Here is a 71,565-nt window from a genome sequence, read left to right on the forward strand (position 1 = left end):
GATGAAGTCTCGCACTGTTTTATTATTACTTTTTCTTCATAATGTTCACATCACTAATCCTCAGTTTATATATACTGTATTAGAAAGGTAATACACGATATTTGTTCTTTCTCTTAGCACTGAAACAATGCTAACAAACTCTCTTAACTAACAAACAATACTAATAGCATTGTAACAATATCAATATCTAATCTTCTGACACTTGGTAGATGTAGAGCCATTGATATCTTTACATGCCCCCTCAATCGCAGGCTTGGAGGAGCCAAGCATGAGATTGGAACAATGATGTTGAAACAAAGAAATGGAAAGACCTTTGGTGAGGATATCAACAAACTGATTAGTAGAGGAGACATGTTGGACCAGTAAATCACCCTTGATAACCCGTTCCCTAACAAAGTGATAATTGATTTGGAGATGTTTCATCCTGAAATGGAACACTAGATTGAAAGCAAGAGAGATAGAAGAGATATTTTGAAAAGCTAGCAAGAATCGTCACAAAAATGAACAGAGAAGTGAATAGAATTAGAGGGAAATACTGCAATAGAGATGAAGAAAAGCATAGAATAGAGATGAAGAGAAGAAAAGCAGAGAATAGAGATGAAGAGAAGCAGAGAGAAATTTTGCAGTGCAGAGGAAGAAGAAAACATTTATGTGTATATTCTCTTATTAGAGTTGAACAATCTGAAGTTGAGAAGTAGTCGTCATTTTTAGAGTGCAAGAGATAGAAAAGAAGAGAATCAAAGATTGAGAAGGAAAAATCTTGCAGAAAGCTGAAGATTTGAAGAAGAATTTTTCAGTTTGACAATATATCAAACAAATAATAGACATATCGATTATTATGAAAGAAATGTGTAGATAAGGAGATAATAATGCCAGAAACAGAGATTAGCAAGATATTATAACCATTTCATATGCACGTTTTGCTTCTGCAGCAACTTCATCAAGAGAAAGGCCAACAGCAGCTGCAGCTCCAGCAACCTTATGAACAAGAATAGTCCCCGTCAATCCTCTTCGTCCACCTATGCCTCGAGGTGGAGGTAAAGCACAGTCATCTCCAACAATTACAGTCTCTACTTTATAACCTTCAGATTTTGCTTGCTCAGCAGCCAAACCAAAATTTAGACAATCACTAGTATAATTCTTGACAATCAGAAGACATCCCATCGGAACAGTTACAGCTCTGATACCATGTTAGACAGTGGAATTTATACAGAAAAATGAGCAGAAATGAAGAAAGTGCAGAGCATAGAAAGGAAGAAGAATAGAGAATAATTCTGTTACAGAGAAGCAGAAGATGAAGTCTCGCACTGTTTTATTATTACTTTTTCTTCATAATGTTCACATCACTAATCCTCAGTTTATATATGTTGTATTAGAAAGGTAATACACGATATTTGTTCTTTCTCTTAGCACTGAAACAATGCTAACAAACTCTCTTAACTAACAAACAATACTAACAGCATTGTAACAATATCAATCTCTAATCTTCTGACACTTGGTAGATGTAGAGCCATTGATATCTTTACAGCTTGGTTGTCGGATTGTTTGTATACAAATAACCATTAAATATGTTTACTTTGTTGTAGGAACAGAAAGAAAACAAACAGGATTTCATCCAAACAAAAAAGAGAAGAAAACAAACAGGATTGTTTGTATACAAATTATTATTTTTACACGCGGTTGTGGTAGCTTTTTAATTTTTGCATGTTTAATTATAAAAAAACAGATTTTACTGTTTATGGACCTTACCTTTTATTGTGTTCCAAACAGGCCTCATAAAATAGCTTCTTGTTGCTTTTGTTTCATCAGTAAACAATGGCGCACCTAGAAACACTATTCTTGCGCACTATTCATGCTAATTAATTAGCATGAACAGTGTAGCCAGCTACACTATTCCGGCTAGACTGGTTCCAATTCAAAGCTCAAAATGCATTGAACCAGGTTTGACCCAACAAAATAAAAAATAAAAATTATTTTTAAATTTTTAATTATATTTTATTCAAAAAACTAGTGTTTAACATTATTCAATTACACAACATAAATTAGATAGAGATCGCTTGATGACGTAGCATTTGCAGAATTTGATCGCAATCCCAATTTTATTCCTGATTATATTTTACTTGATGTTATTGCGCGCTTAAAAAACCAAAAAAATTATAGTCCTTATCGGATGTATTTCATACGTGATGGAATTGTAGATAGTTTAATAGAACAATAAAAATATTTTATATAAAGTATTATTTATTTCATGATATAATAACAATAGTTAAATCTATAATATTTAAATTAAAAACCATCAATATTAATATATATTTTTAAAAATTATTTTATAACCTCAATTTTAAAAGCATTATTAATCAAATATTTTAAACTACTTTTTGTTCAACCTCAATTTCAACCACAGTTTTAACCAAAAATATATAAATACCGAATCAACCTCAATCAAAAATACTTTTTATAAAATAATTTTTTTCAAACCACAATTATAACAGCTACCACAACATTAAACACACTCTCATCTAGGATTGGTATTTCTGCCAGAAAAGAGAGTCTTACAACTACATCATCTAGGATTAGAAAGAACAGATGCTGGAGGTGCTGAAGAAATATGGTTGTTACCAGCTGGAGAAGATACCATTGCATGCGAAAACCGATAATTGATGTTTGAATCTACCTCCATAACACCTTCCAGCACTTTTAAAACTGTTGACATGAGAGGTCTTCTTTCTGGGTCATCTTGCAAACACCAAGCAGCAACCTTTATCATCCTCGTTATTTCCTCTCTATCACTCCGCGTGTATTCATCCAAATTTCCCACAATGTCTATTACTCTATCTTGATCACCTTTCTTCTGCAACATTGTAAGCAAATGAAAGGCAGATTCTGGTTGTGATTGGTCTGCATTTCTGCGTGCACAAACTATTTCAAGGAGGACGATTCCGAAGCTATATATGTCAACTTTTACCGTAATATGACCTAATGGTTGACGCCATTCTGGAGCAAGATATCCCGGTGTTCCTCTCATTGAGATTTGAACCTGGCTCATATCTCTATTGATTAGCTTGGATAACCCAAAATCAGCGATTTTGGCGTGGAAACTTGAATCCAAAAGAATGTTCTGTGGTTTTACATCAAGATGTATTATGGTATGTCGACAGTCTTCATGAAGATAAGCCAGGCCTTTTGCTATGTCGAGTATAATCTTCTTCCTGGTCTGCCAATCAAGGAAAGATCCTTGTAAATTCATAAAAATCCAATTATCCAACGATCCATTGCTCAAATACTCAAAAACCAAAAGCCTGGAGGATTTCTCTGCGCAAAATCCAATCAACCTCACCAAGTTAAAATGGTGCAGACTTCCAATTGCCTCGGCTTCTGCTAAAAAAGCACTTATTCCTTGGCCTCGTTTCTCCAACCTCTTCACAGCAATTTGTGTTCCATCTCCCAATTTTCCTTTGAATACAGACCCGAAGCCTCCTCTTCCGAGTCTCTCGTTGAAATTATCAGTTGCAACGTACAGTTCTTGGTATGAGAACCTGACAGGCATTCCTGGAACATGCTTTATATGATGATCTTCCACATCCTGCAGATCTTGTTCAGACTTCCCACAGCATCTTGCCCTCAAAATAAAAATCACTACAAAAGAAATGATAAGAAGAACACTACCTATAACTCCTGCTATAATTGGTACCAAACTTCTTGGAGTTGTAGGCCTTATTTCTGGAGAAGGCCTTGGTGTTATCTCTTGTGGCGAAGGTCTTGGTGGTTTTTTAATTTGCGGGTAAAGGCTTGGTGCTATTATCACAGTTGGTGATGGCGGCGGTTCGGCAGGGCCTGAATATACAGTTGTGTTTCCTGTGATGGACATGTAAGCATGTCAAAGAACAGATGTATGAATTGTGTAAGCTATAATTTCTTTCCATGCACGTGCAATACAATATATATAGAATGTGTCTTTGTGGTAAACTAACTTCTATTTGTGCAGGCTTTCTTAACTTCTCATCAAACAAATTACACCACTCCTAAATGTTAAAATGATTAAGAACAAAATATCAAACTCAAAAAACTACAAGTTTGAAAAATGGTAAATTTACCTGCACAGAAGACAATTTGGTAATCGGATGATGCACAACTGAAGGTACCAGTCTCATCGTCAAGAGGATAGGTGTAAGTGCTTGGACACTTCTTCTTAAAATTCTGAGAATAAGAAGTAGGCTTGCAAGTCGAAGTTGTTTCATAGACACCAGGACAACAATATTGCTGTGAACCAAAGGCCTCACACGCGCTGCGGCACCCCGCAATCTTCCCATCGGAACTATTAACCGTAAGTTCTGAAGGACAAACGCCGTTCAAATCCACCACACATCCTGCATTTTTGCAGTTCTTATTAGAAGGCAGAACAAGCAAAGGCAGGTTGTAGCCATCAAGAAGACTAACATTAAAAAAATATCGTCCATCTTTGTTAATGTTGAACTCTGCCATTGTCGCAGGACTCGAGCCAGGTGGTACTGTTGCACATTCTATTTTGCCAGAGCCGCAGTCGCCTGTGATGCAGGAGAATCTTCCTGTATCATCTTCAGTGCAATGTGTGCGTCCCCATAAACGACCAGCCCAATCATCCCAGGTTTTTATGTCCTTCCAGTCATTCTCTCCAAGGGAAAAACCAGTTGGGATCGTTGAGGTGACATAGAAGAGAGGTCTTGGATCATATGTTGAGTTTATTATTACTGGCCATATAGTGTAGTCACAATTGTTTAATATTCTTAAAGTTGCTGAAACAACACCTGCGAGCAATGACATAAGATAACAGCTTAATTAATTGTGTTCAAGAATTAGAGATGGGAACAGAAAAATTGTGATAGATTTTTGTACCATACCTGATACGAATAAATGAGCAACCAAGAAAGGAGATAAATGCATAAGCAACTTCAGTAGTGACATTGAAGCAGAATTAGTTTAAGAAAAATGTAAAGTTTGGATTCCAATTAACAGGGTTTCTTTTTCTTTCTTTTTTTCATTGGGCTAAGCTTTACTTGAAGGTTCCATGAAGAACAGGATGTCTATTACGCGTAGGGGACTTGACATTGTGCATAGAAAAGTTTGTGTTGAAAGTTCTTCCAAAGTCATCCAACCACTTTCTTGAAAATAAGGCTAAAGAGACCCCACATTTTTAACTGGATACCCTGAAATAATGAAAATAATTTTGAAATTTTTAGTTTTTTCAAAGGATATTTTAGAAATAAAAAATAATAAATATTGCCCATAATTTTTTTTTTTACCTTCAAAATTATCTTGATAATAAATATATTTTTATTTTTATTGTCTTTATCTTTAGTATATTGGGATTACAACCATGTAGTTAGAGGCAAGAGAAAGCCATAAAAAAATAATAATAGAAAAGGATTGGTTGACAACATTTTAGCCATGAAAAGGATTAATATTAATATTATCAAGAGGCTACTTTGAACCGTGGAGTTTCATGAAGATGATTTGAAATTTTTATTTTTTTAAAAAAATATAAATCAAAACTTGACAAGGTTCTTTGATTCGATTTTTTTTTTAATCTAATTTGTTTGTGTTTTGGGATTAGAAATGGATATATATATATTGTGAATTTTTATGTATATATTTTTAGGAGAAAACAATTTTAAAAAATTAGGTTTTTTTATTCAAAAGAACCCAAAAACTGACCTAAATCTCTCTGGTAAATTGAGGTGGCTGGGAAGTAGAACTATGCATCAAAGATATTTACCAAATTCTAGCTTATCTTTCTGGAGTCCATGCCAATCTCTCGCCCTTAATCATTTGCGAAACTTTTGGCTTTTGCAGGAATTTCTTGACTCATAAATCAGCCTTGAACACGTCTTCCACCAATCATTCATGAGATTATTATTATTATTATAGTAATTAAATCCATAGTTTTGAAACCCGATCCGGTCATCAACCCGGTCCAGTGATCGGGTCACAGGTCAGATGGGTTGACCCGGGTCAACCCAAAAAAATATATTTTCAATTCATTCTTATATAATTATAATATTTTTATAATTATATATATGGTAAAATTATATATATAATATGTATATGGTGGTTTGACCTGTTCAATCCTTGATGTTAACTCATTTATGAACATTGTTGCCGTCAACTTATCTGTCCAATGACATTCTAAATTTGAGAGTTTCAAAGAATTTTATTTTCCATTTAAATTAATGTTCAATTCTCATGCTAATGGTATATTTATGCCTCATTTAATATTAATTTTTTTATTATAAAAAATAATAAGTAACTTTTTACCGCAAATATTTAAGGAGATGCAAAATTAAATGAAAGAGTGTGTTAGGTAGTAATTATTATTTTTTAAAATATTTGTTTTTAAAATATATTAAAATATTATTTTTATATTTTTTAAAAATTTATTTTTGATCCTAATATATCAAAATAATTTAAAAAATAAAATAAAAATTTAATTTTATCAAAAACACCTTTTCTCCTTAAAAAAAAAACAGTCTTTGAATTATTAAACTTCGCAAAAGATAAAAAAGCAAAAGAAATATCAGTAAAACGTATCCCATAGCGAATGGACTCTTCTCTACTGTCACCACTCACAAGAAGGGAAAAAGAGAGAGTCAAAAGACTATTCTCAAGTAAAGAAGAGTTGGATCTGGTGAGTGAATTATCGGTCGCTTCCACCGTCTTTCCCCTCCTTTACCTTCAAATAGAAGAGAAAAACATCACCCTATTTTCTCTTCTTCAACATAGAGAGAAGAGAAAGAAAATCCCTTTACCATCTCTTTCAATCAGTAGATTCCCTCTCTTTCAACTTGAAAGCACAATTCACTCAACAGACCAAGTGCACTTCTTCTTCGGGTAATGTATCATTTCTCTTGCTTCTTTAAATGATTTTGGGGTTGTTGAGAAAATGGTGGGAGATGAAGGGAGTTTTGAATCTTGATGATTGAATCAAGAACTGCCATTCCTCTGCAATTCGGGATTGAAATTGTTTTTCTTTATTAGGTTTTCTCTGTTTGTAATTGCAGGCTTGCATCTTCAGTGCATTGTTCATCCTCGTCCGACGTCGTTTAACCTCTATACATATATAAAAAAAATAGGCCGGGTCTCAGCCGGGTTTACCTGGGTCGGCTGGGTCCCGGGTCGACCCGCCGGGTCGACCGGGTTTCGCCGGGCCAACTCCCAGGCGGGTTTTTGCTTAGACCTGGACCGGTCCCATGCCCGGGTCGGCCGGGTCCCAGGTCGACCCGCCGGGCCGGTCCGAGTTTCAAAACTATGATTAAATCAACTTCATTTCAAAGTAACAATTAAATTATTTAAAGGGTTTTTTTTATAAATAAAAAATGTCAGAATATTTCTTGGTTGAACCTCTTACAGAGATTTCATGTAAGCTTTATACTCTGGAACCTGTCCTTTCATGTTTCCCTTTTGTCTTGCAATAATATGAAAACGATAATTCTTGGAGGCCAATTCCAAAGACTATCTACCCAATATTTAAATGTTTTTTTTCTTAACCTCTACTTTAAATTGCTTTTTTATTTCAACTATTTACTGGTTTTCAACACTAAACTTGTGTTATTAAATCTCACCCAACCCAGCATTCAACCTAATAATTTACTGGTTTTTTTTAATTTTTTTACTTTCAGCTTTCAATATTTATTTTACTGTAATTTTTTTTTTTTCGATATGAATTTCATGATTTTATCACGATTTCATATCTTAAATTATAAATGTCATAGGTTAATCATTATTAACCCGGGTCGATTCAATACGTAACCTTTTTAATATTAAAAAAATATATATCATTTAATATATCACCGTTTAAATATTTTAAAAGAGTTTTGATAATTATCCATGAAAGTTTTTATTTTTTAATGTCTTAAAAATAAATAGGTTGAAAAATAGGACAAGAAAAAAGCTAGTTCAACCTAAATAAAGTCGGAAAGAAACTTTTACTCTTATTCTTTTTATTAATCTTTTTCTCTCCGTTACCAAACATCATTTTGAATGTCTTAATTAAGTTTACTAGAAAAAATTTAATAACACTAAAATAATAGTTTTCTTAGCTCAATTAAGATGAATTTTATAATGGACAAGTAGTAGAAATTATGAAACAAGCTTGATGAATTTTCTTTAAGACCAAAAAGAGATTTACAATGCCATTATCTGGGGTTAGAAAGAACAGATGCTGGCAGCTTTGCCGAAGAAATGTGGTGATTAGCAATGGGAGAAGCTATTAGTGAATGTGAAAACTCAAACACCAAGTTTGTATCTACCTCCATTACACCATCCAGTATCTTCACAATCGTTGATATGAGAGGCCTTCTTTCTGGATCATCCTGCAACCACCGAGCACCAATCTCTATCATTCTAAGCATTTCCTCCTTATCACTCTGCATGCATTCATCTACATTTTCCACAATGTCTACTAGTCTATCTTCTTCAGCTTTATTCTGCAGCATTCTAACTAAATGGAAGTCAGATTCTGGCAGCGAGTGATCTACGTTTTTTCGTGCACAAACTATTTCCAGGAGAACAATTCCAAAGCTGTATATGTCAATTTTTTCCGTGATACGTCCTGGTGGTAGCTTACACAAATTCTGGAGCAATATATCCAGGGGTTCCTCTCATTGAAACTTGTACTTGTCCCGTTCCTTCATCGATGACCTTAGATAACCCAAAATCAGAGATTTTGGCATTGAAATTTGGACCCAACAGAATGTTCTGCGGCTTTATATCGAAATGAATTATGGTCTATCTGTTAAATAATATTTATCTAGTCTTATTTATTAAAGGTAGAATAATTCTAGCCTTCTTTGTATTTAGGTTAACTTAAACACTCATAATAAACAGATTATTGAGAATTCTAGCATCCTTTTATGTTTGATCTGAATTACTTTAACATGGTATCAGAACCTAGTTGGTCGAACCCTTGTCTTGCTAATTCTATGGAACTCACTGCCCCTGTAAAAATCATGTTCACTAATGTCAGAGCCACTGCTGGTATCAAAATCGTTATCATCATCCATTTCATTTCTTGTAGGATGTTCCAACACACTCAATGCATTCATTTGAAGCTTAACTTCAGATCCATTTTTCAAAACATCAGACATGGGTTATTTGACCTATTAAAAGATGGAGGATGAAGATCAAGTTCTGTGCTGGTTGAAGAATTAATATCTGAACCTTTATTTTGAATTCTTCAGCTTCTGCAATTTGGTATTTCTGTTCTGTCTCTGCAATTGTTTTGGTATTTCATCTTCTCTTCAGTTTCTGTAATTTGGTATTTACGTTCAGTTTCTGCAATTTGGTATTTACGTTTAATTTCTGCAATGTTTTTTGGAGTAATATTTTGTCTTCCGCTTCTGCAAAATCTGGTATTTCGACATTCCCTTAGCTTCTGGAATTTGATATTTATGTTCTGTCTCTGCAATTGTTTTGGTATTTCGTCTTCTCTTCAGTTTCTGAAATTTGGTATTTGCGTTCAGTTTCTGGAATGTTTTTTGGAGTGATATTTTGTCTTCCACTTCTGCAAAATCTGGTATTTTGACATTCCTTCAGCTTCTGCAATTTGGTACTTCTGTTCTGTCTCTGCAATTGTTTTGGTATTTCGTCTTCTCTTCAGTTTCTGCAATGTTTTTTGGAGTGATATTTTGTCTTCCACTTCTGCAAAATCTGGTATTACAACATTCCTTCAGCTTCTGCAATTTGGTATTTATGTTTTGTCTCTGCAATTGTTTTGGTATTTCATCTTCTCTTCAGTTTCTGCAATTTGATATTTGCATTCAGTTTCTGCAATTTATTTTTTTTGGAGTGATATTTTATCTTCCACTTCTGCAAAATCTGGTATTTCGACTTTTCTTCAGCTTCTGCCATGACATCCACTACCAAAGAGATTGTTTGGTTACATTGGTTACTTACTGATATGAGATTTTTCTTTTCTCATCCTACTCCTATGTATTGTGACAACCAGAGTTCTATTCAGATTGCTCACAACTTGGTTTTTTATGAGCGAACTAAGCATATTGAGATCGATTGTCATTTTACTCGTCATCATCTCAAGCATGGCACCATTACTTTACCTTTGGTTCCTTCTTCCTTGCAAATTGCAGATTTCTTTACCAAGGCGCATTCCATCTCTCGTTTTCATTTTTTAGTTGGCAAACTCTTGATATTTGTAGCTATCGCATCGTGAGTTTGAGGGGAGATGTTAAATAATATTTATCTAGTCTTATTTATTAAGAGTAGAATAGTATTTTCAGTTTAACCTATATATAATGCATTTGTATTTAGGTTAACTTAAGCACTCATAATAAACAAATTATTGAGAATTCTAACCTCCTTTTATGTTTGATCTGAATTACTTTAACACTATCGACATTCTTCATGCAGATAAGCAAGCCCTTTTGCAATGTCAAGTATAATCTTCTTTTGTGTCTGCCAATCAATAAAAAAAAAACTGAGGTTGCTTGGTTGTCGGATAGTGTGTACACAAATAACCATTGAATATGTTTACTTTGTTGTAGGAACAGAAAGAAAACAAACAGGATTTCATCCAAAAAAAGAAGAAAACAAACAGGATGTTTCTGTTATTGCTATCAGAAAATCTTGATGCTAGCACTTGAACCCTACTTAAATATTATCAAAAATCGTGATTGCTCGGTTTGATATCGGATTGGCTCTTCACATGTGGCTTATTGAAATGGATACATTACAGGATTTACATTATAGGCAATAAAAGCATTTAGAACATGTTTAATATTTTGATAAATATTTTCTGTTTAAAAATATATTAAAATAATATTTTTTTTATTTTTAAAATTTAATTTTGACATCAATATATCAAAATAATCTGAAAATAAAAAAAATTATTCAAAATCGATTTAAAAATGCAAAAACAAAGGGTTATAAAGTGCTAAATAGAAAATTCCGATTCAGCAAGATACTCATTTATTTTTTGTAGTGCAAAGGAGGAATTCTATATATTTCATCTTCTAATTAACTCCTTCCAATGTTATTAACTAAATTCAATACCACGTTACTATTATCGGAAGAATTCTTCAATGCTTTGTTGGCTATTAAATGTCAAAGCTATTAGGTTTATTCTAATTCAATAATTTTGTTATATACTACTTCGTGTTCAAAGAACTATGTTAATAGTTCAATTGTATAACTAATGTGTTAAAAAAATCCCATTGTACCTTGGGCCATAAAAAATGCAAATGGGCCTCGAGCTTAATAAATGGAGGGAAAAGTGCTTCTTAGGGCTTTAGCCGTTTCTATTTCAAACAAGTGACATAAAACATGAAACTATAACATAAAATGAGATTTGAGTCCTGAATCTCCCAAACACAAATACCAAATAAACTTAAGAAATAGCAAAATGGTCTTTTTTATGCTTGGTTCAACCTGCACATGATAGGCTTTATATAAAAAATATAAGATAATCTCTAAGATTATCAAAGCACCAAAAACACACCCTAAACTTCTACTTATTACAATTAAACCCAAACAAGTCACCTCTAGGGTGGGCAAAACATCCAAATTTTTTTTTTAAGTACGCCATTCTACACCTCCATGGTGAACTCACACCAAATAAAAAAAAATGATGTTAATAAAAAGAATTTAAACAAGTTTAAGGACAAAACTGCAACAAGCATATAAATGTGCGGATTTCACTTAATAACATCTAAAATGCAAGGCATGGATAACATGGAGACTCAAATAAATCATGATATAGAAAATAAATTGAAAATTAAAATAGTCCCAAAATTACCCATTCCAAGCAAGTCGCCAACAAACTAAGATATTAAACTCGACTTAACTCATGAATGGGTATATAACTCATTTTAAGATTTAAGTTCTAAGTTGGATAAGTTAATTTATGTTAAATTGGGTAAATCCAATCATTATCGTTTCAAGATTTATTTTTTTAAGTTAAAATGATATTATTTAAAAAAAATAAAAAATTAAATTGAATTTTAATTAGATTGACTAGGACACATCAAGCTAAGTCTGAAATAGTTTAATTTAAAATTCAGTTTAGACAGGAAGCTGAATGAACAAATCACTAGATTCAACTATCAAGGGTTCATTTGTCTAGTAAAGTTGAGTTTAAAAAAAAAGTGTCATTTCAACACGTTAATCTACTTTAATTAAAATAAATGGCTATATAGTGTTTGTTATCATGCTGGGATGGTTTTGGCCCATGATTTGCGATATCAACCGAAAGTAATTGACTTGACTTCCACATTTTTATTTTCTATTTTTCTACTCTCCTGGCAAGGTACACACTCGCAGGACCTGTTGAGAAGACCTTATAGTCAAGGCAGCACCCCCTTGTAACTCAAGAGACCTCTGTGTAATTCTATCGAGACAAAATTTAGAATAGTATAACGAATGCAGATGTAATACTTAGTGTCTGAGTGTATTTGGTAATAAGATGTATTTTGCTTTTATAAAAGAGTTTGTAATTTAAAAATATATTAAAAATAAATTTTTATTAGTATATTAAAAGCATATAAAAAATATTAATTTAAAATTTTTAAAAATAAAAAATAGTTTAAAAAACATAACAGTATTAAATTCAAATATATTGAACAAGGATATAGTTGCCTCCTAATTTTCTAGTCCTATAGTCTATATACCAGCCATTTTTAGTTAATTTTTTTTTTAGTTTAACATGAGTGTCCGGGCCAACTTGCGCGTATCTCGACTAATATTATGGACCCTGAAATTAACGATCATGTAAGTCTCTAGTAGCGCCATCATATGAGTAACTACATGGCTCGAACCTGAGACCACAAATGGAACAAATCTCTTAGTTCCAAACTCTTACCACTGAACTACTATCTAGATGGTTAATTTTTTTTAGTTAATTTTTACATGAGCGTGCATGTGCATTACTTAATTTATATATCCTTTCGTTTTCCTCTTCGAGAAAAGAATAAATTAGTGCAAGAAGAAAGGTAATTGAGGAACCTGGGAGAGGACTAACTCTGCATTTAACAAGTAATGAACGATATTTTCAACGTTTTGAATTATAATGTTTTAAAAAACTTAAATCCTGTTTATTTTTTTATTTTAAAAAAAATTTTAAATTTTTTTTTCTTTGCTTCGAATTAATTATTTTTTGGTGCTTTTAAATCATTTTGATGTACTTATATCAAAAATAATTTTTTTAAAATAAAAAAAAATTATTTTAATACATTTCTGAGTAAAAAGTACTTTGAAAAGCAATCACTACTACACTATCAAACACCCCCCTAATTATGAAATAAAACAAAAAAAAAACCTTTTTTTAACATGGAAAAGGATTGAAATTTTCATAGTTTGTGACGGGTATTCGACACTTTCTTGGAAACATGTCAATAATATTTTAAAATTCAATATACTTAGGAATTTTTTTGAGTGTTTAGATAAAGAGTAATCGAACATTCATGTTAATGTTTCCTTCTTCGGAATTCAAGAAGTGGGATTTAGGGATCTTCTAATGATAAAATAAGTAACTTTTAATAAAGGATTACAATAAATAAGAGGGTGAATTTTATATTTTTAAGAATAATAGTATTTATTCTTAGTTATGTATGATAAATGCTTTGTAAAATAAAAGTATGAACAAAGAATAGAAAAGGTGTGAATCATTTACCTGAGTAGTTCAGAGGGTATATATAGCCTCTGAACTTTGTCATATTACTTGAATAAAGGGGTTGGAACATTATTTTTTTTCTTATATTATTAATGAGAAATAAATATCTCTTACACAACATTAATTAATGATAAATATTCCTTGCACATAATTAACGTTAATGAAAATATGGTAGGCCCTGTGGAGACTTTTATGCACCTAGAGATATAGGAAGATGATCATTCTTGACTTTTAATATTTTATATTAAAAGACATAAGAATCAACAAATAAATCCATGTGACCCAACATGGAGTCTAAAAAGTTATCAACTCAATATGTATTGGGTTTGGAATCATTCCAAATCCAAGGATGATGGATCTGACACCTTGTCAAACTCATATGCACTTGAACTCAGCGCGTAGCTGAACCCAAGATAGTTGGGTTTGACATCTTGTAAGACTCATATACATTTAGGCTCAACACATAATTCAGCCCAAGGCAATTGGATCTGGCATCATGTCTGACTTACATGTACTTGGGTTCGGCGCGTAGCTAAACCCAAGAATGTTTGAACTTGACACCTTATCAAACTCACATATTTGAACTTAGTGATAGCTGAACCCAAGGATGTTGGATTTAGCATTTGGTCAAACCTACATGTACTTGAACTTAATACATAATTGAACTCAAGGATATTAGATCTGGCATCTTATTAGAACCACATGTATTTGAGCTCAGCACATAATTGAACTCAAGGAGGTTTGGTATAGTCAAACCCATGTCATTGTCATCTGGGATTAGCATCCTACCAAGTCTAGATACATTAGGTTATTATCATGTTATTATTCTGTCTTTAGATTGTCATCTGGGATTGACATCCTACCAAGTCTAGATATGTTAGGTTATTATCTTGTCTTTAGCCTCCCCCCCCCCCGCCGCGTTTGTTTTTTGCGTTTTAGAAGTGTTTTTAAAAAAAATTGAATTTTTTTATTTTTTCTTTGCTTCAAATTAATATTTTTTTGTGTTTTTCGATCATTTTGATGAGCTAATGTCAAAAATAATTTTTTAAAAATAAAAAAAAATATTATTTTGATATTTTTCTGAGTGAAAAGCACTTTGAAAAATAATAGCAATCATATTTCCAAACATACTTTAAGCTTTTAAACAACCATATTAAAGATATATTAATTTATTAGGACTATAAGTTATAACCAAAAGTTTCTTTTCATTTTTTATGTTAAAAAATGAGAGGGGGAATAAGCAACTATGCATAGCTTAAATTTTTGTGCTAAAAAAGACCGGTATTACAGTACACAGAAACCTTGAATTTTTCAATCTCAGTAGAAAAATCATGAAAACTAAAAATTCTGCATTAAAGATTAACAAAATCATTTCAGAGAGAGATGGTGGTGTTAATGATGGAGATTTGTTGTAGGCAAGTCTGAGATAGTTCTGAACATTTAGTTATTAATAATTGAATCATGCAAGAATTCTAGTAGAAGTGGGATGGAGTTAAGCCCAATGAAAGACATGTTACGCCAAATAAATAGCCTGAAAGAAAAATTCATAACTTTCTATCTGATTTTTTAATTACATTCAAATTTAGTTAGAAAATTCTATAAACTCTTCGGTCTAAAAAAAAGCCCATTTTTTTTCCTAAAAAATGATAGGCAGGTGAAACCCATCTCAGATTTTCTACAGGATACATTTCATCCACACACATCTGAAAAACTCTCATAGTGCCTGGTCAAGAACCAACGACTTTGAATAATCAAACGTTGAAAATTCTGAAGACTATACTCCAGTACACCGGCAAACTACTTGAGACATGTCAATACCTTGCTAGACAAGTGCTAAAAAAGCTGTGGTTAGCTTAGGATAGCATGGAAAAGTAGCAGAAGTGATAAGAAGCATGATAGATTTTATTTCTGCCAGAAGAGAGAGTCTTACAACTACATCATCTAGGATTGGAAAGAACAGATGCTGGAGGAGGTGCTGAAGAAATATGGTTGTTACCAGCTGGAGAAGATATCATTGCATGCGAAAAACGATAATTGATGTTTGAATCTACCTCCATAACACCTTCCAGCACTTTTAAAACTGTTGACATGAGAGGTCTTCTTTCTGGGTCATCTTGCAAACACCAAGCAGCAACCTTTATCATCGTCGTTATTTCCTCTCTATCACTCCGCGTGTATTCATCCAAATTTTCCACAATGTCTATTACTCTATCTTGATCACCTTTCTTCTGCAACATTGTAAGCAAATGAAAGGCAGATTCTGGTTGTGATTGGTCTGCATTTCTGCGTGCACAAACTATTTCAAGGAGGACAATTCCGAAGCTATATATGTCAACTTTTACCGTAATATGACCTAATGGTTGACGCCATTCTGGAGCAAGATATCCCGGTGTTCCTCTCATTGAGATTTGAACCTGGCTCATATCTCTATTGATTAGCTTGGATAACCCAAAATCAGCGATTTTGGCATGGAAACTTGAATCCAAAAGAATGTTCTGTGGTTTTACATCAAGATGTATTATGGTATGTCGACAGTCTTCATGAAGATAAGCCAGGCCTTTTGCTATGTCGAGTATAATCTTCTTCCTGGTCTGCCAATCAAGGAAAGATCTTTGTACGTTCATAAAAATCCAATTATCCAACGATCCATTGCTCAAATACTCAAAAACCAAAAGCCTAGAGGATTTCTCTGCGCAAAATCCAATCAACCTCACCAAGTTAAAATGGTGCAGACTTCCAATTGCCTCGGCTTCTGCTAAAAAAGCACTCATTCCTTGGCCTCGTTTCTCCAACCTCTTCACAGCAATTTGTGTTCCATCTCCCAATTTTCCTTTGAATACAGACCCGAAGCCTCCTCTTCCGAGTCTCTCGTTGAAATTATCAGTTGCAACGTATAGTTCTTGGTATGAGAACCTGACAGGCATTCCTGGAACATGCTTTATATGATGATCTTCCACATCCTGCTGATCTTGTTCAGACTGCCCACGCCATCTTGCCCTCAAAATAAAAATCACTACAAAAGAAATGATAAGAAGAACACTACCTATAACTCCTGCTATAATTGGTACCAAACTTCTTGGAGTTTTAGGCCTTATTTCTGGAGAAGGCCTTGGTGGTTTTTTAACTTGTGGGGGTGGTGATGGCGGCGGTTCGGCAGGGCTTGAATATTCAGTTGTGTTTCCTGTGATGGACATGTAAGCAAGTCAAAGAACAGATGTATGAATTGTGGATGAATTGTGTAAGCTATAATTTCTTTCCACGTGCAGTACAATATATATAGAATGTGTCTTTGTGGTAAACTAACTTCTATTTGTGCAGGCTTTCTTAACTTCTCATCAAACAAATTACACCACTCCTAAATGTTAAAATGATTATGAACAAAATATCAAACTCAAAAAACTACAAGTTTGAAAAATGGTTAATTTACCTGCACAGAAGACAATTTGGTAATCGGATGATGCACAACTGAAGGTACCAGTCTCATCGTCAAGAGGATAGGTGTAAGTGCTTGGACACATTTTCTTAAAATTCTGAGAATAAGAAGTAGGCTTGCAAGTCGAAGGTGTTTCATATTCACCAGTACAACAATATTGCTGTGAACCGAAGGCCTCACACGCGCTGCGGCATCCCGCAATCTTCCCATCAGAACTATTAACCGTAAGTCCTGAAGGACAAACGCCATTCAAATCCACCACACATCCTGCTTTTTTGCAGGTCTTATTAGAAGGCAGAACAAGCAAAGGCAGGTTGTAGCCATCAAGAAGACTAACATTAAAAAAATCTAGTCCAGCATTGTTAATCTTGAACTCTGCCATCGTCACAGGACTCGAGCCAGCTGGTACTGTTGAACATTCTATTTTGCCAGAGCCGCAGTCGCCTGTGATGCAGGAGAATCTTCCCGTATCATCTTCAGTGCAATGTGTGCGACCCCATAAATGACCAACCCAATCATCCGAGGTTTTTATTTCCTTCCCGTCTTTCTCTCCAAGGGAAAACCCAGTTGGGATAGTTGGGGTGACATAGAAGAGAGGTCTTGGATCATATGTTGAGTTTATTCCTGGCCATATAATGTAGTCACAATTGTTTAATATTGTTAAAGTTGTTGAAACATAAGATAACAGCTTAATGAATTGTGTTCAAGAATTAGAGATGGGAACAGAAAAATTGTGATAGATTTTTGTACCATACCTGATACGAATAAATGAGCAACCAAGAAAGGAGATAAATGCATAAGCAACTTCAGTCGTGACATTGAAGCAGAATTAGTTTAAGAAAAATAAAAAGTTTGGATTCCAATTAACAGGGTTTCTTTTTCTTTCTTTTTTCATTGGGCTAAGCTTTACTTGAAGGTTCCACGAAGAACAGGATATGTCTATTACGCGTAGGGGACTTGACATTGTGCATAGAAAAGTTTGTGTTGAAAGTTCTTCCAAAGTCATCCAACCACTTTCTTGAAAATAAGGCAAAAGAGACCCACATTTTTAACTGGATACTCGGAATTAATTTATTACCTCTAAGAAAAAGAAATATGTTGTGTTATATTTATGATAAAAAAATAAATTTATAGCCCACTATTTTATTTGTTCCCTGTAGTTTTTTTAATTTTATATTTTGATTCTAAGCTTATTTATCGTGTTTCTATTCCTAAGATACCGTTTGGAAATTAATTATCCCGAGATAAAAAAGATAAAGTCGGTTAAAACAAAGAAGACTGGACAAAAAAAAATATAAAAACAGAATTGTGTTTGATAATGATGTACAAAACAGAGTAATTGTCTCTGTATCCTATTTAGCTATGGTGAATAAAATATAAAAAGTCTATTATACCTTTATTATTTATTATTATCAAATTTATATTTTTTAAAAAATAATTAGATATTATTTTTTATGTTAGTTTATATTGTGTGCTAAAATTAATAATATTATTATAATCATAGTTATAATCATAGTAACCGAACGATTCTTGACATGGCGATAAGTCTACTCAAAGCAATGAAACTGCCCAAACAATACTGGGCTAAAGTTGTATCATGTGCAGTGTATCTACTGAATCGCTGCCCAACCAAAAGTTTGCAAGCTGTCACTCCACAAGAAGCATGGAGTGGTCACAAACCAAGTGTTACTCATCTTCGAGTCTTTGGTTGTGTGGCATATGCAAAGATCCCAGATGCAAGAAGGACCAAACTCGATGATAAAAGCAAGAAATGCATCTTTGTTGGATACGGTGAGAGAAGGATGGGATACAAGCTGTGTAATCCCATCACAAAGAAGGTAATTATGAGTAGATGTTATCTTTGAAAAAGATAAAACTTGGCAATGGAAGAATGACCAAGAAGCAGTCAAATGGATCAGCACTGATTTGATCCTTGAAGATGAAGTGGAAGTACCACCAGTACTTGCAGAAGGTCCAATAGTACCAGCAGAGCCACAAAGTCCAGAACACAGATTCCCTGTATTCAACAGGAGGAATACACCAGAATCATCATCAACACCATCATCAGCATCCTCATCAGAAGGACCAAGAAGGATGAGAAGTCTAGAAGAGCTGTATGACGCCACTCAAGTCATGGAAGATACAACTCTGTTTTGTTTCTTTGCAGATAGTGACCCACTTAGCTTCAATGAAGCTATCACAGAAGAAAAGTAGATAGAAGCAATGGATGAAGAAATACATGCCATTGAGAAGAATGATACCTGGAAGCTGAATTATCTACCAGAAAACAAGAAAGCAATAGGTGTCAAATGGGTCTACAAGACAAAGAAGAATGCAAAAGGAGAAGTGCAAAGATACAAAGCAAGATTAGTGCTGAAAGGCTACAAACAGAGAGAAGGCATTGACTATGGAGAAGTATTTGCTCTAGTAGCCCGGCTAGAGACAATCAGACTGATGATCTCATTAGCCGCACAACATAGATGGAAGATATATCAACTTGATGTGAAGTCAGCATTTCTGAATGGCTTCCTAGAAGAAGAGATCTATGTTGAACAGCCACTTGGATACATTTATGCTGGAAATGAAGGCAAGGTATACAAGTTGAAGAAAGCTCTCTACAGTTTGAAGCAAGCTCCGCGTGCTTGGAATACCAGAATTGACAGGTATTTTCAAGAAAATGGATTTGAAAAATGTCTATATGAACACGCAATGTATGTGAAGAAGGAAGCTGATGGAAGTATATTATTTGTATGCCTGTATATTGATGATTTGATCTTCACCGGCAACAACCCTACCATGTTTGAAGCCTTCAAGAAAAGCATGGTACAGGAGTTTGAGATGACAGACATTGGTCTGATGGCACACTTTCTTGGCTTAGAAGTGGTGCAGAAAAAAGAAGGGATTTTTGTATCCCAAAGCAGTTATGCCAAAGACATTCTTGAAAGGTTCAAGATGGAAAACTGCAATCCGGTATCAACTCCAGTTGAGAATGGAGTAGAATTGAGGAAGAGTAAAGTTGGAACTGTTGATCCAACTTACTTCAAAAGCTTAGTAGGAAGTTTAAGGTACTTGACATGTACCAGACCGGATATACTCTACAGAGTTGGTCTTATCAGCAAATACATAGAGACACCAGACCAGTCTCATTTGAATGCAGCCAAGAGAATTCTTCGCTACATCAAAGGCACAATAAATGAAGATATGTTTTATACCTCAAGTACAAATTTCAATCTCACTGGCTACTCGGATAGTGATTGGGGTAGAGATCTGGATGAAAGGAAAAACACAATAGGGTTTGTCTTTTTCATGGGAAATACATCTTTCACATGGTCATCTAAGAAGCAATCGATAGTAACGTTATCAAGCTATGAAGCTGAGTATGTTGCTGCCAACTCAGCTGTATGCCATTTAATATGGTTAAGGAATATGTTGAAGTTTTTGGGATTTCCTCAATAAAGTCCTACAGAGCTCTATATTGATAATCGATCAACGATTGCATTAGCAAAGAACCCGGTGTATCATGAACGAAGTAAGTACATTGATACACTTCATCACTTCATCCGAGAGCATGTGAAGAACAAAGAAGTTGAGCTGATATCCTGCAAGACAAATGATCAAGTTGCAGATATCTTTACAAAGCCTGCACAAATATCTTATAGTTTTTTGAGATTGGTATTTTGTTTTTAATCATTTTAACATTTAGGAGTCGTGTAATTTGTTTGATGAAAAGTTAATTAAGAAAGCCTGCACAAATAGAAGTTAGTTTACCACAAAGCCACATTTTTTATTAACAATATACTAAAAGGTGTGGGGAAAGCACTGTAGCTTCCCCACGCCTTTTAATTATACTTATATATAATAATAATTATTATTATTATAGCCTTTTAATTATACTTATATATAATTATAATTATATAATTATATTATAATATATATATATTTTTGTTTTTTTTTGTTTTTATTTATTATTATTATTTTGTTTTTTATGCCTTTATGGGTTTTTTTTTTTTGCTTTTTTCTTTGTGTTTTTTTCTTTTCATGAATTTTTTTATTTAATTTAGTTTGTAATGGTAATTTTTTTTATTTAGTTATCAGAATTTCATGATACGGATCCCGAGTTTGACGGGTTAACCTGATTTGACGAGTCCTGAAATTTTTTATTTTTTTTAGTTAATTTTTTTCATTTAGTTTAGTTTATTAATGTTAAATTTTTTTTTATTTAATTATCAAACTTTCATGACACGTATCTAAGGTTTGACGGGTTAACCTGGTTTGAAGAGTTAATCCAGTTAATTCAGATTTTGTTTTTCTTTTTCTTCATTAGTTATTTTCTTCCCGTTGATTTTTTTTCTTTGTTTTTTTCTTTTTAATTAATCTATTTAATTATCACACTTTTATAACACGACCTTGCAGCAAGACCCATATCCAAGACTTTTGGATTCGGTGTTGCAACCAAACTCATTTAAACTTGAGTCATGTAAGTTTAATATTATTATAAATATTATAAATATTACTCTTGGGTCAAGTGTTGCAGTTAGACCAAAGGTTCTTGGGTATATCTTTGCAGAAAGACATAACACTCTTAGATTTTAGCATTTTTTGATATTTTTTATGCAAGAAAAAAAATAACCCGTGGCGTATGCCTTTGTTTTGTTTTGTTTTTCCTTTTCTTTTGTAAGCCTTTTACTGTGGACTGCACAGTGCAGTCCACAGTGAAAAAGCTGATGTTTTTAGTTTGTTTTTTTTTTGTCTTTTCTTCTTCTTTTGTAATTATTCTTTTAATTTAGTTTATTAATATTAAATTTTTTATGTTTAATTATTAGACTTTCATAACACGGATCCTAGGTTTGACGGGTTAACCCAATTGATTCAGATTGTTTTTCTTTTTCCTCATTAGTTTTGTTCTTCCGATTTTATCTTTTATATTGTATGCAGTCCACGGTGAAAAGGCTAATGCCTTTAGTTTTTTTTTTTGCTTTTTTTTCTTTTTATGTCTTTCACTGTGAACTGCATAGTCCAGTCCACGGTGAAAAGGTTGATGCCTTTTTTTTCTTTTTAATTAATTTTTTTTTAATTTAGTTTGTTGATATTAATTTTTTTTCTATTTAGTTATTAGACTTCATGACACGGATCTCAGGTTTGACGGGTTAACCCAGTTAATTCATTTTTTTTTTCTTTTTCTTCATTAGTTTTTTTTTTTAATGTTGGTTTTTTTTCTTTGTTTTTTTCTTTTTAATTAATCTATTTAAGTATCACACTCTTATGACACAACCTTGCAGCCAGACTCATATCCAAGACTACTGGGTTTAGTATTGTAGCCAAACCCACTTAAACTTGGATCTTTCAAGTTTAATGTTATTATAAATATTACTATTGGGTCAGGCGTTGCAGTCAAACCTAAAACTCTTGAATATAACTTTGCAAAAACATCTAATACTTTTAGATCTTAGCTTTTTTTAATATTTTTATGTAAAAAAATTGACTTGCGGCATCGCACGGGTTATGTAACTAGTATATTGTACATTCTATTTTGCCAGAGCCGCAGTCGCCTGTGATGCAGGAGAATCTTCCCGTATCATCTTCAGTGCAATGTGTGCGACCCCATAAATGACCAACCCAATCATCCGAGGTTTTTATTTCCTTCCCGTCTTTCTCTCCAAGGGAAAACCCAGTTGGGATAGTTGGGGTGACATAGAAGAGAGGTCTTGGATCATATGTTGAGTTTATTCCTGGCCATATAATGTAGTCACAATTGTTTAATATTGTTAAAGTTGTTGAAACATAAGATAACAGCTTAATGAATTGTGTTCAAGAATTAGAGATGGGAACAGAAAAATTGTGATAGATTTTTGTACCATACCTGATACGAATAAATGAGCAACCAAGAAAGGAGATAAATGCATAAGCAACTTCAGTCGTGACATTGAAGCAGAATTAGTTTAAGAAAAATAAAAAGTTTGGATTCCAATTAACAGGGTTTCTTTTTCTTTCTTTTTTCATTGGGCTAAGCTTTACTTGAAGGTTCCACGAAGAACAGGATATGTCTATTACGCGTAGGGGACTTGACATTGTGCATAGAAAAGTTTGTGTTGAAAGTTCTTCCAAAGTCATCCAACCACTTTCTTGAAAATAAGGCAAAAGAGACCCACATTTTTAACTGGATACTCGGAATTAATTTATTACCTCTAAGAAAAAGAAATATGTTGTGTTATATTTATGATAAAAAAATAAATTTATAGCCCACTATTTTATTTGTTCCCTGTAGTTTTTTTAATTTTATATTTTGATTCTAAGCTTATTTATCGTGTTTCTATTCCTAAGATACCGTTTGGAAATTAATTATCCCGAGATAAAAAAGATAAAGTCGGTTAAAACAAAGAAGACTGGACAAAAAAAAATATAAAAACAGAATTGTGTTTGATAATGATGTACAAAACAGAGTAATTGTCTCTGTATCCTATTTAGCTATGGTGAATAAAATATAAAAAGTCTATTATACCTTTATTATTTATTATTATCAAATTTATATTTTTTAAAAAATAATTAGATATTATTTTTTATGTTAGTTTATATTGTGTGCTAAAATTAATAATATTATTATAATCATAGTTATAATCATAGTAACCGAACGATTCTTGACATGGCGATAAGTCTACTCAAAGCAATGAAACTGCCCAAACAATACTGGGCTAAAGTTGTATCATGTGCAGTGTATCTACTGAATCCCTGCCCAACCAAAAGTTTGCAAGCTGTCACTCCACAAGAAGCATGGAGTGGTCTGATGGCACACTTTCTTGGCTTAGAAGTGGTGCAAAAAGAAGAAGGGATTTTTGTATCCCAAAGCAGTTATGCCAAAGACATTCTTGAAAGGTTCAAGATGGAAAACTGCAATCCGGTATCAACTCCAGTTGAGAATGGAGTAGAATTGAGGAAGAGTAAAGTTGGAACTGTTGATCCAACTTACTTCAAAAGCTTAGTAGGAAGTTTAAGGTACTTGACATGTACCAGACCGGATATACTCTACAGAGTTGGTCTTATCAGCAAATACATAGAGACACCAGACCAGTCTCATTTGAATGCAGCCAAGAGAATTCTTCGCTACATCAAAGGCACAATAAATGAAGATATGTTTTATACCTCAAGTACAAATTTCAATCTCACTGGCTACTCGGATAGTGATTGGGGTAGAGATCTGGATGAAAGGAAAAACACAATAGAGTTTGTCTTTTTCATGGGAAATACATCTTTCACATGGTCATCTAAGAAGCAATCGATAGTAACGTTATCAAGCTATGAAGCTGAGTATGTTGCTGCCAACTCAGCTGTATGCCATTTAATATGGTTAAGGAATATGTTGAAGTTTTTGGGATTTCCTCAATAAAGTCCTACGGAGCTCTATATTGATAATCGATCAACGATTGCATTAGCAAAGAACCCGGTGTATCATGAACGAAGTAAGTACATTGATACACTTCATCACTTCATCCGAGAGCATGTGAAGAACAAAGAAGTTGAGCTGATATCCTGCAAGACAAATGATCAAGTTGCAGATATCTTTACAAAGCCTGCACAAATATCTTATAGTTTTTTGAGATTGGTATTTTGTTTTTAATCATTTTAACATTTAGGAGTCGTGTAATTTGTTTGATGAAAAGTTAATTAAGAAAGCCTGCACAAATAGAAGTTAGTTTACCACAAAGCCACATTCTTTATTAACAATATACTAAAAGGCGTGGGGAAAGCACTGTAGCTTCCCCACGCCTTTTAATTATACTTATATATAATAATAATAATAATAATTATAGCCTTTTAATTATACTTATATATAATTATAAGGCAAAAGAGACTCCACATTTTTTACTGGATACTCGGAATTAATTTATTACCTCTAAGAAAAAGAAATATGTTGTGTTATATTTAATTATGATAAAAAATAAATTTATAGCCCACTATTTTATTTGTTCCCTGCAGTTTTTTAATTTTATATTTTGATTCTAAGCCTAATTTTTTCATGTTTAGATTCCTAAGATACGGTTTCAAAATTATCCCGAGATTAAAAAAAAAAAAGATGAAGATAATAAAACAAAACAGACTTGAAAAAAAAAACAGAATTATATGTAGTAATAATATACAAAACAAAGTATTTGTCTCCATATCTTGTTTAGCTATGGTGAATAAAATATAATAAAATATAATAAATCTATTATACCTTTATTATATATTATTGTCAAACTTACATATTTTAAAAAAATAATTAGATATTATTTTTTATATTAATTTACATTGTGTGCTAAAATTAATAATATTATTATAATCATAGTTATTGAACCCGGATTAGCCTGGTGACGTGCGTGGAACCTGGCTAACTTAGAGTCTAAACTAATCTGAGTTTAAGAAAAATAGAAGAATGATTGACCTGACTCGACTTGGTAAAAAACCAGTTGATTTTTAATATAAAAAAAGTTTAAAACAAGATTGCTTTGATTTTTTTTTAAAAAAAAAAAATAGGTCAACCCAAGTTGATTTTCCTGCCCCGTGACTCAACTCCTAACTCGAGCTTTAAACTATAATAATAATTACTTCATATATATGTTGATTCAGGACAACCCTATTCGACCCTCCTGACCGATGACCTAGGTCTTACCCTGAGTCGACCCTCATATCGAGTTTTATAATTATGATAATAACCATTTTTATTTTTATGTTAACTCGGTTTAACTCATATTGGCCTTCTTGACCCGTGATTCAGGCCATGACACATGACCTAGACATTGCTTTAATTTGACTCTTAAACCGGGTTTTAAACTATAATAATAATCATTTTTATCCATGTATTGACTCAAATTTACTTCGGTTAACCCTCATAACCCATGACACGGCTCTTGCACAGGTCGATCATTGAGTCAAGTTTTAAAACTATAAAATAAATATTTTTGTCTTTACATTGATCCAAATTAACACCGGTTGACTCTCCTAACTCGTGACTCAGGTCTTGCCCAAAGTTGACCCACGAGTTGGGCTTTAAAACCATGATAATAAATACTTTTATTTTTGCATTAACTCTCTCAACCTGTGACTCAAACCTTGCCTCAGAATATCGACTCTTGAATCAATTTTTAAAACTATAATAATAACAACTTTTATTCTTAAATTGATTTAAGTCAATGGTCAACCCGACCCATGATCTGAATTTTCTCTCTGTTCGAACTCGATTTAAGTCTAAAAACTATGATAATAACAACTTTTATTATTATATTGACTCGGGTCAACTTGAACCATGATAATAATCATTTTTATTATTACATGTCATAATTTGATGATTTTAAATTTTTTTTATAAGGATATTTTAAAAATAAAAAAATAATAAATATTGTCTATGAAAAATTGAAAACATATTTTCTTTGTACCTCTTGTTTCGAAAGTGCAGAAATCCACTCCAAAACTATTTTGATAGTAGATTTATTTTTATATCTCTCTTTATCTTCTTTATCAAACATATTTTTATTTTTATTTTTATTATCTTTATTATATCGGGATTATAACTATGTAGTCAAAGATGAGAGAAAATCAACAAAAAAAAAAAATTGAATGGCAACATAAGGATTAATATTAATGTCAATAGGCTCCTCTAAAGAGTGAAGAGTGGAGTTTCATAAAAATGATTTGAAAGTTTCATCTTTTTTTTTTAAATGTAAATCAAAACTTCAGAAGGTTCTTTGACTTTATCTAATTTTTTAAATCTAATTTGTTCATGTTTTGGGATTAGATATATATTGAATTTTTATGTATATATTTTCAGGAGAAAAAAATTTTAAAATTTGGGTTTTTTTATTCAAAAGAACCCAAAAACTGACCTTGCAGCTATTGAGGTGGCTGGGAAGTAGAACTATGCATCAAAGAACAAAGATATTTACTAAATTCTAGCTTATCTTTCTGGAGGCCATATATGCCAATCTCTCGCCCTTAATCATTTGCGAAACTTTTGGCTTTTGCAGGAATTTCTTGACTCATAATTAAATCAGCCTTGAACACGTCTTCCACCAATCAGTCATGTAAATGCCCCCACCGATCCCCATCGCCACTCTTACTTCATATTTTAATCATTTTCCTTTTCTCAATTATAAAAAAAAAAAAAAAAACTTGATAGATTCTAAGTTGCATGGTAAAAGCAGTGCCCTTCGTCTCAGAATTTATTTCCATCCTTCAAACGATTCTAATCCAAAGCTTTTAAATTGACTATATATATGAAATCTTAATTAATTAATGAATTACATTCCTAAAACTTATAGTTATAAAACTTAAATTGAGAATTTACTTAATCTAAAACTCGTGTTTTGAGTTAGAATAAATGTTCCATGAGTTGATAGATCAACTCAAATTATAATTTTTTTAAAAAGCTAAAATAATATGATTTGAAGGATTTTTATTAAAAAATTAAAAATAATACTGTTTTTCTTGAAAAACAAAAATATCCTTCTCTTTTATTAAAAAAACAAATCCCTTCTCATGTCAAATTGTGAAGTTGACCCAATAAAATTTTATAACCAACACGTGTACAGCCATTACTCAGCCACCTGAATTTCCCCGGCAAGATTTCATCAAAATCAGAGATCTCATTTCTCTGACAAAAGTCCTTGCCCTCCCATCGAGAAATTCTATGCAAAGTGATAACCACGAGCATATTTCCTTCTTATTTTATTTTATTATTTCTTAGATTGGAATATTTCCTTTTATTTTGTTTAGTCCTGTACGTACTAAGAACCCTAACCTAAAGTTTATTAAGGTAATAAATAAAATGAGGATTTTATTCTTTAATCCCTTCACAAGCCTAGATTGATGATTATTATGATTTATTTAGCACGTTCTTGTGTACCTCTGTTCATTTAAATTAATCGATATTCTTTTCTTGTGAATGAATAGTCCTCATGAGATTATTATTATTATTATAGTAATTAAATCAACTTCATTTCAAAGTAACAATTAAATTATTTAAAGGGTTTTTTAAAAAAAAAATGTCAGAATATTTCTCGGTTAAACCTCTTACAAAGATTTGATGTAAGCTTTATGCTCTGGAACCTGTCCATTCATGTTTCTCTCCTTTCTTGCAATAATATGAAAACGATAATTCTTGTAGGCCAATTCCAAAGACTATCTATCTACCCAATATTTAATTTATTTTTTTAACCTCTACTTTATGTTTTGCTTTTTTATTTCAACTGTTTGCTGGTTTTCAACACTAAACTTGTGTTATTAAATCTCACCCAACCCAGCATTCAATCTAATGACTTACTAGTTCAAATTCTAGTTTAGACTAGATTTTAAATAAAATTAGGTAAAATTTAATCCTAGTATAATCTAGGTAATCTAATGAGTCAATTTGTAACTTAATCGAAAATTTATTCTAATTTTATTAAAAATGAATTTATGTTATGTTAGCTCTTTTTTTTTATAAAGCTTAAACGATTTTGTTTTATATTCATCTGAGTTAATCTGTTCAACTTGTAACACTAGTTTTTAACTAAATATTAAATCAAGTCATGAGTCAAATTAGAATTAATTATTCTGACTACAACTGATTAGTTTAGTATGAATTGTTGTTTTCATTTTTATGTTAGTTTTCAAGTTTTTAAAAATAAAAATCTAAAGCCTGATATTCTTTTTATAAAAAAACTAATCAACTATAATTATTATGGTTTTAAAAACTATGTTTTGTAGTTATAAAAGAAATTGACAATCTCTTACGAGTTTTTTTTAAAAATATATATAATTTTTTATTTTTTATTTTTAAAAATAATAAGTGAAAATGATGTATCAAAGAATCTCTAAAAAAAATTCATTGAATTTTGAACAATCAACAATAAAATTGATATATTTTTCTGAGATATAATCAACATTTATTATTGATAAAATTAGAGTTTGGTAAGAATATATTTGTTTTTGCATTCAAAAAATGCTATTAAAAATTTTTTAATTTATTTTTTTACTTCAAATGTATTTTTTTATATAATTTTAGATATTTTTAATATATTAATATAAAAAATAAAAAAGAAATATCATTTATATTAACAAAATTCCAAACACTACAAGCCACAGAGGATTTGCTGACATGGCATGTCTCCATTTGATGGGACAATTCTTATTCCGATCCTGGAGCCATCCAAGCCTATCATACACTAACTGCCTCTCAAAAGCATAACCCTTTCAAAAGAAAATCCCCTAAAAGTTTTAAATTATCTCTGGCTCCACTTCACCACATACAACCCCACAATAAACCCTCTCATCAAATCCATCTCCACCATTATAAAATCATTGACACAATTTTTCCCATCAATCAACGGTTCAAAAACAACCCCCATTTTAGATCACTATTTTTGCAAAACAGAGAGCAACAATTTTGACACTTATGGCCGAGATTCTATGACTTTTGAAGTACTGTTTATCAGAGATTATGTTTTTTTTTAAGAAAGAAATTAAACAGTGCTAAGAACATGCATAATTTTATTGGAAGAATAGAAAAGATCGAGTCTTGATCAATGGATTAGCAACTATAAGTTCAGTTTTGGAGTGAAAGATTTAAAGTTTGAAGTGGGTTTTGCTCGCACAAAAACTTTCTGTTTTGTTTCTGAAAATAGAAAGCCATGGAAGTGGCTTTGCTAGTACAAAGTCCATTGAGTTGTAGTGGAAGGGGTGTTTTTAGTGAAAGAAATGGTTTAAAGTTTAAACCTTTTCTTGTTGGGTCTTTCCCTCATGTTAGAAGTGGACAACTTTCAAGTGTAAGTGTCTTTCTTACTCTAAAATGATTCATCGGCTCATTTAGTTCCTGTTTTTTAATGTGTTATGTATTTGTTTTGATGGAATTGTTATTGGTTTTGTTGGTTCTGGGATGAAGAATGGAATTTTTTTTTGTTCTGGTTTTAGTTGGATGTTTCTGTTCAATGTTGGTTGCTGTTGGGTTTTTAAATGTTTTTGTTTTTTGGGATTTTGATTGGTTTGTTAGTGTGATTTTGTTTTTGTTTTTGTGCTGCTGATTGTAATGTTTTTGTTAATTATTGGGATTCCATTGGCTTTTTTGTTCATTGTGGTGACTGTGATTATAATTTTTAATCTGTGACTGAGAATTAATTTATTCTAAGCAGATGAAAGCGAGTAAACTGTATTGTATGAGTCTACTGGATACTGAGTTTTTTACTTTGTTGTGTTTGGTTTTAGCTTAATTCATGGAGGAAGGAGTTTCCAGCAAGTGGAGTTTCATTTCGAATAGCTGCAACTGCTGGTTTGTTCAAGTTTTGCTCTTTTTTCTTTCTTTGGATTTTATAGGAAAAAGGAGATATGATATAATATTTGGATTTAGGTTTTAAATGCTTATTGATGAATTTGAATATAGTTTAGAATTTGAACTGCATTTATATGCAGATTTTTCTAAGAGGAGACAGAGAAAAATGTCAAATGCTAGGTCTAGAGGCTCTTCTCCGAAGGGATTCACGCCGAAAACACCTGTTGGAACAAGCACCCAGAAGAGAGATTTAGAAAACAATGGAGAGAAAGAGGGTTCAATTACACCAAAATCTAGTGAGATTGCAGAGGCCAACAAGCAAACACTAGAAACACAGGTTGATGAGGATGAAGAACTGGCAATTGAACATTCTGGGGAGAAAAAAGTCGATGAAGAAAAGATAGGAGAGGAAGTATCTTTGATGAGTAAAAAGGTGGCTGTTGCTAATGGTAATCAAGTGGTCAAAAATGGAAGTATCAGTAGAGTTGGTAAGGATGTGACCCTGTCAGAGGATAAAATTGCTTTAGAGGGAAGCCAAAATGATGACTTGAAGAATGATGGTATTGTGAAAGAGAGGAGCATTTCAATTGATGCGAGAAAGACTGAAGATGATTCTCTACAAATAAAATTGAAGTTGGAAATGGAAGAAAAATTGCGTAAAAAAGAAACTGATAGGCTTGCTGAAGAAAAATTGCGTAAGCAAGAAATTGAGAGGCTTGCCGAGGAAAACTTCTCTAAGGGTAACAAATTGTTTGTCTATCCGCAGATGGTGAAACCCGATGAAGACATAGAAGTGTTCCTTAATAGAAGTCTATCAACCTTGAGTGACGAACCAGATATTTTGATTATGGGAGCATTCAATGACTGGAGATGGAAATCTTTTACCTTTAGGTTGAGCAAGACCCATCTCAATGGGGATTGGTGGTCTTGCCAGGTTCATGTTCCAAAAGAAGCATATAAGATGGACTTTGTGTTCTTCAATGGGCAAGATGTCTATGACAATAATGACAGGAAGGATTTCTACATTCTTGTTGAAGGTGGAATGGATGCATTTGCATTTGATGATTTCTTGCTTGAGGAAAAACGTCGGGAACTGGAGAAACTTGCAAAGGAGCAAGCTGTGAAGGAAAGATTAGCAGAAGAGCAGAGGCGACGAGAAGCAGAGAAGGCTGCAAGTGAAGCTGATAGAGCACAGGCAAGGGCAGAAATTGAAAAAAGGAGAAGAACATTGCAAGAACTGATGAAAAAGGCTGCAAGGTCCTTCAATAATGTTTGCCACGTAGAACCTAGTGAGTTCAAAGGTAAGGACACGATCAAGTTATATTATAACAAAAGCTCAGGTCCTCTAGCCCATGCTAATGACCTTTGGGTTCATGGGGGGCATAATAATTGGAAGGATGGATTGTCCATTGTTGAGAGACTTGTCAGCTCTGACAAAAAGGATGGCGATTGGTGGTATGCTAATGGTATGCTTGAATATATCTTCTTTAATCTAGTAATGGTGCTTTATTTCTTTTTACATTGTCTATTGAGCCTTATAGTCACACGAACAATTTGTTTTTGATTATCTTGAAATTTCAATCTGGCGTGGTACTTTTTTAGGGAAATTGGAAGAAAGAAGAAATTGGCAATGTTATTATTTTTAACAAATAGAAAAGGTCCCCGATATTCTTCTTTTATGAATTATTACTGCATGATTCTTCTCTTCATCTCTTTTGGTAGGCCTGGATGCACCTTTTTAAAACTGGCACAAGAAGGATGCTATGTCTGTGTCAACCTTGCCCTGCATGATTCTGTTTTGTTGGTTTATCCTTGCTGTATCATAGGAATTTTTTGTTCAACAATGTCTTTTGCAGTTGTTGTACCTGATCGAGCCTTTGTCCTGGATTGGGTCTTTGCTGATGGTCCACCTCAGAGTGCCACTGTGTATGATAACAATCATCGCCAAGATTTCCATGCTATTGTCCCAAATGGTATTCCTGAAGAATTGTATTGGGTTGAGGAAGAACACCAAATATATAGGAAACTACAGGAAAAGAGGAGGTTAAGAGAGGATGCTATACGTGCCAAGGTCAGTTAACATGATGCTACATTCAAAATACTAGAATTAGAATAGGAGGATCAAGATTTTGTGCTCTGGCACTTATAAAAGCATGATCGGTTATCTTTGAATCACGCACAACATAAACATGGCTGAAATTTCTACTACATGTTTTGTGGTCTGCTAGTAACCTTGGCTCCCATACTGAACACATAGAACAGCCACTTAACTTTCTGCTGCTGGTCACTCTGAGTGTATGTTATCTTGTTAACAAGTGCCATTAGTGGAATTCTTTAACAGTTAAAAGAGGTTGTCTGTTCTGCATCCTTCTTTGGACTTATTTTTTGTTAAATTTTATGAAATCTTGTCATATTGTAACTTTCTGAATTTCAAGTTTACTAAGTCCCGCTGCCTCTATGCTTTCTCTTGTCTCAGGCTGAGAAAACAGCACGTATTAAAGCTGAAACAAAGGAACAAACTTTGAAAAGGTTTCTGCTGTCACAAAAGCATATAGTTTATACTGAGCCTCTTGATGTTCAGGCTGGAAGCACCGTGACAGTTTTCTATAATCCTGCTAACACCATTCTGAATGGTAAACCTGAAGTTTGGTTCAGAGGTTCATTCAACCGTTGGACCCACCGCAAGGGTCCATTGCCACCTCAGAAAATGTTGCCTGCAGATAATGGCTCTCACGTCAAAGCCACTGGTAAGCTTTTAGTTCCAGCTTTTCATTCTTTGTTCTTTTATGTGTGATAAGAATTATTTATTTATTTAGCAATTTCCTTCCATTTAATATGGTGGCTTATCTTCAGTTTATGTGTGATTGTAGCATTCATATTTTGGTGTTTGTATCATCTTTGCTGTTGTCGCCTCACTCTGGGTTTTTCTTGTCATGGACATTGTAAGCAGTGTCATACAGCTCACAGATGACTTGCATTGGGTTCAATTTCTTTCATATCTGATGCCAAGGAATTTCTTTCCAGCATACATTTTAGCTCATTATCCCTTAAGTAGGCATGTTAATCATCTATACGCAAGTTTAAATGTGTAAAGGATGATGGCATATCATGTCAGTACAGATAGCACACTTACTAAGAGATTGTGGGTTTTTTCAGGAAAAAAAGTTTCATTTTGTGTGTTTTTTGCAGTCAAGGTTCCATTGGATGCCTACATGATGGATTTTGTATTCTCTGAGAAGGAAGATGGTGGAATTTTTGACAATAGAGAAGGCATGGATTATCACATACCAGTGTCTGGAGGAATTGCAAAAGAACCACCGATGCACATTGTGCATATTGCTGTTGAAATGGCCCCAATCGCGAAGGTAATTTTAGTGCATAACCTGTATGATACTGTCTTGGGGCTACGGGGTTTGAAAGTTACATTATTGTCAAAGAAATAAATTCATTGTTTGTTAAGTGTATTAGCCATTACGTATAAGGTGTGAACTATCCATTTCACTTCTAACATCTCCTTTTCCACCTTAACCTAACATCCTTCATGGCTTTCTTGATTACTCTGTTTTGTCTCAATTACATCTACTCCTGACTTGTTCTCTCTCTTTTTCTTTCATTGAATATAAGGTCTTTTTAAAACAATCAGGAGCAAATAGTGATATTAATTTTGTACACTGAATCCAAAGTGTTTGGACTCGAGCCTTTTAACCACATTGGTATCTATTCTGTGTGAGTTATAGGCTACTAAACCTTTCAATTTTCTTGACACCTCACTCATCAAAACCCCAAATAATTGAAAGAAACGTGTTAAGGTGCTAACATGTAAGGTAGGAAAAGAGCCTCCAAATACCAGAAGCAGATTAATGTGTAGCATAACTTATAGACACACACACACACACACACACACAAGCCATAAAAATTGGGTTATGATTTCATATGAAAGGCATACTTTGAGTCATGAGCAACATTTTTCTACTAGTAGAATAGGGGACGGAGTCTTGTTTCCGAGCATAACTTCTCACAACAAGTTATGTGCTTAGTGAATTAACCCTCATTTGCATTCCGTTGGCTAAAGTACACCATTAAGCAACTTGTCTTAAAATAACATACTTCTTATTCTTATTCTTCTTGTTCTTATTCTTTTTTTTTTTTTTTGTATACTTGTACAACTATTCTGTGATAAATCTCTTGCAGGTTGGTGGGCTTGGTGATGTTGTGACTAGTCTCTCCCGTGCAGTTCAAGATTTAAACCACAGTGTGGACATCATTCTTCCAAAGTATGACTGTATGAAGATTAGCCATGTAAGCTCATTGCAACTTCCACAAATTGAAGATTTTGTGTTATTCATCCTTTAGTGTATTTTTATGTCCCACACGTGGTCTTACACCTCTCTGTTGGAGGTCCATTAATAAAGATTGTTGAAGTATTAGTCCTTCATATTATGTTTGGATGATTTAAGTATCAGAATGTTGCAGTTCACTAGCAAGGGTAGGGTACCCCCCCCCCCCCCCCAAAAAAAAAAAAAAAAAAAACTCTTCTAAATAAAATAATAAATGCACTACTATTACATGTGTCTTTCAATAAGAAAAGTGATTTGTCCTGTAAGAATTAAAATGACACTATCAAACTAAATAGTAGGTTTTGCACCTTGTTTTTCTGTAAAACATGAAGCACTGCTTCTATTAAATTTTTAAACGTGCTCTCTGAAACAGGTGAAAGATTTGCACTACCAGAGAAGCTATTCCTGGGGTGGGACTGAAATAAAAGTATGGTTTGGGAAGGTGGAAGGCCTTTCTGTCTATTTCTTGGAGCCTCAAAATGGGTAACTTTTGTGCTCTACAGTACCCTCAAAGTGTTGCCTGCTTGTACATATAGTTCCACCATAATTATCACTTCATATAACAAAATGCCTGATAAGGTCTCTGAATGCATTATTTTCTTGCAGAATGTTTTGGGCAGGTTGCGTATATGGCTGCAAGAATGATGGGGAGAGATTTGGTTTCTTTTGCCATGCAGCCCTTGAATTTTTACAACAAAGTGGATTTCATCCTGTAAGTTAAATGATTTGATTCAGCATCAAGCAGTTATTTTGTTAAAATATACTAGTTCTTAGAATATCTCTTTTGCATGGGTGGTAAATTTTACTTAATACATAATGAAGTTATGATGTCATTCATTGAATACACCCTAATAAAGTCCATATATAAACATTGTGATAGGAAAAATACAATTAATTATGTGTAGAAGAATGGATTTCAGGAAGTTATTCTCCATGACCAACTTTCAAAACCAGCTTTTGCTGCTGGTTGCGACAATGATTGTTAATCTATGATATCTATCTGACCAAATCAACCAGTCCTGTCCTTCTGAATATGCTCATTGAATCTATTTCTTTTCTTCCTACTACATGTGTTAATCAGTGCTTTACACTTCCAGGATATTATCCATTGCCATGATTGGTCTAGTGCTCCAGTTGCATGGTTGTTTAAGGACCATTATATGCATTATGGTCTTAGTAAATCCCGGGTAGTCTTCACCATTCATAATCTTGAATTTGGGGCAAACAACATTGGGAAAGCTATGGCATATTCTGACAAGGCTACAACTGTAAGTAATTGTTGCTCTTTCTTTTGCATTTTCTAGTTTTTCAATCAACTTTTTTTAATAATATTTTCACTGTTTTATGATTTCTGTGGCGGCACCTGAGAATATATTTTTTTTTGTTGTTGTTTTTGCAGGTATCTCCCACATATTCAAGGGAGATTTCAGGAAATCCTTTAATTGCTTCTCATCTCCACAAGTTCCATGGCATCCTAAATGGAATTGACCCTGATATATGGGACCCTTATAATGATACATACATTCCTGTAAGTGGGTTACCATATCATTTTGAATTTTTTTGACTGATGGTTCTTGAATTGAAGTCCTTAAGTTCTAAACGCTTCCTAGTATGCTCCATCTTCCATGAATTTGCAACCTACTAATTGGATACATACATCTATGCATTAGAAGTGAAATGAAAGATTGGCCCTGTGAATGCATGGCCATGCGTGGTTGAAGATTGCAATTGGAATCCATTCTGAAATGCAAGTGCCATTATTTGTCTTTAATGCATTTGCAAACATTGAGGGTTGTCATTTTGATTGAAACTCTATGCATACCTTTTTTGATTACTTTTCAAGGTTTAAGATGGTTTATTAGAACGGAGCACTTTTTTGTCTTTAATTGTAATCTTCTTTGGAGATTCAGATTTCTTCCGCCAAGCAATTGTGGCTAATATCTATTAGTCCAGGTACCTTATACTTCCGAGAATGTTGTTGAAGGAAAAAGAGCTGCCAAGGAGGCTTTGCAACAAAGGCTTGGTTTGAAAAAGGCTGATCTTCCTCTGGTAGGAATAATTACTCGCTTGACACATCAAAAGGGAATCCATCTCATCAAGCATGCAATTTGGCGCACCTTAGAGCGCGGTGGGCAGGTTCTTTTCTATCCGATTTCCTGTTTCTCAAATTCTCTTCTTATTGTGGATTATTTATCAGCCCATAGGACTGCTTTTCAACAATATCTATCTCTGCCAGCTATTTCCCAATCATTAAAGTGCAATGCTAGCAGTAAATGTTTTGGTTCTGTTGACTGATTGAGATACACCAAGACAATAACATGTCTCTTGAATAGTGGCACAGAATTGCATGGTGAAAAACCATTAAATGCATGCCACTTTTTCGCTTTAAATGGGAGCTATTCCTTTGCAGAGTATTGCTTAGTTATTGGATTGTTAACAGTTGAGAATGTGGCCAATTTCTTGTTTGGCAGTGTAGACTCCTTTAATGTTGGACATGATCTCAGCACTTGACCCATCACTTATCTAAAGAAAAAAAAAGTTACAAGTACTGTAATCCATCTAGGTTTCCTTCCAGCACAGAGCAGCATTGAGAGTGGCCTGAAGCATCCTGACTGCTGTGTAATCTGGCTGATACATCGCCACCTACCCACCCCCAACTTATCCTGTCTTCTATCTTTCCTTGTGTTTCTGTTATTGTGATTCAGCAATAATATCATCACAGTTATGATCTGAATGCCAACATAAGAATTATGGAAGTCCATTAGTAGGTCTTAAGTCATCTGCAGGTTTGAACAATGCATATGTTGAAGCATAATAACATCTTACTATTTCTGTGAAATGAAATTTGTGTATAGGTTGTATTGCTTGGTTCAGCTCCAGATCCCCGTGTCCAGAATGATTTTGTGAATTTGGCCAACCACTTGCATTCTAGTCACCATGACCGTGCTCGCCTTTGTTTGACTTATGATGAGCCTCTTTCGCACTTGGTATTCTCCTGCAACTTCACATTCAATTTTTGTTTCAATGAACTTACCTCTTCCTTTTGCAACTGACCAGGAAAATCTTCTTTTTTGTTTGGTAGATATATGCGGGTGCTGATTTCATTCTAGTCCCATCTATTTTTGAGCCTTGTGGACTGACCCAGCTTACTGCTATGAGATATGGTTCAATAGCTGTTGTTCGAAAAACTGGAGGTGAGTACCCATCTTTCTTTTACGTTGACAAAATATCTCAACTTATTCTAGTTTTTTTTTTTTTTCAAAAAAAGAAGAAAAATGATCTCCAATGAATTATTCTTTAAATATAAGAAGAATTTCCTTTTTAAACTTTTTCTAGACCCACTTTTGAGGTGTGTATGTTGACCACCAGGTTGTCATTGCACCTACAAAAAAGAGAGAAAAACTCTGATGGTGCTTTGTATTATTATCACTAGTAACGAGGATGATGGGTTTGGGTAGGGGAAGTGTTACTAGCTCTTGGATACTTCATACTGTGCTTTTTTGGCATCTGGTAGACTTGAAATTAATTTCTACTTTCCTAGTCAAATGCCTTGCGACTCTGTGGTGCTTCTTGACAAGATTACTGTCTACAAGTTCTCTAGTGCACTTCTCAAGCTAGTACCAGCAATTAAAGTATGCTAAGTAGTCCATTTTCATGCTATTTCTTCTTTAGGGCTTTTCGACACTGTGTTTGATGTTGACCATGACAAAGAAAGAGCCAAAGCACAAGGTCTTGAACCAAATGGATTTAACTTTGATGGAGCTGACCCTGCTGGTGTTGATTATGCTCTAAATAGGTGAGTGGATGTTTATCTTCTTTAGTGAACTGCATGTTTAAACACACGCACACAAGTTATGTCTCCGATGTTTCCCCTTTGGAAAATCTTGAATATGAGGATATCATCGGTGCAATTTAACACCCACAAACTTGAACACACGGTAAACTATCGTTTCCAGTGTCTGCCCTGATATAATCGTAATGTGAAGATGCCATACCATTTAACATATGCTACTGACGTGGAGTGCCTGGAGTACATAAGCAAGCCACTTAGCAATTCTTTTGGTTCTTTTTCCTCATCACGGAAAACTTCTTTTGCCATCTTATTTTTGTACTGGAACTTTATCTTCATTCTTGAACATGTGAAGAAGAAACAATTAAAGTTTTGATGGGGATGCTGTAAAATGTTAAGATGACACTGATCCCTCTTGCCTGTTATCGCTTGCATATGCAAGCTTGCCTTTTGAATATATTTTGTTCGGTAATATTTATTTTCCAATGAATCTTTCAGGGCAATCTCTGCCTGGTACGACGGTCGGGATTGGTTTAACTCGATGTGTAAAAAGGTGATGGAGCAAGACTGGTCTTGGAATAAGCCTGCTCTCGATTACTTGGAGCTTTACCATTCAGCACGCAAGTGAAAACAAGAAATCAGTAGGCCAAGAGGGCAATATGCAACTCAATCCGGTACCATAGTTTGTACATGTTTAGTGGCACACCTCTGATTTTTTTATCATTCCGCAGGGTAATTTCTTGCACATAAGTTGCCCACTCCAAATAATATGCTAGGTCATATCAGTATTCAGTGTTAGAGCTCGAAATGGATCGTCCATTTTTGTGTAGCACAAAACTATAGGCTACACTTTTATGTACCTTTGATCGTTTATATTATCAATCAATATTCATTAGCATCTCCAAAAGGGGCTAATCCTAGAGGTTTATTTTTTCCAAAATTCAGCATGCATCTTGGTTGTGGCTTGCACGAGAGGGATAGTGGAGGTCTGTCGTTAACAAACCCTAACCCTTCTGTATTACAAGACAATTTACACATCATACAAGTCATATGATTACATCTCCTTCACATGAAAAGCACCAGCTCAACATTTTTTCAAGGAAAGTTCATGTCTTCACTGCGTTTAGGCTGCCACTTTTGATTACAAACTGTGGAGATTGAATGTCACTGTTGACAACTTGAGGGAATTGACTGTAGCTTCGTACATACCCTCTCAAGAAGGGCCCCAGTTAGCAAGTACAAGTTTCCATATCAACTAGCCACCGAGTTTGCCATATTAGCCACATAAGTTGCTTCGTCTCTGGCTTGGCATTGAAGAGACCAAAGACCGGTGGGGATGATTGCTTAATGACTTTTATGTGGACCTTGAGGTGCAGGGGTTTAAGACTATGGTAACCATTATTATATTGTTTTGACTTTAAAAAAAAAAAAAACCCCATGAGGCTTGAATCATAATAATAACTAAAGCATAACAACTACACGAGGATTGAATCGTAGTGGCAAATGCACAAAGAAAGAGCAAAATGTATCTTAAACCCTAGGGTTGGTCAACCCTCTCAAATTTATTACCACTAGATCTCAAAAGCACCACACGAACAATCCCCATGTAAAAAGCAGAAAAGGGTGTGGTTCGCTTCTCTTATCATCAAGACTTTACTATTAGATCCTTTTTGGATGGTAGGAAATGGATTCTTTTGTGTAATGATTCATGAGCTCTTGATCAGTTGATTTGTGTGCTTTTACTTGGATCCCACACAACCATGTATTCAACTCATAATCCCAGTTAGTGAAGCGTGTTATGCCGTGATTGGTTATTAAAAAAAAAAGGTCTATTATTTGGTTTTGGTAGTGCCGCCAATCGTGTGGTTGGCCACATTACCAAACGGGTACTCGAGATCTTAAAGTGCTTATTAAGCACTTGTAAATTATACTTGACTATAAATTCTTCATTAAAAATAAAAACAAAATAATTATAATTGCGGTTGTTCGATTATTTATCGAATTAACCTTGAATTGTGCTCCTTCGAGGGCCAGAAAAAAGAGAAAAAAACAATGTAAAGCAGACGTAGGAGTGTTTTTAAAAAGAAAAAAATAATGTTAAATGATAAAAAAAAAAAAACATGTTAACATGTGTTATATCATTAAACTTATGACCTGAGTCATTTGATTAAAAGCAATAAATTTCAAAATTTCTTAAAGCTCAATCCTTAACAAACTAAATGTTGAAAGATGAAATTGAAAAACAAAATCTATCGTTTTAAAAAACAATTGCAATTATAAGCTAGAAAAAGATCTAAACCTGCTCGAGTCAACTCATCAAAGCTCTAAGTCATCTTATAACCCGTAAAAAGAAAAATTGAGAAAATCATGAAACCTAATTTTTTTAAAAAAATTGAATTATGAGATGGAAAAAAAATAAGTCCAAAAAAATATTTGTCACCCTTGTTAGATTATAAAACCTTTGACCCGAGTTTTGATTGGAATCACCAAATATGAAAAAACCACAAATGTTAATTCTCAACTAATTAAATATTAAATAATAAAATTAAAAAAAAATCAATAACTCAAAAGGATCCCAAACAAAAAAAAATAACTAAAAGGAAAAAAAAAGATGGGGGGTAAAAAGGTAAACAAAGAAAATCATGAAGCTTATTTTTTATATAAAAAAACAAATCAATGTCAAGTAATGAAATTGAAAGAGAAAATAAGTCCATAAAAAAAAGATGGGAACCATATTTGCTCATAAAACTCGTGACCTGGACCATTTGATTAGAAGCATTAAATTTGAAAAAACCGTGAATCCCAAACCTTAAAAGAATGAGAATGAAATTGAAAATAAATTCAATCACAATAAAAATAGTAATTAAAAAAATAAGGATTAACTTAAAAAAAAACAAATGAGAGAGTGGATAATCTTGAATTGAAGGGATAAATTGAAAATAAAAATCAATTTTACAAAAGAACAAAAAGAAAAAAACACCTAAAAAATAAGGACTAATTTTTTTAAAAAAAATAACAAATTGAATATTTTAATTAAAGGATGAAATTGAAAACAATTGAAAGTATATAAAAGAGATAAGAGGAAAATGAAAAAAAAAACGAGGATCAAATTTGAAAAAATAAAAAAAATTGAAATTGAATGATGAAATTGAAAAACAAAACAAAAATTTACAAAAAGATCAAGGACAAAAATAACAAATCAAAAGAATGAAGGTATAATTTTTCATCAACGTATGACACTACATGCACCATCGAAGCATGATGGAACCCTTCCACGTGCTTTCGCATGACTGACACACGTCTGATAGATTTTAAAATTTAATAATTTTTAATTAATGCAAAATACTAATTTACTTATCTACTAATTTGCTTATAACATAAAAAAAACATGAAAATTTGAAAATGACCCCAAGAAAGCGTAATTATTTATTATTTCTAAGGTAAGATAGTAATTTACTCTGCAAAAAAATTTGAAACCTAAACAAAAAAACCTTAGCAACCAATTATCTAATTTTCGCTTTTAAAAGCAGTGAAGGTATTTCATTGTTTTAAAAAAAGTGTTCTGGCTTTTTTACCCCCATTAAAAATGAAAATGACAAATAAATTACATGAAAAAATCTATTTTACCCCTGATTTTAATCTTGTAGGCTGATTTGATGAAGGGCAAAATTATTTTTGCATAATAATAAATGTCTAATGCTATATTATTTTTCTCACACCATGTATATTTTGTTAATAGTGTTAAGATATGGATTCTTATATTTTAGTTTCTTAGTTTAATTTTCATTGTATGTTTTAAGAAATTTTTATATTAACATGTAAACCTGTTTTATTCTTTATTATTTTGTACTTTAATTGATTCTTGATTTAGATATAGAAGATTTCCTGGATTTCAATTCAATTCAATGCAATGAATATTTTTAATGTTTGACTTACATCATGCATTAATGTTCTTTATTCAAAAAGGAAATTTTCTATGTTACTTTAAATTAACATTAAGGAGGTGTAAGTAACTATTAAAAAATAATAACAAATTGAGTTTTTAACTAGTTCAACTTCATCGGATCGAATCAATTTCGAATTATTCTTTTTTCAAAATCCAAGTTCAACCTTACAAGCTCTTTTTTTAAAAAAAAAAAAAAAAAAAACCTTGGCAACTCACTCGCTATTATCATAGGTTAAGGCTACAATCTTCCTGTAACATGAAACTAGATCATCTTGAAAATGTAAATAGAACAGGATTATAATGCACTGTTGATGATGGAGATATGGATTGCTCAAGATTTAATATTAATGCTCTAATATGTGTATAATGCAATCACTAGACAGAATTAGTGGGATGATCTCTTATTGCTTAATGATCGATTAATAGCAGCTAAAACTTATATTTAGGCTCTATATTATTAGGAATGAAGTTAATTACTCCATAGCAATGTTTCATTTAATGATAATATAAACTATTAAATTAATCTTGTAATTCTCCATATTTCTTCATATCAGGGGCAGAGCCTAAAGATAAAATTTGAGGGGGGTAAGATTTCAATTATATTATTATTTTAGCTAAAATCATATAAATTATCAAGAGAAAACTGGAAAAATAATTTTCTTGCCCCTGCTTGCCACTCTTATCTTCACCCCTACTTTATAGGGTAAATTTTATAATGCTACTATGTATTATTTAATTTTTTTTAGCTTGATAATTTTTAATTATATCCTTTACGGGTTTGTTTGTTATTTACATTATTATTTTGGGTTTATTTTTTTATAAGAGATTATGAAAAAAGATTTTTTTTTTAATATATGATTAAAAATTTATGATTTTATCTTCAACCTGATTATGTTATTAGAAACTAAATCTTGAACTAAGAAAAAGAGAGGTGAAGATGCTCTTATAGTTAAAAAAAAAATTAATATAGCTAAAACATTATTTAAAAAAAAAACCAATTCTTCACATAAAGATAGATTTTAGACTTTATATAATTATCTCAACAATTTTATATATATGGAGAGATGACAACGTGATTGGCTACATTAACCATTTGCAATTATAGTCAAATATATTTAAAAAATAGGTAAAATCATTGATATCTTATTTGGATTAAAGACTAATCCAAACAAATTTAAATCAATTATTTTTATTAAAATAATATCATTTTATTATTTAAAAAATCTGGTGTTGATTATCAAATTTAAATATCAAATTAATTAAATTATTAAAAATTCAATTAAATCAAGGGTTTTTTTAGTGAAATCCCATATCCAGCCAAATTTAACATCTAACGGTAAAATTTGGACTTAAAACAGGTAACTTTATGGGAAGTAAAATTTTCCAGCTGGAATATTCACAACCTTGCAATGAAACCAAAGAAAAGCGTTGACCGACACGTATCTCTTAGGTCACAATCCAACCGACTCTTGTGATTTGAGTTGAGAAGACACTCACTTTACCTACCTCCCTGGCCCTGGCCTAACCCATGAGTGCCCTAGCAAACCCAAAACATAAAAACCTAGGGATTTGTTTTTTTTTTAAAAAATAGAATATTAAATTAAAAGTTTGGACATAATAACTTTAGAGAAAAGATACAATTTTATGTTATCACGTTTTAAAATAAAATAGCAATGTTTAAATATATCATGTTTAAATAACTCTAGAGAAAAGATACAATTTTTATGTTTAATATATCATGTTTTTTAAATGTGATAATTTAACAATTTTTCATTGTTAATCTTTTAATTTAAAAGTCAATTGATTGATTCAGCTTGTTAATCTTTTAATATATTTGATGGGTCAATAACTTGTAGATTAAAAAACAAATTTTAATTAAAATTTTAAAAAATTATTAATCACATAGTAGTTGTCCTCTATTTTTCAGTGTCAATGATGTTGTCAAACTTGTAATAACAAGTGATTCTGATCAGTTAGGTATGAGTCTATCACAACTAAATAAAAATTTGCCACATATAGATTATGTAGATGACCTAGCAAAAGTATTTATGGATCAGTGAGACAAGTATAGGTCCAAAAGAAAATTTGATCACACTAGACCAGAATGATGACTCAAAAAAACCATGACTTTTAATTCAATCAAAATGATGGAGTCGTTGCTCTAGTCATCAGATCTTTAGATTTTAAAAATCTCACTTTGAGACCTTGATTTTGACAGTTTTGTGATTTTTCTTTTGAGTTGACCGGCCAGTTTAACTATATATTATGAACCGATCGATTGATTAGTCTTAAATTTAATTGTCTTGTTTAGAAACATGATATTTAATTAAAAATCTCAATTCACAACCATAACATTCAAAGGTGTGTTATTCGACCAAAACTTTATGATACTATGTTAATTCACTATTTGTTTTTATTTTGTATGTTAATTACTTAATTTATCCAAAAACTAGAGTAAATTATCATTATGGATAGTGTCACGGGGTCAATTTTTCGCTCTCGCAACAGACCTCGCGCGGCAGTCTAGTCCCGCTATACTCAGCCTTTCCCTCGCCTATTCACTCGTGCTTTGCCTACGACTAGTTTGTCCCACAAACCCAAGAGATCCCCACACTCTTTCAACGTCACAAGCAAGCGGAATAACACTTAATGAATATGAGCAGAATATAAAACACAGCAGATTACAAGAACAAGTCCCAATCTTTTCATTAACTCAATTAAAGGATTACACAAAGTTCTTCTTGTGTGCTATGCCCAATCCGTTCTGCATGCTACACATTTTACAGCCTATCTATTTACAAGATATGGAAGTTACAATGTAGAAACTACCCCTAACTTCCTGCACAGCTGGAGCACCCATTATCCCATGTTCAGCCAACTTCTTCCCCACATAAGAAACTGCCGCAAACTGCCGATAACTGCTCCCAAAACTGCCACAACTGCATTGGCATGTTCTCCCACAAGCCAACTGCCCACTGCCAGCACACATGCTGCCAGCGTAACTGCCTCGCATGCCTTGGACCGTCCACTGTCCAAGTTATCATCAGCCCCTGCTGCCGATTTTGTCGACGCTGCCGAATTCACCAGCGCTACCGAATCCCCCACTGTCTCATCGTGTCATCCCAGCATTGTTTCGTCAAGCTTTGGACAATCCTCGCCCAAGCCCCAACTCTCGTCAGCATACTGCCTTGCTAGCTGTTGTGTGCTGCCGCACACACACTCTGTCGATTTTCGCTACTGTCACGCGAGCTGCCACCCCGTAGCTACTGTCCAGCAATGCTTTGCGTCAGCCTATGCCTTGACGGATTTTAACCATGTGACAGATAGCTTAGTAGAAATATTTATGGGCTGATGAGATAAATCTAGATCCAAAAGGAAGTCTAGTCATGCTAGACTAGAATGATGGCTCAAAAGGATCATGACTTTTGATCCAACTAGATAGAAAGATGTAGTCGCTCCTCCAACCATCAAATTTTTAGATTTTAAAAATTTTGCTCTGAAATCTTGTTTTTGATAATTTTATGATTTTTCTTTTGAATTAGTCGACCAGTTTATCTGAACATTATGAACAGATCGATCAATTAGTCATGAATTTAATTGATGTCGTTCAAAAACACGATATTTAATTAAATGTCTCAATTCACAACCGTAACATTCATAAATGTACTATTTCACTAAAACCTTTTGCTACTATGTTAATTTACTATTTTTATTTATTTTGTATGTTAATTTTCCAATTTATCCAAAAACTAGAGCAAGTAAATTATCATTTAGTCACTGAATTATGAACATAATCATAAGCTTTAGTCTCTTATGTTTGAAGACATATAACGTTGTCCTTTAACTTTGTTATCTTATTAAAACTTGGTTTTACAGGCTACTACAAGGACCAACGCAAAAAATCATTTTTCCTTCAAGGAAGTTTTTATTTCTCTGAAAACAAAAAATTAACTCTTCATTTTAAAGCTTTGTTAATGGTTTTTGATATGTTAATGTTAAAAATAAAAAAAAATCTAAAAAAATTATTTTAAAAAAATACTTTTAAAAAAACCCTACATTACAATACCGAGAACATGCTCAAACATTTTCAAACCACAACGCCAAGCCAAACGCAATTGTCCCAAGAATGAAAAGTTTGCTGGCTGCTGCTTCACACTTTCTCACACTAGTTAGCTACCACTGCACCCTGAGCTGCGAGAGAAACTGCGTCGTCAGATTGCATTGTGAGTTGTACTGCCATTGAGAGTAATTAGAGAGGATAAGGTTTTACTGAAATCTGTGACAATTGGTCTATCCAATCAACTTTCTCCATCGTTCCCAATCAGAATCCCACCTAGAATGAAAAGTTTGCTGGCTGCTGCTTCACACTTTCTCACACTAGTTAGCTACCACTGCACCCTGAGCTGCGAGAGAAACTGCGTCGTGAGATTGCAGTGTGAGTTGTATTGCCATTGAGAGTAATTAGAGAGGATAAGGTTTTACTGAAATCTGTGTCAATTGGTCTATCCAATCAACTTTCGCCATCGTTCCCAATCAGAATCCAGCCTTTTCTTTGCTTACAACAAAGGAGATGACACTAGTAAATTTGTTTATTGAAATGCTTGGTGTTTCGTGCATGTATCTGATCATACTATACAAAACGCAACACTTCGCTTTTATTGGTATTTAAATCCACCTCCACCATCGACTTTTCTGGTTTACCTTGAAATTTCACCTTGATTAAGCTTCTAATAGTAAATTTCTTAGATCAACGTGTCCAGATCACGACAGGTTTAACGAATCCGATGAAAACCCCAAAGTTCAATTTTCAAGCTTTTTTTAACATAATATTTTTGTTTTTTAATAAATTGTTTTCACCAAACACTTTTACATTTTTTAAAAAAATCTACATTACAGCTACAGTCAAAACGCAATCTCTAAATCATATTAACAGGGGCAAATTGGGTAATTAGAATATAAAATTAAAATGAATGGTTAATTAACACAATAACAAATTTGTTTTTTTTTTTTTGGCAAAATAACATATTTTTAATGTTGAAATTATAAACCGTAATATTTTTTAAATATCACGGTTCAAAAATATAATATTTATTTAAATATCATGATTGTAAACTATTTTACCAATTAAAATTATATCTTGGTTTACAACCATGATAAAATTTTAAGAAAAAAGAATTGGTTAGCCGATTCATAATAATTAATTAACTAGTTGATTAATATTAAAAAAAAACTTTTTTAAAATTTTAATTAAAATTTATTTTTTATTCTACATGTTGATTAAATATATATATATTGACTTATATAATATATTCAAAAGAAAAGGTTGATAAAATATATATATATATATATATATATATATATATATATATATATATATATATTTACAATGATATTATTTGCCAATTCTTTTAACTTCTAATTTTTTTTTTTGAAAAAAACAAAAATTAACAGTTAATATGTATACAAGACAGACGAAAAACAGTTATGTCCTTATCTCATAGTCTGATTTTTTCCTCACTTTTGCTGTCAAGTCTCTTTCAATCTAATTCCTTTCAAGCCAGGTTCTGTACCCTCACGAAACACACACACATCTCTCTCTCTCTCTCTCTGTATATGTGAGCACTACTGCCTGATACTGAGGAGCGGACCACTCTCCTCCATGGGTGGTAAGTTATGATACGATAAAGACTTTTGTTCTATTGGTTTTGCCCTTACAACCATCAAAGCCATCCTTCCAGTACTGGCTGCTGCTACTAGTTTCTGTGGGCGTTTGGATTTCTAGCACCTGTAGAGTGCGCCATTTCCACGAGGTTACAAAAGAGAGTATTATTTGGTGGCAACTACCTTTAAGAATCTAATCAAAACCCATCACTATTTTTATATGTGTTCTTTCAAAATTGTGTGTTTTCTTTTGCTGATTTCTGGGTTAATGTATGTATGTGGACAGAACATATGAAAATCCTACTGCTTGCTGTCGTTTCCCTTGCGTTTGCTGGACAAGTCTGATGTCACTGGAGTGCCTGTGACCTTCTCTGGATCTATTCCATTTTAGCCACAGAATAAAGTAGAGGTCTTTCCAAAGGTTCTCTTCTTTTGTCCTAGTTGAGTTCTATGCGTCACCCCCGTCTGTCTTTAGATTATCTTTTCATTGCTTCTTTTGGAGGGTCTTGAAACAAAGCTAAGGTAGAGATTCTCCTGCACAACTCTCTCTCTCTCTGCTTCCCTACACAAAGGGCCCTCTTTTGTTTTCTCTTTTGGTGAGTTATTTGATCCTGTTTTTTAAATCATTTTTCACTTGATTTGTTCATTTAAAAAAATTAAAATTGATTCAATACATTTTTATATTATAAATTATAAATGAAGCTAAAATGATAGGAAAATACTATTTCCCCACACTCATGAATTATGATAGTTATCTACTATCTTGTTTTTTGTTTTTCTGTATTTTGACATTTTATTTCTTTGTTTATTGATTTTTTTAAGTTCTTATATGATATATTTATGAAAATTTAGAGTTGATAATTTATTTTAATTTATTTTTTATAAGATTATTGTAATATAAAAAAAATCCCAGCATTAAGTTAATATCAGAAAGATATCTTAGCATTGTAGTATGATTTATTTTTAAAAAAAGTTTAGTTAAATAAAAAATTATTTTTTAAAAAAGCTAGGTTAACAAGTTTTGTGGAGTCAATGACCCGATTTGCGAGTTTGGTGAAAAACCCTGGTTATGCCAATTTGCGAGTTTAGTAGGGTATTTTTTTTCTAATTGAACTCGATTATGTTATTGTCTATTTTTTTTATTATATAGTTAAAAAAAATAGTTTTGAAAAAAAAACATGTTATTAAATTTAAGAAAGTCTATGGATCTGTTAACAAGTATGATGAATTTAACTTTTTTTTTAATAAATTTATTTTTTTTCAATTTCATCATTTAATATTGAACTAATTGAGAATTGAGTTTCATAATTTGTTTCGTTTTGCTTTCTAAGAGGTTATCATAATCTTAAAAAAAATCTCAATATTGGTTTAACGCTCGATTTTATGATCATCTATTTTTGTTATCATATAGTTAAAAAAACAATAGTTTAGAACAAAATAAGTTATTAATTCCAATGAAGTCCATTACTTGATTTGTAGGTTTGACATGTTGACTAGATTACCCATTTCATGGGTTTAGTGAGTTTACCCATCATACCTGATTTGTTTTTTTTTAGTTTCTGGTCTTTTAATTTTTCTAATTACTTTTTTGAATTTCACTCTTATTCAATATCAGATTGGTTAAAAAATAAAATTCATAGTTTATTTTTTTTATTTTTTATAGAATTATCACGATTGCAAATAAATATTTTTTTTAGAGTTGATACTTGATTTTGAAAACATCTAATGTTATCATAAAATTAAACAAAAATAATTTATAAAAAAAGATCGATCCAATCTAGCATTGTCTTAATATAAAAAAAACATTGTCTTAAAGTTTTTTTAAAAGCTATGTGATGTTTTTATTGGTTATTCAAGTTGTTTTTAAATACATTAAATTAAATAATTCACTTGAAATCAATTTTCACATGGTTTAATTCAAAACTCAAGCTTGACAAAGAGCCGAGTTAACAGGTTTCAAGATCAAACTACTTGATTAAATTTAATGATATTGCACAAAAAACCTTCTATTAATATTTATTTTAAGTTTAAAAGAAAAATAATTCGATCCTATATTGAATTTGAATTAAATATAAATTAGATTTTGGATCAATTCATAGTGTTGTTACCAATGAATATAACTCTTTTTTGTTTTAGATCTTCCAAAATCATTTCTACAGGAAACTCAAATCTATTTTTTTTTCTTATCATTGGATAAAAAGATTTGTTCTCTTCAAAAAAAAAAAACAAAAAAAAAATTTGTTTTTCGATTCATCATTAAAGTCGAATAGAGTGAATAAATTTGTCAAAACTTCTTTTACTTCTATTATGATCACGCAATTGATAAAATAAATTAAAAAAATAATTTTTTATTCAAGAAAAATATCTTATTGGAAATGTTTATATTTTATAATTTTAATATACTAATATTAAAAAAAAAAATTTTAATAAATTTTCTATTAAAAATATTAAAAAAAACCCGCATCGGGTACGCTATCAAACACATAAATTTATTAATATCAAAACCAAACAGAAGACAGCACTAACTAATAGTTAAATCCCAAAAAAACAAAGAAAAAGAATCCTCTCTTTACCTCATTTATTTATATTGAGTGAAGAAACCTTCCTTTTATTTTTGCTCAAGACCTCTCTTCCTCGTCTGTTTTGATTTCTAAAATACTGACTTTGATTCCATTTCTTGTCGTTTTTAGTAGTTATGGCAGATTGGTGTGGTGTCTTGGGTAAGGGAAGTATTACTGTTGGTGGCTATGGAAGGAGATCAATGAGAGATGAAGATTTTGAAGAAGAAGATGTTTGGTCAGTCGTGAAGGAGATGGGAGATTCAAGTTCTAACTCCAAGTACCCTTCTTCAGGTCCTTCCTTTTCTTCTGCATGGCATCTACCTAGTGCGGCTCCAAGAATGATCCCAGCAACAAAGACAACAGCTACAAACCATGGAGGCAAAGCAGCTCAACAGCAGTCATCAGCTCCTGTGAACATCCCTGATTGGTCAAAAATTTATGGGAAAGATTCAAGGGATATTATGGCTTCATGGGTTGATGACCATAATGGTATTGCTTATGGTGATGGAGATGATCATGTCAATGGTGATGTTGATGATTGTGATGAAGATGGTGATGATGGCATAGTGCCTCCACACGAGTGGTTAGCTAGGAAGCTTGCAAGGAGTCAAATCTCTTCGTTCTCTGTGTGTGAAGGGATTGGAAGGACACTCAAAGGGAGAGATCTTAGTAAAGTAAGAAATGCTATTTTGACAAAAACCGGTTTTCTAGAGTAAAAAAGTGTTCTTAAAACCACTCTTCAAAACCAAGTTTACTGTCATCTCCTCCCTCTAATCATCATAATAATCTAGTTCATCACCACCATCAAATCATCATCATCATCATCAATTTTGTCATCTTGTAAAATAGGGTCCCATGTTCCCATGAAGTACTCTTTCTTTAGCTGCTGCTTATATTAACTATCAAATCCAATATGGTGTATGTTATGTACCAGGGAGGGAGTAGAAAGTAGAAGTCAGAGCTGCCCTTTTTGTTGTGTGGTCTCTAGGAAGAGAGGAAAATTGAAAAGTAAAAAAAAAAAAACCTTTGGCAGCCTCTAAGATTTTGCCTGGTAACTTGGTAGAATTTTGTGTTTCGAGTAATGCAGTGAGATTTGAAAGAGGATTAGTTTAATCTTCTTACCTCTTTGCTTTTGGCTGCTAATGCTTTACACCTGTTTCATGCCTTCTCTTATTACTTAAAATCTTGCTCTTGTTTCCTTTATGACTTTGATTTGGTCATTTACTTACAAGAAGATTTATATATTGGTTTGTGCTGTAGCTGGACAGATGAGGCCTGCATGCAAGTGCAAGTGCTTGAACTATCTTTTCTCCTGTGTATTGGTTGATAAAATCTTTTAGCATTCTATCTCAGACTCCGTTCCATTGTTGTGACTCCGTTTGGGAATGTGCAGCCGAAACGAGGGCGCAGCTGCGGTTGCCCCCGCGCCACTTTCCCAAACGGGCACACACGTCTTGATCATTTCTATGATCGAAAAGAGTTCAAGATAGAAAAGGGATTGCCTTTTCATCGTGTAACTTCACTGTCAAGTATTTCTAAAATCCATTCCAATCGGATCAAGGGGCCACCAGCATAAAGTTCAAGAAAATAATCGTATTCTTGCATGCTAACAATGGTATCAGAATCTGGAACAAGATGTCAATGACATTTACAATTCATAGATCCCCACATCTCCACCAGAATACAGAAGCCTTTAACCCCTTTTTCCGACAGGAATATCGATTATTTTCTTCGCAAAATTCTCCATTCCCTTCACTTACCACCTCTACAATTGATCACATGCTGAGCACCCTCCAATACTTTCAAGGACCACTTCAAAAAAAAAAAAAAAACTTTCTGCCAGTGCCTTGAATCCACACAAAAGTGTTCCTGATTATAAATAATACAAGTGGTTCTTGAGTGTTGATTAATTCACTAGAACTCTTGTCTCAATATTGCTTCGTGATCTTAAGTTCTATCTCCAATATCGTTTCCCTTTTATGATATTGCTATCTTCTTTACACATTGGCAAACTAAAGGTGTAACACCTATACGCTAGCGTTGGAAAAGTGCTTCATCATCTGTCATCTCAGTTCATAAAAAAAACACTAAACTTAAACCTTTGTTCGAATGGATATTCTGTTGCACAAAAGTACAAAATCCTAACTTGTTGCCCCTTGATTTTATCTTTCCATTGATGCTTTGTTAAAGGGTGGAAGGTGCTAGTTTGTGCTTGTATTACTTCATTCACCATTAAAATTCTCCTCTCTTCTTTGATTTCTTAAATTCGTATACTGAGAACATTACGATCAAGAAGATTTATTCTATTAAAAGATATTCGAACGATGTAAAAGAAATTGTAAATCTAAGATCGTTCGAATAGAGGGATTTAGTCTAGATTAACATGCAAGTTAATTCAAGAATATCATTTTTATTAAACCGGGAAATAAAGTTATTGTTAAAGCCATGATATGTGTTTCTTCTTACAGCTAAAACATGAACTATTAGAGACAAAAACAGCCCATGTTACATCATTTGTCATGCTTGTGTCGTCGGTGTTCCTTCTAGTTCAACTGCTATGAAAAATAAAAAAATAAAAAAAAAAAGAAGGCAAAATGGTAGCTTTTTTAATGCTCTAGAGATGAGAAGAGGTGTAGCCCACAACCAATTTTGCCAAAATATTTGCAATAAGCCCAATTTGTTTCCAGAACCAAGCCAGAGATATTAGAATTTTGTTTTCAAATTTAATTCTAATTTTAATCTTCTATACTCGGATCAATCTTCTCTTTTTTTTTTTTTTTGTTATGTTATTAATGTGTTTGTTGAATTTTTTTATATATAATTATAAGCTTGTGGACTTTATTTTACTTTTGTTTCACGCAAATAATAGACGGCCTAGACTATAGAAGGTTTAGTGCTTCTCTTCTTTTTTATATTTCAAAAAGCAGTCCCCATAGATTTAATACATTTCCACTTCAGCCCATGTAAGATCAATTTTTTTATGTTAGCCATGCATATAGTTTCAGAGAGGTTTTAAAAACTCTGAATATCTAAAAAATATGGGTTCGCTTTCAACTTTTATGGGATAATGATTAAAGAAGTTTGTTCATTTACTCGATCTTCTATGTTCAAATCGGGGGTTAATTAACACCAAGAAAAATTTATTTTCTTGAATATACCAACAAAACACGTCTTTAAGATGTTTTGAGAATATAAAAAATATATATACATTAGAGAATTTGAAAACTATAAGATTAAGATTGATAAATTATAACCTTGAAGGACTGAAATAGAACATTTCTTAAATGATAGAGATTAAAACATAATTCTCTATTTGCAAATTGGGATAATTACACTAGAAGTATACTAACTTTCTAACTTTTCTCAATTGAGTTCATGAACTTTAAATCTTTTTATTTTAATACACCGTTTTTTTATTGATTGTGTCAATCAATTACTTCCATCAAATTTTAATTTCTAATTTGTTTTTTTTTTGTAGTAGGAGTACTGCTCAAAATAATATTATATTTAATAAATGAAAAGGTTTTAAATTAAAATAAATCCTTTTAAAAAACTAATAATAAGTTAATAGCAAGCTATCTATATTCTACATCGAGCCTAGAAATTATTTAAAGATTAATTAAAATAAATAGATAAATTATAAATAACCATTAAAATATTTATTATAGATATTATGTGATTGAAAAATAAAAAAAATTGTTGATTTTTTAAGAAGTACTAAAATCAGTGCACCAAAAAAAAATTAAACCCCATGTACTTGATTGAAAAAAACTAAAATTTGGTATATCGGTATTGTAATTTTTATTTAGTAATTGATTAACAAAAGATGTACACAAATGCTTAATTGAAAGTTTTTTTAAAAAAAATTAATATACTTAAATGAAAAAAAAGTTATATACTCAGATTTAGATAAAGTGAAAATTACCTTTCCAATTTGATATCTTTCAAATCTATCTGGGTTCGCTTAAATGAACCTTAAACTGTCAAGACCAATAACTAGCATCAAAGCTCTAAGCACTAACCCTATGAATTGATTAAGAAAGAAAGCACTAATCCTATGAAAGTGAAACTGTTACTGTTATTAGTGTAGACTAGAAACATTAATATTGTTGTTCCAAAAAGTAAAAGACAACATTTTAATTGTAGTCTTGAAACATATAACATCAAAAGTACATTAATGGTGACAAACAGAAACATACTGTAAAGAGAACGGTTAAGTAATTTTTGAGACTATATATATTAATAAGAGTGGTAGTTGGTAACCGGGACTTTTCACTGAGCACCTCTCTCCCTCTCTGTCTCTGTTCCCTTCTGTGGAGGGAGAGAAGTGTGTAGACTGTGTCATTGCATAAACATAAACACATGTACAACACCACTTTCATTTGTTTTTTTAAACCAAAACAGATTCTGGGTGGTGTCTAAATTGTTTTTAGAATTATACTTTTGATAAAGTTTGAATCGTTTTGTTTTTTTGTTGCTGAGTGTAGGTTAAATAGTAAAACAAAAATGTCAGTGAAGGGTAGAGTAGGAGTTGGAGGAGAGATGGGTTCAAGGAATGCAGTGGTGTCAAGGAATCTGGCTCTTTTGCTCTGTTTTGGCAGCTTCTTTGCTGGGATATTATTCACTAACAGGCAAGTTTTGATTAATGCGTTCCTATTGCTTTCTTCAAAGTTGTAGGCTTTGGTGGTTGCTTTGATTGTATGATGCATTTTACTCTACTGGGTATCAATTAATTTTGAGAAATATGTGATCTGTGATAGAGATATTGAAAAGGATCATTTTGATTGGTGTGTGCTGTTGAAGTAAGTCTCTTTGACTGATTTCTTGGACTTTTAATTTGAAGTGTTGTCATTGATTCTTGAAGCTAAATGTCGTAAGACAAGAAGAACTTGAATGTTTTAGGAAAAAATTGTGTTGTGGTTTACTCTTCTGTTCCTGATTTTTGGATATTGTGGAATCAAATAACTGCCATGTTGATCTCTTTTTTTTTATTTTTTGTTTTCTTTTGGCAAATATGTCTCCACCGACACTATCTTCACCTTGGAAACAGAAGCTGTAAACGTGTGCTGTCGTTTCTTTTTTTATTTCCTTCGCTTAAACTTGTGTCTGATGTTGTAGGGCTGGATTAAATTGCAGAGTGTTATTCTATGTTGTTTTGGGCCACATTTTTTATAGTTCTATATTGCACAAGTTTTGGTGCCAATTGCTAGCAAGCTTCGTTTGATAAATTTTGGCGGTCATTTGAAGTTATAATTGTTTTTTTGTCAATGGATTTGGGCTACTTTAATTTACAAGTCAAGATGATTTGCTTTGTCATAAATATTAATCAAGAAATCTTGGACCAGGATTTGGACAGAGCCTGAAAGAACAAATTTAGAATCCGAGAATTGTAATCAGAAGCTTGTAAGTGCATATCAGGCTTTTATTTAAAAACATATGGACAAGCTTAATGTTGTGTTGCGCTATGTGGCATTGAGGTAATTCAGAATGAAGTATGGCTAGTTGGTGGTCAAGCATTATTTTAATGTATTTTTAATTGAAAAACACCCTTCACTGCAATGCTAAAAATTCTCTGACACATCAGTTATGACATTTCAGTGGTTGATCGATAATTTATGGGAATAAGAATTTTTTATTGTTTAATTTAGCTATGGATTATCGTATCTTAAAAGCAGTTTTCTTCAAATATATATAACTTGTGATTTATAAATGCAAACCGGATGGGAGAATTTATTGCTGAATGTTAGTGTCGCTGTCCATGGACTTTCTTTTATACAATTGTCATATTTGCCAAGGAAAGGTTAGAATTTGCAATGTACTTGTTTCTTTAAGTCATTTGTTCTGCATTGTTGGCTTTCATATGATCAGATTTCAGCTGTGCTTTTCAATTATGCTATCGCAATTGACTTTCTAGTTATAGTATTTGCTTCAATCTTTTGCCACTATCAGAAGGTTGAAAATCATACATCCATTAACAGTCTAGGGCAAATTTCAAATACTCAGTATGATATCAGGTAAGCTCTGCTGTACATTATGTTGAGTTTCACAGATACGATGGTGTTACCCTTTCATTGACCTAAATGCAAATCCTGTTGCCGTATTATTCTGAATGCAGTGCCCTAGATAGTAAAATTTCAAATATAGAGATGAAACTAGCAGCTGCTAAGGCAGAGCAGCGATCTTTGTTAAGTGGCGATACTGCATCAGGAAACTCGAAAAGAAAATACTTTATGGTAATTGGAATCAATACAGCTTTTAGCAGTCGGAAACGGAGGGATTCTGTTCGTACAACTTGGATGCCACAAGGTGAATTGGCCGGGACCAAATTTGTTTTTGACTTGTTCTTTTTAAAGTTATATGCTACTCCAGTTGCCAGTTAGAGAACGAGTTCTTGTTTTGAATCCTTAAATAGGTGAGGCAAGAAAGAAATTGGAGAAGGAGAAGGGTATAGTCATACGCTTTGTTATAGGTCACAGGTGAGATTTTATGCCTATCTTGTAGCTAGTGTTGTTTGCGGTGTGCTTGATTTTCTTATAAAGTGTAGCACTTGCCATCTTTCTTCTACTGGACTGTATGTATAGTTTGTGGCTCTAGCACTGAAAGGGTGTACAAATTTGATTATATCATTGTGAAAAGATTTCAAAACTGATGCAATAATGAAAGCAGGACTTTGTTTTAAAAGCAAGAAATCTAGAGAGATATGAAAAACTTGTAGATAAAACAATCGCAATGTCATGTGAATTTAGGTAAAAAGATTTCAAAACTGATGCAATAGGTATAGAATCAAGTGCTCTGTGAAATAAACCGAGATAGAAACGATGGACAAGTGGTACTAAACCGAGGAAGAAAGGATGGACATGGACTTGTATACCTCCTTGATTGATGTGTTCACTGTTCATGCTAGATGTCGGTACACTATATAGTTGTGGAGTATGAATTTAAAGAGGAAATTTTCATTAAATGGCATTTTCCACAGTTCGACTGCTGGTGGCATTCTTGACAAAGCTATTGAAGCAGAGGAGATGGTGCATGGAGATTTTTTGAGACTGGTGATTTTATTCATTACTTAGCCGTTACATTCATCTTTTGCACTCCATATGGTTGAAAGTGGGTCTAATGAAATGTCAAATAGGTATATGCTTCTTATTTTTCATAATGTCTAAACAGGAACATGTTGAGGGCTACCTGGAACTATCAGCCAAGACAAAGACTTACTTTAGCACCGCTGTTGGTTTGTGGGATGCGGACTTTTATATCAAAGTTGATGATGATGTTCATGTGAATTTAGGTAAAAAGAATTTTGATCCTTTCTTGCATGTTTAATTTGTAGATCTTGTATGCAATATGCCCTCTCTCTCTCTCTCACACACACACACGCACACACACACACACCAATATGTAGAATTGGAGAAAATGACATGCATTTTTTAGAGATGAGTGCCTGTGAATTTTCCAAGTGCATGTTTATCTTGTTTCTCCCATCTCATTGAGCTCATTTGCTGTGAAATTAATATAGCAACATTGGGCACAATCTTAGCTGGACACCGAAAGAAACATCGGGTTTATGTCGGTTGTATGAAGTCTGGTCCTGTACTTTCTAAAAGGTATGCTTAATGGTCTGAGCTGTTTGAATTAGCTCAACATTGGTAAGGTATGGTTTCTTACATGTCCATGAAACAGGGGAGTGAAATATTACGAACCAGAGTATTGGAAATTCGGAGAAGCTGGAAACAAGTATTTCCGACATGCTACTGGACAACTTTATGCTATATCAAAGGATTTGGCTACCTATATATCTGAAAACCAGTAAGTCTCCCTCCAGTCATACAAGTTATTTGGCTTACAGAAAAACTTAAAGTCTCTTATGAGTAATGATTGGATGAGCTGAAATTGATTGCTAATCCAGTTTGATACCAAGAATCTGGAAAAGGGGGTTCAAATACCATGTATTTGATTCCTAAGCATTACAGATTGTGAACTTGTTTTGCTAAATATGCACTTCAATTTTCTTTTAATCTTATCTTCAGGCACATATTGCATAAATATGTCAATGAAGATGTTTCTCTGGGATCTTGGTTTATCGGTTTAGATGTGGAGCACGTTGACGATAAGAGAATCTGTTGTGGTACTCCACCAGGTAAATTTGACACTGCTAGCGGTACATGTTTACATACTATTCATTTAGTTTTCACATGGGAAATCTATTCTGGTCGGTAGGCGAAAAGAAGAAAGCAACACTTGAATACCTGTAAAATTTCCCTACCTCTGAGGACAGATGCTCATTCTGTAAAACTCGGCAGATCCAAATTGACAATTTGCTTCTTTGAACTTATTATAGTGTTAATTTTAAAGGTTTTTCTTGCTATCTGTAAGCTCTTGTAATTATAAACAGACATATTCAGAATTATTACAAGTTTCCATTCATCCTTTTACCGAACTGCATATATTGATTAATTTAAAGAGTGAGAATATAGCATAAATATAAATACTTCTTACAGAGATAATGATGTGATTCGTTACCGCAGATTGTGAGTGGAAGGCTCAGCTTGGCAGTGTCTGTGCTGCTTCATTTGATTGGAAATGTAGCGGGATTTGCAGGTCCGTTGAGAGAATGGTGGAAGTTCACAGGACATGTGGTGAAGATGTAAATGCTCTAGAGCATGCAAGCTTCTGAGAGATCAGATACCATCCCTCCAAACTCAGAAAGGGCAACTTGGGGAAGTAGGTTGTAGAGCTGTGTGTAATATACTAATAGAAATTTTAGAGTTACAGTCAAGGAGAGTAGAGATCCTTGCTGCTTCAAGGGCCCTTGTCCATAGGAGGCCAGCCCTAGATGGTGGTAAGACAGTAAAAGGAGAGGCTGTAACAAACTAACTTTCATTCTTTGAATGGTTGGAGGACTGTTTAGTTGGTTCTCTGCCATGACTGCTGATAGCAAACAACAAGTTAGAATAATCTTTATGATGGACAGCTTTTGCTTTATGGATCAATACAATATACAACAGAGTAAAAAATCCTTGTTGAGTTTTTCCTTCAGATTGCTAATGGTTTTTCACTTTTTAATGCTTCTTTTCATTTCATGCTTAAGCTCCAATCTGTAGAGCATAAAGGATCTGAGAGAGATCATAATATCTTTACAGTGCAGCTGGCCTCTTGCAATGACAACAAGATAGCTTCCAGGTGGAATGATGAGATCCAGCTTTGAAACCATTAGGCATCTACAGCAGCAAGTCAGCAACCCTTGTCTGTTGGATAACCTAACAACACCAGGATGGAGAAAGCAAATTCCATCGCTACCCCACAATGACCTAGAATAACAGATGGATGCCCCCATTGTCTTCCCTTTGCATTATTTCCATCTCCCTTTTGACCTACGCTAAGAATCTCAGTTGTCCGTGACAATGAAGGGTCAATAACCTCAAATTTAAAGAAGACAGTGATAGATGAAGTGATGAAAAATCTGATGGACTCGGGAAAATGAAAGTGAAACTCCAAGGACATTAACCCCATTGTCGACAATGAGAAACTGGGAGTAGAAGCGTCAAATCAAATAAGACCTGCACTGAATGAGCCATAATGCCGAGTCTCAGAAGAAATTATTCCGAGTAACGTTCAAGGGTTCATGTTGTCCACTCAATTGGTATGCGTTATACCCGTTGTTGTTAAACCTTGCCCATCCAAGAAATTTGAGACTTAAAACATGACCGGGATTAAATTTCTAGATAAATCAGATAAAATATTGGTGATATAGTTAACTTGGTGAGATTAAAAACAACAAATTTTTATTTATAAAGAATGAAACAATACTTTAATAAAAATAATTGATCACTTATGGGCTAACCCAATCATTTAATTATTTAGATTTTTTTCAAATAAGTTTTAGAATTGATTCTAACAACTGGATCAACATGTGAATCACTGAATCAATATTAAAGAAATTTTTTTTAAAAAAACTGATTTTTAATAAAAATAATTGAAATAGCAACTCCCGAGTTCATCCAATAACCTAATAACTCAAATCTTTTTTCGAGTTAATCCGTAAGTCAGGTGGGATATCTAAAACCCTATATAATGCAAACCATCAAGAAGTCAATAGTCTTCATTAACACGCCGAGGACAAATATTTTGGGAGGAATAGTGCTTGATCCAAACTTCCATATGTTAAAGATTTTATCCATTTTTTCCCTTTTTGAAAAAACAAAAAGGGGAAACGTTACATATACATTTCAATTGGATAAGTAGATGACCGAATACACTAAGCAATTTATGGTTTACAAGTGATGCTTCATTTAGATAATTCGAAGGTAGAAATCTTTGCCACAAAAATTGTACTCTACAAGGCAAAATTTCAATTAAAATACTCTTACAAAATAAACTTGAAGGATTTAGATGGGTTTACAATGGAATTGAAAAGATAAAAAGAAAAGAAAAGAAAAAACAATATAATTCCACAATTTCTGGCACCAAAGTGTCTCACACATTTGGAAAGTCGTGATGCCTGGAGCTTTAAAATAATGAGAAGAGAACAGTTAAGGAGATTGAATCTTTGTCACCTACTAATACCCACTTTGTCAAAAAAGTGGAAGTACTTTTCAAAGACAACTATTAATAGTTCTTGCCTACTACCTAAGCAAGTTACTTTAGTTAGATCAGTTGGTTGTTCCATGATCATTACTTCTTTAAAGCCACAGAAGTATATTGGTAATCAAACAGAAAAAAGAAATCCAACAAGATTTGTAAGGAAATTTGTACAGTGTTTATCCCATCAAGTTTACAATAACGGGTTGCTGGATTAGTTTCATTTCTGCATGGAAACATGGTTCCAATAGCATAATTAATTAGTAAGATGTAAGAAAAAACAGTAATGATAATTAACTTATAACTCATTCCTTTAAGAGATCTAGGTTCGATATCTTCTTAATTTGTTACAGAAAAAAAAAACAACAATTCTTAAGATAAAATGATAAAGGAAATGTCTTGATTACTAATACATAAAGAAATATTGATTTGTGCCTTGAGTCGCACAAGACCTGTTTTTGGCACAAGAAATGTATTGGAGATCGAGAAGGAAATAACTTGAAGAAGAGATCGGGATTAGGAATCATACCTTCCAAATATGTATGAGCTCGATATTTGGAAGAGCTCGTTCCTCGAGAGGAAAATGAGTGTACGTGATATTGGCACGGCTCAATCAAACAATAGTACTCTATACTCTTGGGAGCATTACTTTCTGATTGAACCGTACCAATATCCCGTTTTCTCTGAAGAAACATACGAGTAACAACGTATACGTACATATAAATGAAATTTAGTTTATAAAGTAACAAACACAAGCACATGCAGCATGAAACCCTAAATAGCTCCAAGAAACATGATATTCAAGTATCAAGGAATAAAGAGATCGTTTCGAGTGAATGTCAACAGAATTAAGGGCTTTAAGGAAGCTTTCGAGTAAATAAACTTACCGCACAGAGACATAGAAGAGTCAAAGGATCAATGGAGGGAAAGAAAGCGAATGGGATTTGTTTTCTGCAAGGTGAAGCAATGTTCTAGCTATAACTGTGAGACTGTAATCCATTACTTAATGTGTATGTCTGTGTCTGTGTCTGTGAGGAGAGGAGAGGAGAGGAGAGGAAGGGATGAAAGGAGGGATGTATAGGCTAGAAGAAGTTAGCAATTAATTCCCTACCAACCCAACAACAAAAGGGAAGGTGAGTATATTAAATTTAAAGCTTAAAGAAACAATGCAAAAAGCACACTGAGGTCCCTTGAGCTTTCAATTTGTATTTATGACTTGAAAAAGAGAGCTTGGAGGAGAGGGCATGTTGGCATTGGCATGGTGCCACCAGTCATTATTTTGAATTTGAAAAAGCAAAGCAAAGCAAAGGTGATCTTGGTTGGTTGAATTTTCCAGGTTATGACTTATGTGTAGTCTAGCTAGTTGATGTTTTACTTGACAAATAGGTGGCCAAGGTGGTTTGAAAATACTGAAAACAGGGAAAACTTGTTTTTGAAGGAAAGTAACGGGTGCATAAATGCCTGGATTCTGCGGGCAAAATAATAATGAAGTTTGATGATTTCTTCATATGGCTTGCATGTTTGTGTCTCTATTGAAACGATATAGACGAATTAATTGTGGCCCCGCCCAGAAGGCATACAAGGGAAGCATGAACTACCAATATAAATATAATTAGTAGCTATGTCTTATAGTTAGTGTGTGTGTGTCCTTTGACAATAAAAGAGATAAAACGCATTTGAATTGGTTGGAGAGATAAAAACAGATATATATTCTTATTTATATTGTTTTTAATTTTTAGTTTCGGTGAAACATAAATGTATTTGGTTGAAGAAATATGAATATCAAAATAAATTTATCTTTTGAATAATTTTAAAATGAATTTTTATATTTTCAAAATATAAGGTATAGAGAGAACATATTTCTAGAGGTATTATTTTTTATATTTTATTTCTAAAATATCATTGTAAAACATTTTTAATTTCAAAATTATTTAACTAAAACAAGTAAAAATAGAAATAATTATTATCATAGTTTTAGAACACAACTCTAGTGTAATGTCTAGATCATGATCCAAAAGGGTTAACTTGAATTTACCTAGGTTAATATAAGAATAAAATTAATTGTTATAATAGAATAAGATCCAAGTCAAGTAATAATAATCAAACACAATTATGTTTTTTTTTTTGTTTCATCTCCTTTATTTCTAATTTTTTTATTATAAAATAGTAATCAAACACAATCTTATAATTTGATACAGCAACCAAAACACCATGTAAGTGTTTGGTTTAATGTTGTTTAGTGTAAGTCATTGAGCTCATTTTTTATGATTCGAATCCTTTTATGTTCTTAAAAAAAAAGATGATGGATCATATGTAAAATCCACATTTTTGAATTCAAATTTCATACACAAACAGTGGTAATTCAAACTTGAAATAAAATCTAACTATTGATTTGAAATCAACAGATAAGATTTTACAAATATGATTTATTTTTTTTTCATGTTTTGATCAGGAACATAAGGGGATCTCCATTTATGCTAGTGTTTTTTTGTCCAAATTGAAAAGGTAAGGAATATGATGAATTAATTGTGTCCCCTCAGGAGGCATGCGAAGGAAGCATGAACCACTAACACAAATAGCTAGCTAAGTCTTTGCATTTGCCCACTATTTGGAGACCGTATCCTCTGTTACGACTTAATTCCGTCCCCTTTATATATATATATATATATATCCGATCATGGTTTAAGTTTATTTTTGTGTTTTAAAAATATTTAAAAAAATTAAAAAAAAAATTAAATTAATATTTTTCAAATGTTTTTAGATTATTTTAATATATTGATATTAAAAATAATTTTTTAAAAATAAAAAAAATATTATTTTGTTATATTTTCAAATAAAAAATACTTTAAAAAATAATTTTTATTATTCACTTAAACACCCCTAAGTAAAACTAAGTTTTTAGATTTAGACCAAGACCAGACTAAAAAGCTAAGTTTATTTAGATTTAAACTAGGCTAAAAAGCTAAAAAAATTTATTTTGTTATATATGGGTTACTTTTTTTTTAGATTTAGACCAGACTAAAAAGCTAAGTTTCATGTTACACAAATTAACTTAGAAATTTTTTTAAAATTTTTTAAAGTTTTAATATTTTATAAAAAAAAATTACCAAACAATCCATATGAATATAGGCTATAAGTGTTGTAAATAATAAAATTTAAAATATTATTTCAAAAGGTTTTTTTATCTCACATTGAAAGATACTATATTATATTTTTAAGTTGAATTATTTAAATAAAAAAAAATTTATCCCATATAACAAACATAACTTGTTTTTTATTGTGAACATAATATATATATATAAAGAGTTCAAATTCTACGTTGAAATAATAATTTTTTTTATGAATATAAAGTATATATATTAAAAGGTTTTAAATTTTACATTAAAAAATAAAATATTCTTCTAGTATTTATATAATACACTTTGAAATTGTTAATAATCCATTAAAAAAATATAAAAAAATTTTGTTTAGAAAAAAACATACTAAAAAAAAGATATAATAAAGGGTTTATGTGAAATTTTCAATTAATTTTTGTAATTACACGATCACACATTAAAGGGGGTTAGAAAGTACCAGCAAGGTACAATTTTAATTAGACCTTCTGAGGAACAAAATTCTGTCTTTGTTTTATTGCACAGGTCATTAAAGACCATCTACGAGCACAATACAACCTTCCACAGGCTACAAATTCAAGCACTTGGGCTAGCCAGCTAGCTAGCTAATTGGGAAAAAGGTGAGCCCTGGCCGTGCAGCTGCTGCCATCACACAAGCATCCTTATTAATTATAGTAGACTTTAAGGTCATGCTCCGGGGAGGAGAACCTTTGGCATTTATGAGGAGTAAATTCAACTACACAACTGAGACCCCACGCCTAAAATTTGTGTTTGGTTAATGTTTAAGATTAAAAAAAATACACAAATATAATATAAATTTAGTTTGATTGAGATATATAGTATAAATATAAAATAAATATGTTTTCGGAATAATTTTATAAAGAATTGTTATCCTTTTAAAATAAAAATAAAAAAAAACATGTCTTCTCTCCTCCTACTGTCTTTATATAAAGTCTGGCTAAGAGTTAAATAAAGCTCCAATACGTGTATAATCATTTTTTTTTCTTTTTGTATGATTTGACGAGAGGTGAGGTTTGAACAATAATTTTACAAGTTTTTATGTCATTTCTCAACCGTTGATCCACGCACCCTCGTAGATTGTGATGAGTAAAGATGAACTTGATTGATCTGATGTGGTTTGATGATGAGGAATGAGGATGTAAGGATATATAAAAATCGGAATACTCGTATACACAGGTTATATTTTAGAATCTTGCCTGACAGCTCAAGCTATTGAGTTGAATTAATTCTTTGACATGGTATCAGAGCTTTAATGACCAAACGATCACGAGTTCGAATCTCACCATCCCCATTTATTTGATAAAAAAAATTAAACACAAGGTAATGTGGGTCTGTGCAAGTTTCAAGCCCAAAGGGTTTTCGCTTGAGGGGGTGTGTTAGAGAATAATATAAATTATATTTTAGGACCTTATCTAACAGTTTAAGCTATTGAGTTAAATTAGTTTTTTGACAGCTCGCTCCTTGAAACTATCAGCAAGAGTTTGGTTGGTTACGTGAAAATTAATATTATATGTCTATTGTATTTTTATAACTATTCTTTGGTAATAACAGGATGTTTGGAAATGTAATAATAGTTATTTTTTAAAGTTTTTTTATTTAAAAATATATTAAAATAATACTTTTTTTTATTTTTAAAAAATTATTTTTAATACCATTACATTAAAATAATTCAAAAATTAAAAAAAAAAAAAAAAAAAGATTCAACCGCCAACAAAACACAACCTAAATAAGGTGGTGTTGGCGAGGAAAGGGAAGGATGTGACATTATAAAAAGATTGTCTCCTCTGAGAAGCCACTATTTCGAGTGGGACAAATGTTCGATATTGACAGTGACAAGGGATTTAATTGTTTAAGTTTTTTAACACAAGGAATCAGATATTAATTAATTGGATCCATATTCCACATCCCCTAGATTTGAGCTCCATTTCTTGAACATTAAATAATAAGGTATAAGAACAATATGGGCCCTAAATTGATGGCACACCAAAGCTTGATGTATATTGGTCAGTGACAGCACATATATAATTTTTAGCTAAGGTAAGATCAAATTCTTTTTATGATATGATATCAAGCAATTTATATATATTACTTACTTTTTTTTTTATATATATATATATATATATATATATATATATATATATATGATCTCTCCGTAAATTAAGACTCAAATTAATGACAGCATGGGCACAGATACAATTAATCAAACATGTAATGGTGGAATGATTTGTTGGATTGGATATAAAATAAAGAGGAATTACAAGTGGGCATGGACCAAACAAAATGGAATCATATGAACCTGAAAATCTTTCCAGCATGGGGTCGCCTAGAGAAGACCTCGCCAGTCAGCATCCCCATAACGTTAGATATGCATTAAATTCACATCTTGCTACTGTCAGAACCCATGTTCTACAAGGATTTGAATGTTTGGAGCATGTTCCCCTAACATTTAAGGCAGTCCCTAGAGGGACAGTGCCAGTATGAAACAAATTAACAGTACTGAGGCAAGACACCATAGTTAGCTGTGATATTTGAAATAAGAAAAGAGCATCTGTATTTGATCTCCCTGCACAGATAATTTTGATTTCATGTTTCTAAGAAGATTTGAAACGGAAGGGCGCTAGCTCTCATGACAAGATATGGGCATGCCTCAACAAGCTGCTTTTGAATCTTGATGTGTCCCACTTTGTTATGGTGGAGTTCTTGTTGATTAATTAATGAAATGGAGAAGAAGAAGAAGCACGAAAGGTAGAATCTATCGTCTTATTTCCACGATGCGAGTTAATTTGGACGCATACATTCATGCACTAGGCACAAAATCTCGACCATGTTGTGTTGGCTAAGCTATAATTATATTCTGGGATCTACTAGTAGCAATGGCTTTTTATGATTATTAAACTAGTAATAATTTTGGATGCTTAAAACCAATCTACCCTCTGGTTTACTAATGGATTTGCTAAAAAGTTCAAGAGTTCAAATTCTTTCTTTTGAAGCTCCTGTTAACTTCTAAATTCCAACTATTTACGTGCTACTCTAGTCAAAGTTATTAAAGTTGATCTGTCATATGGCTCATCTCTCTCCAGGTTTGAATTACAACATGCTAGATATGTTACTTTATTTCAATTCAAAATAATATCATTTCAAGATTTAAAAAATAAAATACAATAATGATGGTTTTGAAAAAATTATATGTTCATGACCTGTTCTATTTTACTAAACCTTACCTTATTTCCCAATATATGAGCATATGAAACAATAAAATTCAGTTAAACCCAAGCAAAAATAGGGTTTCAATTAACTTGGTGGGATTACATGGAAATGTAGAAAGTGCATAGCCAATAATCCAAACCAAACCCTTATCTTTCAAACCCTACCAAAAATCGGCCTGTGTCTATACTCTATACCCCAGAGATCTTCTGTCCTTCTCTCCAAGTGAATTAATGGCTGTCTTTTCCTAGCTTTCCTTCACCGTAAAAAATATAAAATAGAAAATAAACGAAGCCCCACTTTAATCAATGTTTTCACGTGAAAAAACCCTGCAACATATCCCGTCTCCATCTTGGTGCACAAAACCTTACTGTACATGTACACACATACCATGATCATTAATTTCCACCCAAAAATCACGATCATATTCATAATTAAGAGCCTTAATCTAGCATACAGAAGAGAATATAATGGGCAAATTAACCCCATAATTCATTTCTAGAAATGGTTGATTTCCCTGGAAGATTTTCTTTGATGTTTCTTCAACCTTCATATGGTTTTGTAGCCCTAAAGTAGTTGATGCAATCAATAGACAAGGAGTACAAGGCCACTGGCATGTCAAGTATGTGATAAGCTGAGTGTTATTATTAGTATTAACACTTGTCGTATTTCTGCCAGCATAGTAACATAATGATGCACCTTCTCATGATGTAGAGCCTACACCTTTGTTCTCTGGCCCTAAGCAGCCATCTTTTCCTCAAGCTTGAATTAGGAGTCTGATCATGGTCTCCACTACCGTGCCCTGCTTGTGTTGATGACGATGATGATGGAGAATAACACCGATCCATATTCCAACTTATTGTGACCACAATTAAGGAACCACATAGAGAAACTCTAATAAAGAAGAGAGAGAACGAGAGGGAGAGATTTGTGCAGGGTTCGAGTGGTTAGGAGATGCTCTTTATTGGTGTTACCTCGATGGACCACATCCACAGCTCTTCTTGGTGTCTGGTGTGTCCCCAAATCAAGACTCAGTTGGAGACTTTATGAAGAGAGAAGAACAGATGTAGCTAGGAGACGTACGCCAACGCCTTGGAACGTTAGAACACTAATTTATATGCTGAGATGAAATTTTGGATGGTTTCATTTCATTTCTCTATATTTGCTGTTGAAGTGGACTAAGCTAGGCAAACTTTTTGTTTGTATACTGTTCAACATTTAATGTTAGAAGGATAGCAATGGACAGTTGAGATCATGTATGTAAATTCCTTTTCCTATTCCTATAAAACTCCAAATTCTTTGTAGCAGTGAAATTTAATGTGATTTATTGGGCTTGATATGCATTTTGTTGCCCAGTTGTCCATACAGACACCATCTTGAGCAGCCCAGATTTGTGCTGCTTAACCCAAAACTGTGCTTGAATAGGAGTGGGATTCCATAGAAGTATGAATTTGTGACCAAACACAATTGTTTTCTTGGCTTAGAGTTAAGAGAATTTATATTGTACGCATTTCTTTGGGAATCCATTTTACTTGTTATCATGTTAGTTTTTTTAGCCTAATCAACTTCACAACAAACCAAGACGTTAAACCTTTTTTTTTTAACGATAAAGAGTATCACAAGGTCGGATTATTTATCAATCAATACTAAGTTCTGTCTCTAGATAATTTTAAAGAAGCAATCCTATGTTAATTTGATGCATTCAAAGAATTTTAATAAATTTTCTTATATACTAGCTCCAAAACTTAATCAAATTAATTTACCAAGGAAAAGATATGAATGTGAATTCTACGATCTCCTTCTTGCTTTAAAAGAAAAAAATTAACTCGATCAATACTCAAAACTTGTATTATTATTTGACAGGAAACCTCAACTCAAAGCTTCATCCAAATTAAAGTCAAATTTTATATTGAAGCAAGTTGGGAGTTGATCCAATTAAAACTTATATGATACCTGATTTGATTTTTTAAAAAAATCTTTAAATAACATCGTTTTAATTATAAAAAAAACTTCAAAACAACACTATTTAGAACTGAATCGTTTAATCTATGACCTAGACCTTAAACCTAGACAAGTTTTGGCTCCTCTTTTTTGTTGGAAGGTAGTTTCATTCTGAAAAGTGATTTTCATGGAAATTGAATTTTTAAAAAGTAAAATATTTTCTGATGTTTGGTACTGTCATGAAAAACAACTTAGAAAAATTTTCTAGTGTTTGGCTAAGTCATAAAAAATAAGCTGGAAAATAACTTATTAATGTTTTCTTTTTAAGTTTATTAAATAATAAAGACTAAATCTTACATATAAAAAAGTTGTAGGATGAAATTAAAAAATATATAATTTTATAAATTATTTCAAATAAAATAAATAACAATTAAAATAATAAAGATCAAATTTGACAGATAAAAAAATTAAAAGATGATAAAATTAAAAAAAATTACAATTTCATGAATTGTTTCAAATAAAAATAAAAAGAAATAAAAAGAATAGGGACCAAATATAATAGCTTAAAATTTTCAATTAAGAAAATGATAAGAGAAAAGTAAATAATAATAAAAAGAATGAGAACCAAAATTTTTATAAAAATCAAATTCTAATGGATGAAATTAAAAAAAAAAGATTAAAAAAATATAAATCAAAATATTAAAGACCAAACTTAATATAATCAACAAATAACAAGATATTTTTGAATTTTTTACAACTTCTAAAAAGTGTTTTTCTCCTAAAATAAAAGGAAAACACTTTCCTGAAAACCAAACCAAATTTTTTTTTGACCAGAAAGTGTTTTTCATTAACCAATTTTTTTAATGGTTAATAAAAATAAAAAAGTTTAGAAAATAGTTTTTTAAAAAAACTTTCTATAAAATAAACAGGGCATTTATAATTCTACTAAAATAAGCAGTAATATACAATTCTCTTTTCGTTGCTATTCACATGATGAAGTTATAACATTAAACACTTAAAAATAATAATTAATGAGTATTAAAAATACCATCATGCTAGGATTTTTTTTATATTAAAATATCGTTCAGTATTTATAGTAATTGTTATATTTTAAAGTATTTTTAGCTCAGAAATATATTAAAAATTATTATTTTTAATTTATTTTTAATATCAACACATTAAAGCGATCAAAAACACAAAAAATAATAAATTGAAGTAAATAAAAAAATAAAAATTAAATTTTTTTCAAAAATACTTTTAAAACCAAAAAATAAATAGATTCTAAACCTAAATCTTAGACTTAATGTATATCATTGATACCCTCGTCAACTTATTCATGAAAACTACCCTTTCCCATGCTTTCATTAAATTTAAGTTCAATATAATCATCAAATTAAAGGGTATATACTTTGATTATGGAGAGAAGCCTAGTTAACTTAATCAATAGAATTCTCTTGGACCCTAAATGCATCACGCATGCCTAGTTTGCTAACCCAAGCCCAGCCAGCATGCGCTATCAAAATTGCTGACTCAAACCAGATTTCTTTCTTGACAAGTAGGCAACCTAAGTACTGTTTGTGATCCAATTCAATCACCTAAGACACTCCTGGTACAAAACCAATAGGTTTCTTGTTGGCATCAAATTAAAACCCTGACAAGTTACCTCGCCCTCCCATTTTTCTTTACCTTCACTTCGATCGATCAATCAATTGAAACCCAAGTCACCTTCAATTTATCTTTGTTATTTCTTGTTAGGTATGTTGTAAAGTTCAAACTTTATCTGGGTTCATTATTTTTGATAAAAAGACTGAAACTTTATGCAGTTGGTTTAAGGTGTTTGATAAAAAGTTTGAATCCTTTTTTGTGTGGTCTTTGTGAAAGAGAAGGTTTGAATGATGTTTTGGTGTTTGAAATTTGCAGTGGATTATAAAAGTTCCAGTCTTGATACCACCACCATGGATAGAAGTTCATTCAAGCTTGATCATACTTTGGGTTAGTTTTGTTTTGTTTCTACTTTGATTGAATTGTTAAGACCCATGCTTTTGTTTTCCCA

General features: G+C 32.4%; 7 protein-coding genes across 10 annotated transcripts in view; 5 read left to right on the plus strand and 2 right to left on the minus strand.

The window, feature by feature from the left end:
• Positions 1–2,435: 2,435 nt before the first annotated feature.
• LOC133699194 (PR5-like receptor kinase) lies at positions 2,436–5,012 on the minus strand. Its single transcript, XM_062122350.1, has 3 exons — positions 4,878–5,012; positions 4,095–4,784; positions 2,436–3,855 (listed from the first exon to the last, which is right to left on the minus strand). The coding sequence occupies exons 1-3, from the start codon at positions 4,939–4,941 to the stop codon at positions 2,564–2,566; spliced, it is 2,046 nt and encodes a 681-aa protein (XP_061978334.1). The 5' UTR covers positions 4,942–5,012; the 3' UTR covers positions 2,436–2,563.
• Positions 5,013–15,378: 10,366 nt separating this feature from the next.
• Positions 15,379–17,980, minus strand: LOC133699153 (PR5-like receptor kinase). The gene is made up of 3 exons (XM_062122307.1): positions 17,843–17,980; positions 17,082–17,711; positions 15,379–16,835 (listed from the first exon to the last, which is right to left on the minus strand). Exons 1-3 carry the CDS (start codon positions 17,904–17,906, stop codon positions 15,592–15,594), a joined length of 1,938 nt encoding a protein of 645 aa, XP_061978291.1. The 5' UTR covers positions 17,907–17,980; the 3' UTR covers positions 15,379–15,591.
• Positions 17,981–23,727: 5,747 nt separating this feature from the next.
• LOC133700167 (secreted RxLR effector protein 161-like) lies at positions 23,728–24,468 on the plus strand. Its single transcript, XM_062123713.1, has one exon. It carries the CDS (start codon positions 23,728–23,730, stop codon positions 24,466–24,468), a length of 741 nt encoding a protein of 246 aa, XP_061979697.1.
• Positions 24,469–29,305: 4,837 nt separating this feature from the next.
• LOC133698642 (starch synthase 3, chloroplastic/amyloplastic) lies at positions 29,306–39,394 on the plus strand. Of its 2 annotated transcripts, none has more exons than XM_062121633.1 (16): positions 29,306–29,860; positions 30,297–30,360; positions 30,501–31,826; positions 32,217–32,431; positions 32,837–33,107; positions 33,550–33,725; positions 34,552–34,659; positions 35,071–35,180; positions 35,304–35,409; positions 35,795–35,965; positions 36,097–36,225; positions 36,651–36,833; positions 37,553–37,684; positions 37,780–37,891; positions 38,370–38,493; positions 38,986–39,394. In XM_062121633.1, the coding sequence occupies exons 1-16, from the start codon at positions 29,726–29,728 to the stop codon at positions 39,113–39,115; spliced, it is 3,492 nt and encodes a 1,163-aa protein (XP_061977617.1). In that variant the 5' UTR covers positions 29,306–29,725; the 3' UTR covers positions 39,116–39,394. The 2 variants fall into 2 exon arrangements, with proteins under 2 accessions (XP_061977617.1, XP_061977618.1); XM_062121634.1 differs by having other exon boundaries at positions 30,501–31,661.
• Positions 39,395–50,625: 11,231 nt separating this feature from the next.
• LOC133700206 (protein S40-4-like) lies at positions 50,626–51,858 on the plus strand. Its single transcript, XM_062123747.1, has one exon. The coding sequence runs from the start codon at positions 50,790–50,792 to the stop codon at positions 51,369–51,371; it is 582 nt and encodes a 193-aa protein (XP_061979731.1). The 5' UTR covers positions 50,626–50,789; the 3' UTR covers positions 51,372–51,858.
• A 2,996-nt stretch (positions 51,859–54,854) lies between these two features.
• Positions 54,855–59,691, plus strand: LOC133698861 (probable beta-1,3-galactosyltransferase 3). 3 transcript variants are annotated; one of them, XM_062121954.1, is made up of 12 exons: positions 54,855–55,019; positions 55,143–55,286; positions 56,001–56,058; positions 56,605–56,669; positions 56,771–56,961; positions 57,068–57,131; positions 57,632–57,704; positions 57,823–57,943; positions 58,172–58,259; positions 58,336–58,461; positions 58,683–58,792; positions 59,181–59,691. In XM_062121954.1, coding segments are annotated over exons 1-12 (1,191 nt in total). In that variant the 5' UTR covers positions 54,855–55,017; the 3' UTR covers positions 59,330–59,691. The 3 variants fall into 3 exon arrangements, with proteins under 3 accessions (XP_061977938.1, XP_061977939.1, XP_061977940.1); XM_062121955.1 differs by lacking the exon at positions 54,855–55,019 and having other exon boundaries at positions 55,026–55,286; XM_062121956.1 differs by lacking the exons at positions 54,855–55,019; positions 55,143–55,286 and having other exon boundaries at positions 55,308–56,455.
• Positions 59,692–70,990: 11,299 nt separating this feature from the next.
• The window catches only part of LOC133698887 (autophagy-related protein 8B), a 2,310-nt gene continuing 1,735 nt past the window's right edge, over positions 70,991–71,565 (plus strand). The window contains exons 1-2 of the mRNA XM_062121991.1: positions 70,991–71,267; positions 71,433–71,504. Coding sequence (XP_061977975.1) covers positions 71,468–71,504 — 37 coding nt within the window. The 5' untranslated portion in view covers positions 70,991–71,267; positions 71,433–71,467. The remainder of the gene's footprint in view (positions 71,268–71,432; positions 71,505–71,565) is intronic.

This window comes from Populus nigra, chromosome 7 (assembly GCF_951802175.1).
Source record: "Populus nigra chromosome 7, ddPopNigr1.1, whole genome shotgun sequence".
Classification (NCBI taxonomy): Eukaryota; Viridiplantae; Streptophyta; class Magnoliopsida; order Malpighiales; family Salicaceae; genus Populus; species Populus nigra.

Coding starts and splice junctions, on each gene's coding strand:
- LOC133699194 (XM_062122350.1), bottom strand. CDS start 4,941: ATGTCACTACTGAAGTTGCTTATGCATTTATCTCCTTTCTTGGTTGCT. Junction 4,785..4,877: donor TGCTCATTTATTCGTATCAG/GTATGGTACAAA, acceptor CATTGCTCGCAG/GTGTTGTTTCAGCAACTTTA. Junction 3,856..4,094: donor CCAAATTGTCTTCTGTGCAG/GTAAATTTACCA, acceptor TGTCCATCACAG/GAAACACAACTGTATATTCA.
- LOC133699153 (XM_062122307.1), bottom strand. CDS start 17,906: ATGTCACGACTGAAGTTGCTTATGCATTTATCTCCTTTCTTGGTTGCT. Junction 17,712..17,842: donor TGCTCATTTATTCGTATCAG/GTATGGTACAAA, acceptor TTATATGGCCAG/GAATAAACTCAACATATGAT. Junction 16,836..17,081: donor CCAAATTGTCTTCTGTGCAG/GTAAATTAACCA, acceptor TGTCCATCACAG/GAAACACAACTGAATATTCA.
- LOC133700167 (XM_062123713.1), top strand. CDS start 23,728: ATGGCGATAAGTCTACTCAAAGCAATGAAACTGCCCAAACAATACTGG.
- LOC133698642 (XM_062121633.1), top strand. CDS start 29,726: ATGGAAGTGGCTTTGCTAGTACAAAGTCCATTGAGTTGTAGTGGAAGG. Junction 32,432..32,836: donor AGGATGCTATACGTGCCAAG/GTCAGTTAACAT, acceptor CTCTTGTCTCAG/GCTGAGAAAACAGCACGTAT. Junction 35,966..36,096: donor ATTCTGACAAGGCTACAACT/GTAAGTAATTGT, acceptor TTGTTTTTGCAG/GTATCTCCCACATATTCAAG.
- LOC133700206 (XM_062123747.1), top strand. CDS start 50,790: ATGGCAGATTGGTGTGGTGTCTTGGGTAAGGGAAGTATTACTGTTGGT.
- LOC133698861 (XM_062121954.1), top strand. Junction 55,287..56,000: donor GGGATATTATTCACTAACAG/GCAAGTTTTGAT, acceptor ATCTTGGACCAG/GATTTGGACAGAGCCTGAAA. Junction 58,260..58,335: donor GGTCCTGTACTTTCTAAAAG/GTATGCTTAATG, acceptor TCCATGAAACAG/GGGAGTGAAATATTACGAAC.